The sequence below is a fragment of the Nothobranchius furzeri genome, chromosome 2, assembly GCF_043380555.1.
Source record: "Nothobranchius furzeri strain GRZ-AD chromosome 2, NfurGRZ-RIMD1, whole genome shotgun sequence".
NCBI lineage: Eukaryota > Metazoa > Chordata > Actinopteri > Cyprinodontiformes > Nothobranchiidae > Nothobranchius > Nothobranchius furzeri.
In genome coordinates, this window is record NC_091742.1 from 48,105,707 (window position 1) to 48,177,795 (window position 72,089).

The 72,089-nt window shown below is 41.1% G+C and overlaps 1 protein-coding gene and 3 long non-coding RNA genes across 5 annotated transcripts in view; 2 read left to right on the forward strand and 2 right to left on the reverse strand.

Annotated features, from left to right (window-relative positions):
- The first annotated feature begins 207 nt into the window (after nt 1–207).
- On the forward strand, nt 208–9,624 carry LOC139063676 (uncharacterized). Its single transcript, XR_011517040.1, has 2 exons — nt 208–9,126; nt 9,475–9,624. It is a non-coding gene; the product is annotated as an uncharacterized lncRNA (long non-coding RNA).
- Nucleotides 9,625–9,823: 199 nt separating this feature from the next.
- On the reverse strand, nt 9,824–11,845 carry LOC139063670 (uncharacterized). Of its 2 annotated transcripts, none has more exons than XR_011517038.1 (3): nt 10,702–11,845; nt 10,381–10,561; nt 9,824–10,175 (listed from the first exon to the last, which is right to left on the reverse strand). It is a non-coding gene; the product is annotated as an uncharacterized lncRNA (long non-coding RNA). The 2 variants fall into 2 exon arrangements; XR_011517037.1 differs by having other exon boundaries at nt 9,824–10,047; nt 10,702–11,840.
- Nucleotides 11,846–16,584: 4,739 nt separating this feature from the next.
- Nucleotides 16,585–25,462, forward strand: LOC129160072 (uncharacterized). Its single transcript, XM_070546170.1, has 5 exons — nt 16,585–16,795; nt 16,900–16,996; nt 19,369–19,939; nt 22,049–22,208; nt 25,059–25,462. The coding sequence occupies exons 1-5, from the start codon at nt 16,585–16,587 to the stop codon at nt 25,238–25,240; spliced, it is 1,221 nt and encodes a 406-aa protein (XP_070402271.1). The 3' UTR covers nt 25,241–25,462.
- A 44,409-nt stretch (nt 25,463–69,871) lies between these two features.
- The window catches only part of LOC139063680 (uncharacterized), a 2,417-nt gene continuing 199 nt past the window's right edge, over nt 69,872–72,089 (reverse strand). Inside the window, exons 1-2 of the long non-coding RNA XR_011517043.1 lie at nt 70,556–72,089; nt 69,872–70,335 (exon numbers count right to left, since the gene is read on the reverse strand). The exon at nt 70,556–72,089 is cut by the window's right edge and continues 199 nt beyond it. This is a non-coding gene — a long non-coding RNA (uncharacterized lncRNA). The remainder of the gene's footprint in view (nt 70,336–70,555) is intronic.

Genomic DNA, 72,089 nt, shown 5'->3' on the forward strand with positions numbered 1-72,089 from the left:
AAGTGTCTTAAATATGTCAATAAATGTACTATATGCCATGTCAACGTCATCTTCCCTATAGACCAGCAGTTCCCAAACTTATTTAGCCGCGCACCCCCTTCTATGTCCCGACCATGTCGACTCACCCCCCAGCCCCCACATCAGGTCATGGCTGTATATATATATATATATATATATATATATATATATATATATATATATATATATCAGACGACAAGCTAAACAGACAGGGTTAAAAAAATATGATCGACCTTTTTCCCCATCACTTTCATTTTTTAAATAGTAATTAATAAACATTCGATACCATTACAATTTCTTTTGATTTAATTTTAAATAAATATTTAGAGTGCCCAGGTAGCACATAAAAAATGCAATTTAACGGTTTTCGTAAAGTAGTAACGTTTAACCTGTGCGGCCAGAGCGCTCTCCTTCCTTCTGGGGCAGCAGTAGCTCAGCAGGTTGAGCGGGTTGTCTAGTAATTGGAAGGTTGAAGGTTCAATACTGGCTCCGGACAGAGAATTCTGCTGTTGTGTCCTTGGGCAAGACACTTAACCCACCTTGCCTGCAGGTGGTGGTCGGACGGACTGGTGGCGACTGTGCTCGGCAGCCTCGCCTCTGTCAGTGCGCCCAAGGGCAGCTGTGGCTACATCGTAGCTCATCACCATCAGTGTGTGAATGTGTGTGTGAATGGATGAATGATACACTGTAGTGTAAAGCGCTTTGGAGTCCTTACTCTGAGAGGCGCTATACAAGTGCGGGTCATTTATCATCATTCTGCTCTGTGTAAACCTGAGCTGGTCACCTACTTGTGCGTAATCAAATGTCTATAGGGGAAAAGATGGAAAAGCTATAGCCATGAGGTTCACTCTTGCCTCAGACCAACTTATTGCTGTTTTATGGTGTGGCTGAATCTGCGATCAGCTGCCACACGGCTTGGAATAACAAATGCTGCAGTAACGTGAGTTGTAGTCAGGTTCGGAGTCACTGGCTGGAGCGGACCCGACTTTAATGCGTCATCCCAAAATAGAAGCTAATATCTTAATTTGATCTGGAATGAAAAATGTTGTTATAAAACCTCTGAAAAGTTTTTTATCACGGAGGAGGCAGCGCTCATTTCTGTCTTCAGTCTGACGGCGCGCCGGAGTTTGCGCAGCGTGCGCGCTTATTGAATTTGTTTGTGTGTGTGCGGCACAGCTCCATGAGCCGCTCCAGTCACCGCGTCTCGTTATTGGCGCTATTTAAACCAATGTTGTAAAATTACCTCTGCCCAGCCCAGATGTGCTCACATGTGCACCCGTGAGCCGTGGTTCCGCTGAAACACGTCTGACCTCTGACAGACTCTGAACTTCAGATCTTCAGTGCGCTGTTAATAGCCTGACACGTTTAGAATGCTGTCCCACAGTCAGTGTTCTAATATAATAATATAATAATGCTAAAATGCTCAGATGGGAATCGTTTCTTGATTTATTTTGTTACATCCACAATGTGAGGTTTACAATGTCAGAACACCTGCATGAGACAGGGTGTTAATTACAATCTGCCAGAATGACTCACCTTCAGATTTCTCCAACATCGTTAAAAATGATCAAATACGGAACATATCAGAGACATAATAAGATACCTTTCGTCAAACATTTTGACAGGTCTATTGTTCTTTGACCTTTTTGACCTTTCAGTCCTATTGTTCATTTTGACCCTTGACCTTGCCCCCCTTTCCTATCATTAATCAAATGGACAGGTGTATTGTTCAATCCATGCCCCCCCTTCCCTATCATTAATCAAATGGACATGTGTATTGTTGATCGTCCAGATGGCTTAGACCCCCACGCCGCATCATCAATGGCGTATTGTTGAACGTCCAGATGTCCATGATCCCCCACGTCATAGGCTAATGTGTGTAATGGCGCGTGAAGTTTCTTATTGTGTTACCCCAGTGGTTCACACAGCCCCCTCCCTTCTGAGTGTATTCCTATAGTGGATAACTCTTTAAAAGCTCAGATCGTGTCCGAATGGTGAAAAGCCGAGCTCTAAGAAAAAATGATGAACCACGAGGAGCTGAATGAAGCACCAACCAGCCCTTACTGGCACACCATATCAGTCTAACCTCGTGGAATTTTTATATCAAACATGACATGGCTCACTGACAGTGGATGAGTGCGGCCTAACTGTTGTGAATGACAGCCCCACACACTGGTCAAGTACTTATGAAATGGTTGCACGTCTCCTCAAAGTTAAAGAATCTGACTGTAGAATGGGGTGGGTCTGCTTGCTTGCTCTCGAGACTCAGCCATCTGGCAGATGTTCACAAAGTGCTTTTCTCCCAAATATTAGATATTTGGATTTCGTATGTTCAGTCTTAAACTTTGTGTTTAAATGTGTAAATATTTACATGCAGCTCACCGACACTTTTAACCAGAACTAAAACTATTGTGTAAAACTTTCTGTCCAGCAGCACATCAGGGTGAATCATCAGAGGCTGTAAACACACACACAAACTCTTCAGAGTGACACATTGTCTGTGTCATTAATACTCTCTTTGATTTACTCAGCCATCTGGCAGATGTTCACGTTGGATTTCGTATGTTCAGTCTTAAACTTTGTGTTTAAATGTGTAAATATTTACATGCAGCTCACCGACACTTTTAACCAGAACTAAAACTATTGTGTAAAACTTTCTGTCCAGCAGCACATCAGGGTGAATCATCAGAGGCTGTAAACACACACACAAACTCTTCAGAGTGACACATTGTCTATGTCATTAATACTCTCTTTGATTTACTCAGCCATCTGGCAGATGTTCACGTTGGATTTCGTATGTTCAGTCTTAAACTTTGTGTTTAAATGTGTAAATATTTACATGCAGCTCACTGACACTTTTTGACCAGAACTAAAACTATTGTGTAAAACTCTCTGTCCAGCAGCACATCAAATTAATGGCTGTAAGCACACACACACACACACACACACACACATTTAAAGCACTTCCCCCTTTCAGAAAATGTCTGACTCTCTCTGGGTTACCAACTCTAAACACCCATTCAGACATTTCTCTCACTTCACAAAAGCAATGGTTTACCATCCTAAACCATTTATGGTTCTATTGTAAAGCACCCTGCATACTCAAGCCTATAAGAATAAAAGTTGATCCTTACCTCAGCGTGACGCTTTTAGTCGACAACTCACAAAGCAAATGACTTACTTATTGTTCTGCAGGTGGGTTTGTTTGAAAGAGTGCCTGGAAGTTGGTGAACAAAGATCTGTTGAGCTTTCTTAAAGCTCATTCTAAACAAGTTGGCAGGGCAACTTCTCACAAAGCAAATGACTTCCTTTTTTTGCAGGTGGCGGGAAAGTTTTAAAACAAAGAACTGGCTGAACCGGCAACACACAAAAGCAAATGACATGCTATTGTTTCAAAGAGCTATTTAGGTGAACAGCATCCTTTGGTTCGTCATCATCAGCAGTGAAAGCTTAACCCATCGCCTCCTGCCTTTAGTGTCACATTTTGTGACTTTTTGTTTTCACTGTCACACACACACACACACACACACACACACACACACACACACACACACACACACACACACACACACACAAACACACACACACACACACACACACACATTGCTTCCTGCCTTAGAGAAAGGTTTGATCCTTTTTGTAGGACCTATACAGCTTAATTAAATAAAAAGCTGTTTATGAGGTTTGTTTTTTGGGAGGGGTGGATTAGTAAAGTCTCAGCCCAGCCAGCATGCATGGGTGGGCCCCACATAGGTTTATTGTGGGTTACATGGGAAATGAGTGGGCATGAGATTTATCTGGGCTAATTGTGTAAGGCCCATATGGATAACTAAAATGGGTCCCATATTGTAAGCCCATTAGGGCTAAATATATTGGCCCTGATCAGCACTGATGTGGGCTAACTGAGTATGGGATAGAGTTAGGAAATTTTACATATCACCCATGCAGTTTTTATAGCTTGGGCCCACCATTTGAAGCCCATGTAGGTTGACTTCATTCACCCCATGTGGTATAAGCATGGGCTGCCCATATATGTGTACGACTTGGGCGTGTCTATATAGGCCCCACTCCATTTTTATGTGGGCTAACTGTGAATGGGATAAAGCTAGGATAGATGACATGTCACCTATGTGGTTTAAGTAGCTTAGGCCCCACATGGGAAGCCTATGTGGGCTGACTGCATTCATCCCATGTGGTATAAGCATGGGCTGCCCATATATGTGTACGACTTGGGCATGTCTATATAGGCCCCACTCCATTTTTATGTGGGCTAACTGTGAATGGGATAAAGCTAGGATAGATGACATGTCACCTATGTGGTTTAAGTAGCTTAGGCCCCACATGGGAAGCCTATGTGGGCTGACTGCATTCATCCCACATGGTATAAGCATGGGCTGCCCATATATGTGTACGACTTGGGCATGTCTATATAGGCCCCACTCCATTTTTATGTGGGCTAACTGTGAATGGGATAAAGCTAGGATAGATGACATGTCAGCTATGCGGTTTAAGTAGCTTAGGCCCCACATGGGAAGCCTATGTGGGCTGACTGCATTCATCCCACATGGTATAAGCATGGGCTGCCCATATATGTGTACGACTTGGGCATGTCTATATAGGCCCCACTCCATTTTTATGTGGGCTAACTGTGAATGGGATAAAGCTAGGATAGATGACATGTCACCTATGTGGTTTAAGTAGCTTAGGCCCCACATGGGAAGCCTATGTGGGCTGACTGCATTCATCCCACATGGTATAAGCATGGGCTGCCCATATATGTGTACGACTTGGGCATGTCTATATAGGCCCCACTCCATTTTTATGTGGGCTAAATGTGAATGGGATAAAGCTAGGATAGATGACATGTCAGCTATGCGGTTTAAGTAGCTTAGGCCCCACATGGGAAGCCTATGTGGGCTGACTGCATTCATCCCACATGGTATAAGCATGGGCTGCCCATATATGTGTACGATTTGGGCATGTCTATATAGGCCCCACTCCATTTTTATGTGGGCTAACTGTGAATGGGATAAAGCTAGGATAGATGACATGTCACCTATGTGGTTTAAGTAGCTTAGGCCCCACATGGGAAGCCTATGTGGGCTGACTGCATTCATCTCACATGGTATAAGCATGGGCTGCCCATATATGTGTACGACTTGGGCATGTCTATATAGGCCCCACTCCATTTTTATGTGGGCTAACTTTAAATGGGATAAAGCTAGGATAGATGACATGTCACCTATGTGGTTTAAGTAGCTTTGGCCCCACATGGGAAGCCTATATGATCTGCGGTCGAGATCGAAATGCTGCAACAAGCCGGCTTATGTATATGCATGAGATCCACAAAGCAGTTTGCATTGACTATTTATGGCAGTACGTGGAGTGTTGAGGGCGGGATTTGGCTAAAAAGCAGCTGAGAACCATTGTCGTTCAGTCTCTGATTTATGAAGTGGAGATTGCGTGCAGCTGTGCGTACTCCATGTTTGATAAATCACAAACCTGCTTGGCGTAAGTAAATTTTTTTTGCTGAGCTTAATTACAGTTTTAGTAAGAATTCTTCACAATGTTTGATAAATGAGACCCCAGCTCTTGTGCAGGGCCTTTCTAAGGACTTCAACACCTTTCATTGAATCAGTCATCTATTCACGCACACACATACTGTGCTTTATAAATAAATAAAATTAAATGAAATAAAATACTGGTGATGATGAGCTACATTGCAGCCACAGCTGCCCTGAGGCCCTCTGAAAGAGGTGATCCCTGAGACTCATCTAACACAAGTAACCAGGGAAATGTATTGGTGAAATTCTGGCAATACAATATATGTATCATGATACAGGTGAGACAATACGATATATCACGATATACAGTACTGCAATACATTCAGCCAGATGATATAAGCTAGTTTTTTTAGACTTAATTTATTGTTGGAAAAAACATTACGATATTGCCATATTTATATTTTCTTATATGCCAGAAGGCTGTGGATTGAAAGCTGCTTACATTTCAGTTCAAGTGTGTTAATAGTTTTGCTGTCTTTTTAACCAGAACCATGTCAAGATCATGTCGACTCAGCTATACATTCACATAACAACAGGCACAAGCTGTGCTTACTCACTTGGGACCTTCTTGTCCTTTTTCATTTTGATGTTATAAGACAGGAACATAACAACCAAAATATCAAATATAGCAAATTAGATAATGAATAAAACATCAAATGCCAAAACTAGTGAAGGTTCTCAGTAATTCAGGTCATGGTAATCCATAGGGGTTCAAATGAAGGCCACTGGACTTGTTTTGTTAAAGACGTTTTGCTTCTCATCAGAGCAGCGTTGTCATTTCTGACTAGAATATGGGGGAATCAAGCTTATAAACTGTAGTCAGAATTGAGAAAGCACCTTGGATGAGAAGCCTAACAACTTCAAGAAACCAAAGAGGTCCAGTTGTTTCATTGAAACCCGTTTTTGAATATCAAATGCATCTTGTGTAATAATATTACTGTAGTCTCCTAACACAAAATAATTTCTTTCTGGTAAACATAAATTATTCTTCAAACTCAACTGAAAACTAACACCATCTGAATTAGAGATTACACACGAAAAGACCATGATAGTAAATTTTGACTTTGTTTTTAGCAATAGTGCAATATGAACATATATCAATGGGCTGCTTGATTCTCTAATGTAGAAGGTACAGGGGAGGGTTTTTACAGGGGTGTTAGTGGCTCTGTTCTGTGATGTATAATCTCCGAGCAGGGGGGTGATGCTGATGGCAACCACAAAGCAGGCCATTTCAGCTGACACACATACACACACACATACGCACAGAGAGAGAGAGAGAGAGAGAGAGAGAGAGAGAGAGAGAGAGAGACCGACCAGTCTAGCTCCTCCAAGAACTCACCTAAAAGAAATGTCTCCAAGAGCTGTTTCGTTTGCAACTGACTCATCAATATAACAAAACAGTTTTTAAATAATTTTGCACTATAATACCAGGAGTCAAACAACTTCTGATTCCTGATCAGTTATACAATTATTATGGCATGAATCAATGCTTTACATTTTGGAGCATGTGCATTGAGATTGTGTCTTTTCACATTATTGGTGTTCATCTTTGCAATTTTTATGTGATAAATGTAAGCATTTCCTTGTTAATGTGTCAACAACAGATATAAAAATAAAATTGAAAAATAAATGTCAGTTCATGATGAATAATATAAATAAATTAAAATAATAAAAAGCACCTTATATTTGGCATGAATTTTGAGAAACGTGGGTAATGCTCAGACGGAAATCAGTTGCTAGTGCTAGCTACTGTTTGAGCAGTCAATGTGGTTTGAAGCTAATCTTTAAATTGTTGTGGCTCTTCACAGTGATGGTGGGCTTAATTTGGCTCTAAATCCTGTGTTGATTTGCTTCCCCTGCAAAAAGGGCAACAGTGGCTCTGGAGGTATAGTAGCCTTTCCAGTTCTCAGAGTGTTGTCAGTTCATTGCACCTTCCTGGGAATTCTGCTCTAGTGTCCTTGGGCATAACACTTTACCTGACCAACTGTGTTGGTGGTGGTCAAATGGGCTTATGGCACAAAATGACAGCCTCACTTAATCACATTATTAAAGTGGTCTTAGTAATATAGATAAAGTTGCATCTCCCAGCAGCTCCAGCTTTCACAAACACATTTAATCACACAACCATTGCAGCTCCTAAAGCAACAGTAACAGTGCATCTGCATATTAATTACCTCTTATCATCACAGTATTTTGGAATATTTATTAGGTTTTTTCATGTTCTGTAAATTTTGTGTTTTCATAAGCATTTCTAATATATGATGAACATTAATATTATCTGATAAATTATGTCAGTTTATCTGTTTCATCAGAGTGACTGTCTAAACTCCAAGGTAAAAAAAAGTGTAGCATTAAAAAAAAATCACATCAGTGTTATTTTTTATTATTATTATTCCAACAAATCATTGAAGCAATGAAAATATGTATAGGCTACTATGTAAATGTCAAATCATACGTGTATACCTACTAATCTGCACCACTTGAGAAAAATGTCCTGATTCCTGCCTGAGACATCCACTTCTGCCAGCTCTGCATGCATAGCTCTAAGGTTTTTGCTAACTCTAAATATAAATGTATTTCTTCTGAATAAAGTCTAAGAAATGCTTACTTGTAAAGTGCGTTATGTACCAAAATTATGAGTTTTAAACTGTCTCAAATATTTTTAATTAAAAATATCTTCATCCATCCTCCATACATCCAGATTTTTTAGATCTCGCGGTATTTCCAGACATCGCGAGGCGTTAGCAAATCCACCCATCCCCCACCCATGAGGATTGTACATTTCGCGCCTGTGGCGGGCTGTTGGAACATTGGAAAGCAGGAATTTTCTGGTCCAAGGTAAGAACTTTTTAACCTAAATTTAATCCGCATGTATATATTAAATATTTAAAGGTCATGTAATGCTTTAAAGTACGATGTATATCATTAGTGAAGTCCTTGTGAGTTAACCGGGCATAGAAGTAATGCTAAAATTTTTACCTGTTGGGAGTCAGCCGGTTTTCCTCATACTGCTCATACTCATACTGCTTAAACAAGACGCAAAACTATGCTTACTAGACACCATATTTTAGTGATTAGATGCGTAGTAAAATGTTACTTGGGCTGTGTGTGTCATAAGGTTAGTAGTATTGTACGGCTGTTAAAGCTCCATGTTTTACAGAGCTGTACATTTGAATTGGAACACAGGTTCGCTAGTTTTCTGATGTGAAAAGTAAGCTTTTAAAGAGCGGGTCAATTGAGCCTCGGAGTCCTTCTCCACCCACGTATCAATTTTAAAAAATGCAACATTAGTAGGCGTTGCCTGGAGGACCGAGAGGGCGGAGCCGCGGCAGTGACGAAGACGATGGCTAACTAGACGAAGCTAGCTCCCTTCATTCTGAGCAGTTGATAGAAGTGGAGGACGTTTCTCCCCCTCCTTACAGACACTCGAGAAGAAAGGGACCAAGTCTATTTGGAGGAGACAAGCGGACCTGAGTCTTATTGTTTTGAGCTTGTGAGTTGCCTGAAACTCCCAGAACCGACCCAACAGAATCACCTCTGAAAGGTAAGTAGCCGTTAGCCATAGCATTGGATTAGCTGCAGGGTTTGTCTCCACGGCCCCAAAAAGCTAGTATTCAGCATGTTTTAGAGGTTTATCTGCTTCAGCACACCTGGTTTTAATCAGCAACAAATAGCTGAGCTGCTTAACAGCTAATCTAACCTGTTAAAGCAGGAAAATCCACTGAAACATGCTGGATAGCTCTCCGGTAGCCCTGGGCTCAAGGTACAGTCTGCTGCATATAAAGTTATGAAAATACCCCATGAGAAAATTATTCTGTAATGTGTTCAGCCCACTAAAACTGCCCTGATTTCTTTATTTATTTACTAATAACAGCTGCTCTCTCGGTTCTAGGTCCTCTGGTGTCTGCAGCTGGTCTCTGGTGTCTGCAGCTGGTCTCCTCTGCTGGTGTCCTCAGGATCAGGAACTTCCAGAAGAATGTGCCTTTCAATGACTCTTTCCCCCTTATTTGTTATATTAATTAAATAAATCTCAATTTATATATTTCCTGTTTTTGTTCATGTCCATAAATACTTAAACATGCTTGAAATTAGAACGAGCTTTTAACAGTGAGGTGCTAGTTTAATTAATCACAATAGCTAGTTAAACATGCAACAAAAATGTGATATTCAATGTAATTTATAAATATCCATTAAAATATCAAAACTGGAATCTAAATGAGATATTTGGCAGCACAAAAAACTTGTCAAACACAATATTTATTATAATAATTGTAGGCAGACAGGAGACAGAGCTGATGGAGGTTCTCAGTCATCGAAGGAAGGCTGAAGGCTTTCCAGGAACAGGAGATGTGGTGTTGTCTCTTCTCTCTCTATTCTGCCAGATGAGCTGATAGGTTACAGGTGTGTGAGGACATCCTCATGCTGTCATAACCAGATGACAGGAGTTATCAGGTGATCAGCCAGGCTAATGAGATGCAGAAAGAAAACAAATTCAGGACAGTGTACAATATGTGGTGTTGCTCACCTTATGTGCTCTTATAGAATATTAATGTGTGCATGCCTCATGGTGTAGTCCATATTTTGCTGAATGTCCTGCAATAATGCAGGTTATTAGTTAATTTACTTTTGATAGCAAAAACAAAATATTTAATGTAAAAGTTATTTTCCAGGAGAATCAGCTTACACGTCACCACCAAGTGTCACGGGCAGAATCAGTAGCCTCCGTCATGATGTAATCACATACTTATTTAATTGTTAATATCTTAAAAATTCTGAAATGTTTTAATTTTTTTTTTACCTTGAACAGTTCACTGAGCTTGCACTGTCACTGAGGTGGAAGCTGGAATCAACAGCAGACACCTCACACCTTGGTCTTTTCAGGGGGTCTGGACGCTCTGGGACCTTCTGGAAGATGAATTTTCATCATGGTCCCCGTGGGTCACCAGACACACTGCGGCTGTGAACTCCATTCTGGCTGGCTATGTAAAAACAAAGAAGCAGCACATTTATAAATGTTTAAAAGAGCATAAAATCACGTGTAAAAATAATCTGTAAAACAAATTAAAACTAGAAGGTGATAATAAAATGTTTACATAGAAGATTATTAAAAATAATTCACCTTTGCTACAGGGAAGGTTTCACATTAGCCTGGACAAGTACATTCATGCAGCTAAATCAGTCTGACAGCCAGTGTCTTGGGTAGATTTAGCCTGAAAAAAAAAATAGAAGCACATTGTTGTTGGAGTTTATAGTCAGATAATATACAAAAGAATCTCCTATATAGGCGCTTTATAACATTCCTAGTGTGTGATCGTTGTTATAACGTAAAAGTCAGTCACATATGATGTGGAGAGCCTGAAATGCGACCTCCTGAACAGAATTCCTCACAGAACCGGGTCACAAGCTGGATTTCACGCTGTAATGCTGTCAACAAGTGCTGCGTCAGTTAGAGTCACTGTTGCAGAATTGCCGACTGACTAGCTAAAGGAAGTGAACCACGTCTCTCAGACTTTGCATTTAGGTAGGGAATTGTCTTTAGAAGATGTTAAAACGTTTATTTAGCTGACTCACCTCAGACTGGAGCCCGCCGTGGTGGGGGAGCAGAGTCGGTGGGCTGCATCTAAATCGCGGAAGAGCCACGGTGGGCACAGCCTCCCTCTTCAAACGGAGACGTGCAGAATCGCGGGTAAAATGCCCACAGAGTCACCGCAACCATACTACACTACACCTACTCACCAATACTAAGACGATATGGAACACTAAACCCGAACTACTTTCCCAATTACACTAACAGCCAAACACTAACTAAACTATAATATACAACAGCCAAGCTAACACTAAATAAGTATTTATAACACTAAAAGATATGCTAAAGACTAGGATATGCTAATGCTATACGCTAATGCTGAACTACCGCTGACCTCCTACACTCGCTTGCAAATCCAACTCCCACTCGCCACAGGGCGTGGCCGAGACGCTCGTTGCTTTTATAACTTTGGCACGGAGCTGCTACGTAGTACTCTACTGGTTTACGTAGTACTTTACTCTTTAGCCATTGGCTAAAATTTATTCAAAATGACTCAAATTCTATGTTTTCAGCTGAAGGTGGCGCATTACTGTGGTTTTTAGACAGAATTTTTAATTTTTAAAGAAAATGCACCAAAATGCTAAAATAAAGAATGCACACATTTAAAACACTATTAGACACTCATTTATACAGTTCATCAGCAAAAAAAAGTTAATTTAGACGTTACTTGCTCTTTAACTTTGTGACATGACGTAATTCACCGCGTTGGTAAAAGATAACCGCGCACCAGTGGGGGTGGGGGGCTGCTCACATTTTCCGACCGTTAAATTTTCTGTTCGGGGGGGTGGGGGGGCGCAATGCGTTTGTTAAGTCTGAAACTGGTCGGCTTTCGTGTTAAAGTGTCCGCGCCAGAGATTCAAACTGCTGCAGCCACTTAAGTGTCACAAAAGCAGCACGTTCAGGTCTCACAATAGCTGCGACGTTTCACAGAATCTGTAGAAGTACACAACTGAAAAAGTAAGCCAAAAAAAAACCTCAGCAGTTGTTTTCCTTGTCTGAAATATGAATCCGAGTTAGCTCAAGGGTAGGGGTGAGTAAAAATAAATTTATCCTGACCTGTTCACCTGTCTGGAGTGCACACATCACGGAGAGAAGCAGATTCTACAACACACACACACACACACACACACACACACACACACACACACACACACACACACACACACACACACACACGACGGGAATTAATTGTAAACATATTTGTAGTTTTAAAGTAAAACAGCAATTTTGATGGATGCTCTCCATTTTGAATGGTTAAGGTGGATAAATCTGAGAGTAAATTCATGATTGTTTTCCTGTGTTTATTCATCTTTTCATGGACGATGACATCTGTGACTCTGGAAAAAGTTAAAGTGGGAACATGATATTTCAGCTTACTGAAATACATAGTTAAAATATTGTATTTCTTTCTTTTTTTCATGGATAACTTTTTGTGTATAGCTGTTAAACTGACAACTTGATCAGAAATCGTGCTGACTGTTGATGCTGTAGTGCTGTGTGTGCTCCAGGCACTGACCTGAACCTTTACACTGTTAAGTTATTTTTTAGTTTCATTATGTCCTGGATTTATCAGCATTATGTTCATTCTCATTCATCAGGTTTTGCTTCCTAAATGCTTGTGCAGCTTGTGTGCTTATCGACCAGGAGGTTTTGCAATTTCCCAAAATATAAGTCATGTCAGACTTGACCTTGGGAAAGACATCACCAGCATGTTACCATCTTGCCTACTAATGGTGATCAGGGGGACCTAGAACAGAGCTGATTTAAGATCTAGGTAAACTTGTTCAATTTGGGGTTAAAAACAAACGTTTTCACATATTTTCCATGTAGTTTTTTTGCCAGTTCCTCTTCTGAAAGGTAGACAATTGTTTTTCTCTTTCCCTCAGAAAATCTTAATATTCTCCTAGTTTGGCCCAGCACAGTTCACTTCCCAGTTACAGCAACAGCCTTATATCATAACCACATAAGTGGAGAAAATATTCAGTAGCAATGAGAGAATTTGCTGTTGCATTTAAGTGATGTTAACTATTATTTAACATTTAAACTTATTTTCAGATTTTTTTTATTTATTCAGAAAACCCTGGTAAGGGATGTTTTTCTGTATTTGGAGCATCAGAAAAAGTTTTATGGTGGAGGTGATGTTTTAAAGTCACTGAGAAACTGCATGCATGCAGTTTGTTGTTTTGCTGCTAATACAGTAGCAGGTGCAGCTGCTAATACAGTAGCAGGTGCAGCTGCTAATACAGTAGCAGGTGCAGCTGCATATTTTTGCAATAAAAATGTTATGTTGTAATGGGATTCATGCATTAGTTTTTGTTTGCTTTGAACCCAGAGCAGACGTCACACGCCAGACGACATCAACACTGCATACTTTAGTATTTGTTCATTTATCGTGAGTAATATCGATATCGCAATATTAAGCACTGTTATCGAATATCGCAGGTTTTCCTAATATCGTGCATCCCTAACACGTTGTTTTACAAGTATTATTCTCATGTCATGTTGTGTTCTCACATATTTATATTTTAGAGACTTTTTGTGACAAGTTCATCAACTCTGCATCAGCCGAGGTATTCCTTAGATTTGAAGCACGTAAGCGGTAGTCTAACGCCATTGGTTAGTTCTGGTTGGTGCTCAGTTTCTATTGCACGGAGCTTTACGGGGCAGGGGGCGTGCTTAGCCAAAAAAAGGCGTATTGTTTACATTTTATCACATTACATGATAAGATAATCACATTTATGGATTTCTGAAAAATCATACATAATTTCTGAAAGGGTAAAACTCCGGAAAGCAGCTTTAAGAAGACTAGAAGTACATTTTCGCACTTTAGCAGTAATTTGTAATAGCATTGTCAGTAAATCACCAAGTATGGAGGATTGATCCAGCCCAAAATACATAAATAAATCAAAGGAATAGATATGCCAAATTATGCATGAAACTGGATTGTAGGATTCGGATGGTGAGTCAAAAAACATCCTCAGTAAAATATGCCGGGTGATAGTAAAGTCGTATCTGTGCGCTGCTCGTTAATGCTAAATCCTTTAAATGCTGTTTGTTTTTTAACATGATGAACACACAATTGTTTAATTATCTACTGGCATTATTTATGTATTAATTGCTTTATCAAATCATTTCTCTATTCTGCACCTATTTTTATTTTGGCAGGATCAGCCCTCCATAAAAAAGTTTTGTTTTGGATAACCAACAATTAATAAAAACATTAACAGTTAAGCAGATGTTAAATAGATGAAGAAATTTAAAAGCATTATTAATTTAATTTCAGTCACTAATTGAGTATTCTCTCACATTGTTAATGTACACCCAGCTAAAAGGGCCCATTGTTGTTGTTGTTTTTTTTTTTTTACAGATTCAAAGAATGGATTATTATGGTAGTTCGCGGACCAAAAGAAGACGAATTAAAGCAAATGTGGCTAAGCATTTAAAGTTCTTGGAAGACTTCAAGGCCCAAACAATCTCATTCACTCATTTGGATTGCGCTTCAGAAATGGACAACCAGATTCCTAGAGAGGATTTGAGCTGTGAGGCTATTCTGAGTGAAAATGGAAAAGAATCAGACACGGAATTGGAAGAAGATAAAGAACAATCAGTTGCTGAAACAAAATGTAATGGCACTGAGTTAGATTTGGACAGCACCTTTGAGGAAACTGATTCAAGATGTGAACTTAAAAGGAATTTGGCCAATTGGGCAGTGAATCGAAATATTTCCCACAGTGCGCTGACAGAACTACTACATATTTTAGCTCACTGTGGTCTGGATTTACCCAAGGATTCAAGAAGTCTTTTGTCAACCCCCAAAACATTTCAAGTGAAAGAAATGGGAAATGGTATTTACTATCATTTTGGAGTGGCTAATGCAATTACATCACAGCTGTTAAATGACTCCCATATTTCAGTTGATACTTTAACTCTTCGGGTGAACATTGATGGGTTACCACTCTTCAGAAGCTCTAAAATGGAATTGTGGCCTATTTTGGCCATTGTTAAAGAAATTCCAAAATGTGGTGTCATCATCATTGGGCTGTACGCAGGCTCGTCCAAGCCCGCATCTGTTCAAGAATACTTAAATGACTTTATTGAAGACTTGAAGTCAGTAACCAAAGAGGGTTTTCTTTACAAAGGAAAACACTTTAATATCGCACTTCCAGATGCCTTTGTTTGTGATGCACCTGCTCGGGCCTTTTTGAAATGTGTCAAAGGCCATTCTGGTTACAGCTCCTGTGAACGCTGTGCAGAGCATGGAATTTATTTGGATAAAAAGGTTGTGTTTCCTGATTGTAAAGCACCTCTACGAACAGATGAAGCATTTGAACATTTGACAGATGAGGACCATCATCATGGAGTTTCACCCTTGCAAGATCTTGGCATTGGGATGGTGTCAAGCTTTGTACTTGACTATATGCATTTAGTTTGTTTAGGACATGTAAAAAAAGTTATAAGTTTGTGGATCAAAGGACCTCTAAAGTGTCGTCTATCTGCAGTTACTATTTCCATCATTTCTAATCACATGAAATCAATCAGAGATCACTTTCCAAGAAACTTTTCCCGCAAACCGCGATCACTGATGGAGTACAGTCAGTGGAAGGCAACAGAATTTAGGCAGTTTCTGTTGTACACAGGCCCAGTGGTTCTTCAAGGACGACTATCCACACAAATGTACAACAATTTTTTGTTGCTCTCAGTAGCAATTAGAATCCTTCTCAGCCCAGCTTTGTGTTGTAAATACTGTGACTATGCTGACAGACTATTGAAATGTTATGTTGCCAATTTTGCTAAAGTATATGGAACAGAGCACTTAGTTTACAACACTCACTGCCTCGTGCATTTAGCTGATGATGCCAGAAAGTATGGTGCCTTGGACAACATCTCATGTTTTCCCTTCGAAAATTATCTGGGGACATTAAAGCGACTTGTACGAAGACCCCAAAATCCCCTACAACAAGTCATTCGGCGTGTAGCTGAAAAGCGCGTTCCGGGTGAAAATGAAAGGAAGAGCAAACCTCAACTACAACATACATGTGGTCCAACTCTCCCAGACTTTCCTGCTCGCATGCAATTCAGGCAGTACAAACATGAGGGAATTATCATTTCATGTTCTGTAGGGAATAACTGTTTTGATGTTGAGGGCAAAGTTGCAGTAGTAAGGAATATAGTACAGTTGTTTTCAGGAGCCATGTACACTGTGTGTCAGTTTTATGACAAACAAGACTGCTTCTGCAGATACCCTACTGATTTGTCGTGTCTTGGAATCAGAACAGTGGCACAACTATCCGATCATCTTTATGGAGTACCTGTGACTAACCTGACAAAAAAACTTGTACTCCTGCCTTTGCGGGATGGTCATGTTGTCTTTCCCCAGTTACATGATCAATGACAGGCTTCATGTGACCTTTCAGCATGCCCTTCAGCATTGTGGAATTCATTGAAGAGTCGAGGGAAGGAAAGAAGTTGGTGGACATTATTCCATCATGTTGGTTCACAGATGAAAACAAAGTCGAATGCTTCTGGCCATTGGGCCTTGGTATAAACATCACAAAGGCAATGAAACAGCAACTGCAGCCAGATGCGTCATGGAAGACATGCTGTGTGCGTGTACTTGGAAATGCAGGTGACAAACTTTCACTTATAAATGAACTAACAAACATATTTTATGTAAGATTATCAGTTGTCTCAATTCCTGTCTTTGTGTGTGTGTGTGTGTGTGTGTTTTAGAAAACTACGGTGATGCACGAAGAAAGCTTGCTAAGGCAGAAGCAGCATCTGATCTTCAAACAACTGATAATGATATCCCAGAAAAGCGACGTAAAAGGTTGGGTTTAAACATTTCTAACTTATATTCAATTTTGATAAATACATTTTAAAGGTCCCATATCATGCACAATCTTTTTGTACCCTTTGACCATGTTTTATTTTTATTTCCTCAAATACATGGCCTTTTGGCCTCACACATGTATTTTTCTGTCTCAGCTGCTGTACCCCTTCACAGGGTATCCGCAGGTCCTTAAAAAGTCTTAAATTTGCTATTCAAAATTTAAGGCCTTAAAAATCCTTAAAAATGACAACTAATCCTTAAATCCAGTTTCCAAAGGTCGTAAATTACCAAAGGCCCACTAAACAAGATTCTTTTATTTCTATAAAAATTTTGTGAATTTCTAGTTAGTGTTCAGCTTTTTTGTGTGTGATGTTGGCGTAAGCGGAACCGTACACATTCAGTTGGTTGTGAAAGGGGGCTATTTTTAGATGAGCACATTAGCTGGTTAAGCTAGTGGGAGCTTGCACCATGGGGAAGTTTAATGGTAACTGGATGGCTAATCCCACGTTCGCGATGTGGTTAGCACCGGTTCCAGGCAATAGCTGGAAATTATAGCTTAAATGTAATTTTAAAAATAGCTTAAATTTGGTCAAAGTGGCCTTAAAAAAGGCCTAAAAGTCTTAAATTTGGCTCTCTTAAACCTGCAGATACCCTGCTTCAGCTCAGAAAATTTTTAACTAAGCTATATCATGCAGAGAGATGCAATGTAATGTAAACATAAATGCCCTGTCACTCTGTAGGTAGCAGAGAGTTTAATCTCCTGAGTTGTGAGGAAGTGGTTTCTTTATGTCAGGGGTCTCCAACCTTTTTTGGCCCATGAGCTACTTTGACATGACAAAATACAGGAGAGCTACCGCCATACGATTTATTCACATAGATATTTTCCATGTGTGAAAATGCTTATGTTAAAAGTGCTATGCTTACTACTGTGCATCCGGTGTCGGAACAAGATCTGCTCAGGTGCAAAATCGGCTCGGGGTCCTTCGACTGCCGATGACGTCAAAGTACGGCAAACCCACTCGGACAAAATGCACTACACATCTATACTGTTGGAAAGAATTTAGCAGTTTCGTTATTAAAATAATGTTTATTAAGACGTAAGTTTGTGTTTATAATGGTATTTGTAAAATAAAACACTATATTGTATTCATGATGTTGAACTCCTCTTTGAGCACATCCCTTGAAGGATCATAGGTATTAGCGACACCTGTGAAATTGTATTTGCAGGAAAGAAGTGTGTCCCGTTTATTGAAGTATTTTGTGTTTAGAGTTTTTGACGTCTTGTCCATGCGTAGTTCAGTTACACTCATAGCTGCTAGCTAAAACTCTGGAGTTAAAAGTTTTCTGGCTTTACTAAAATACCTGTCTGTACTTATTTGATTGATGGTAGTTTTACTTTCTATTATACTCCAAATGTAATCATTTGGCACGTTTCTAATTCATAATTTGTAATAATGTAATCGGCGATATTAGCATTAGCATTCCTATGGGTTTTTCCATGTATATTAGCATTGCGCTAACCACTCGCTGCCAAATTGCAGCCTTTGCGATTAGAAAATCTCCTTTTGTCACATCGCAATTTAATTGCACACGCAGTTAATCATTCAGCCCTAATATACATGCAGCTTTATGCTAAAAGTGTATTTTCAAAGTGGTAATGATGGATTTCTTTGTAAAAGTTGTCCATCTTTCCAATAGAAAGATTTGCCTGGACCAACGTAACGTGATTATGTAATTCCGTAAGGTTCATGTTCAGCCAATCAACTACTTAGACGTCGACGGACCCCGAGCCGATTTTGCACCCGAGCAGATCTTATACCGACAACGGGAAGTACTCATAGCGCTTCACTTTTTCCACTTTTTTGTTTATGTTACAGCCTCATTCCAAAATGGATTAAATTCATTGTGCCCATAAAATTAAACACAAAACAGCCCATAAGATAATGTAAAAAAAAGTCTTTGAAATTGTTGCAAATTTATTAAAAATAAAAAACTTGAGAAATCACATGTACATGAGTTTTCAGACTTTGACGTGAAGCTCAGAATTGAGCTGAGGTGCTATCTATTTCCACTAATCATCCTTGAGGTGTTTCAGCAGAGTAATTGGAGTCCACCTGTGGTAAATTAAGTTGATTGGGCATGATTTGGAAAGACACACACCTTGACAGCACATGTCAAAGCAGCATGCGCACTGGAGGGAACGCATTCTTTGCGAGCACTCTGATCTCTACAGCATAGCAGAAGGATTTCCTTAATTTGGGACCCTTTGTGGCACAACAGACAAATCACACAAATCTGATTCCAGTTCATGTTTCATTTTATAACTACAAGAATCCTCCAGAATTATTTTTTTTACCTTTTCTATTTAGGTCCTCCAAAAAATGGAATGCCTTTTCATCTAGTGAAGAAGATGTGGAGTCTTCTGAGAATGAAATACCACCTTCTCCTCCACCTGAATTTATTGCAACTGGATATGCCCCAAGAGTGTTTAGCCCTTGTTCCCCCAGATATTCTCATAGTTTAACAAGCCCCAGTGCAACACCGACTCTGAGAAGCCTCATTGCAGCGCCAAATCTGAGAAGCCCCAGTGCAATGCCGACTCTGAGAAGTTCCAGTGCAACGCCGACTCTGAGAAGCCCCAGTGCAACGCCGACTCTGAGAAGCCCCAGTGCAACCCCTGTTCCAAGACCTGGGACTTCATTAAGCATGAGTAGCACCAATGGCTTGGAGGAGGTGTTGTTCACCAGACTGGTTACTCTTTTAGAGGACGTCAAAGAAACTCTAAAAATACATGGAAAGATGTTGGATACTCTACTGAAGCAAAAATCTGCTGTATCACTGGTGGAACCACCTGAGGGAGCTGTATTTCCCATGACTACAGTGGATGATGTCCTGGCAATGAACGAAAAGCTGAGTGACTCTGAATTTATGTCTGGAGTTGTAAGTTAAAGTTTTGTTTGTTAAAATGTATAAATGGTAAATGGCATGTATTTGATATAGCACCTTCCAGAGTCCTGGAACCCCCCAAGGTGCTTTACAACACAATCAGTCATTCACCCATTTACACATCCATTTACACGCTGGTGGGGATGAGCCACAATGCAGCTAGTTGCCCTAGTGTGGACGGATGGAGGCGAGGCTGCCGAGCACTGGCGCCACCTGTCCCTCCGACCACCACCAGCATGCAAGGTGGGTTAAGTATCTTGCCCAAGGACACAACAATAGCGACAGACTGAGCGGGGCTCGAGCCTGCAACCTTCCGATTACGGGGCGAGCACTTAGCTGCTGTTCCACCGTTGCCCCTATTAAACAGTATAAAACTGATATATAAGTAAAGTTTATTTATATAGCACTTATCATAAATAAAAAAATCAGAAAGTGCTTTACAAAGATCCACAAAAAAGTAATTAAATGCTCATAAAATAAATATATGTAAAATAAAAATGTAAACCAATAATAAAAAAAGGTAAAGCCAATAGAAAATTGTACAAAAGGAGAAAAAAAGACTTAAGATTTCCTCAGGGTGTCTGCAGGGTCTTAAAATTAAATAAAAGTTGATGAATAGGCCCCAGTGTGTAAAAACAGATTTCTTAGTGCCACGCATTTCAAAGCTGGAATCAAAAAGGCATTGTTTCAGTGTGCACACAGCTGCAGAGCCAAGAGAGACACTAGCACTGATGGCTACTTCAGGGATCACGCAGAAAGCACCGTGCCTGTCAAACGTCTGTATATTTTATTAATTGTTTCTGGTGCTTCATGCAGTCATTCCCTCTTTCAGGGAATAAATAGTTCTCCAACTATATGTTGAAAAAGTCTAATCAGTTTGTGCCTTCTCGCTCCAGTGCTGCCACCTTCTGCCGCTTCTACCTGCGTCTCATCTCCCTCTCCCCCCACAGCTGTTCATCTACTGCCACATTTTAAAAACCTTCCAGCTTTCAATCCAGCGATCACATGTAGTTAGAAAAGGGCAAGCAACCCAAGGGAAAGGAGAATTTCCCAAAACCTGTAATGCTACCACAGAAACAAAGGGCACCATCCCCTGCATGATTAGAGGGAAGAGAACTTCCATGTTAAAGCTCAAACACAAAGTTCTTTTTAAGGAGTGTAATGACATTTATTAGTACTTATATCAGTGCAGTGTATTTGAAAGAATTCAAATGTCAGCACTCATCTTTGACAAGAAAAAAATCTGGTGTTTTAAATCTGATAATTTTCTATTCAAAACTGGTAACTGTTCAATAAGTTATCCATTAACACATTAACTGCCAGCCGTTTCCTGATCAGAAAAGCCCCTCACTGCCAGCGTTTTTCAGCAATTTTACTGTTTTTTGAAGAGTCACAGAACGTTCTGCTCTTTGATAATGTCGATGCCAAAACTACCACAAGAGAAGACTCACTTCTTACATCAGGAAGAATCTGCGTGTTTCAAGCGTTATCCGTTCTTTCATAATCCATTGTCGAATTGTGAGCGTCCTAAGTTTTTCCCGTTCGCGCCTCGGCTTTTTCACAGCAGCTGCCCAAAACGATCTAATTCTTGGATTTTCTGCTTCCTGGTCACTTGACAAGTGACGTACATGGATGAAGATCAGGTTTACAGCTGGGATGTTTGTTTTAGCAGTGCGTGGGCTAGTTCCGATGCCCACCCAATAAAGAATGCAAATTACGAGTAAGATCCTGCTTATACATTAATACATTAAATAGGCATCTTGTCCATACTGAGATATATATAACAAACACTAATTATTTCCTCCAGCGCTTTATAAGCTTGCGGTCCGCCAGGCTTTGCTTGGCCAGGCTAAGCGTCATGACCCCCACCCTGACCCTACCGTGTCTGCTGACACGAACGGTGCAATGAAACTAGATCCCTCCATTAGCTGACACTGGTGAGAAACGGCAGCGGAACGTGTGCAACCCCCACCCCTGCTCTCAAGGAGGAGTGCTGCGAAGTGCGCGACCCCCCCCCCCCCCCATTAAAAACTTGATATATTGATTTTAAAAAGAATTCTTGTGTTGATTCCAAAATGTTGTCCTGTAATTATCCAATTCAAGATCGCCATGGTTGGAGAAATTGGAGGCACATCGTTGGATGACGCAACAAGACGAATGATGGCATTCTTGATGTCCCATGAATTGGCTCTCCAGTTCAGTGTATTTGGTCGCCATGGAAAAAACAAGTTCCGTGACCTGCGCCTCTTCGATGTTGTGTATGGTAAGTAACAATTTTGATGTTCACGATCACAACAATGTGCTCTCGCATTTGAATTCATCTGAAACACTAACAAAGTTATGCAAATTCTTCCACTTTTATGAGCAAAAAAGACTGATTACAGGCTCAGAATCAGAAGTAGGAAGCAATACCCATATTATTATGGTGCCCGTCTGGTGACAGTCACGAGATACTTAATGCGTGGGAATGAGTTGTTAGTTTGTAAGGGGTGTGTTCCAGAGATCAGCTGTCCTGAAAGGATCTCTTCTTGAAAGCCCAAGATCGTTAACTGTTAATATTAGGTTTTATCATAAGGTTACTGATATTTATCTTAAATAATACTAATTATTAAATTTTTTCAATCAAACCAACAAATAACGCAGCTGATGCATCTTTTCCTTTCAGCACCATGGACAGATGGCGATTGTAAATAAAGTGTGTGTCTCTTTTGTTGCTTGTGTAGTAACTGATTTACTTTCACATGTTTTTTGAAATACTTATTGGTGTATAAATTGTGTTATGTGCCACAACACATCTGAATCAAACTAGAACCTATAAACTGCACTGCAGCTAACTAGCAAGAAAAGCACCTGTCTGGTTTTCTAGTTTAATTGACACAGGACATGACGCATAACGCTGCTGGCCACTGTGCTGAGACCAATCGGCTTATTGACGGCATGTCACGGGTAACCATGACAACAGAGACAGAAATCCATGCACTGGGCCCTATAAGCGCAAGAAATGGTTTTATTCCCTTTGAGCAGCACCATGTAGCAATGAGATTTGGAGTAGCAGAACGATCAGAAAATATAAATTAATGAAAACATTTTAAAAGTGGCCAGATGGAGCCTAAGATGGCAATAATCACTCATTGATTGGTGTGCAGGGAAAGAGCGCTTTATTTTCTAGATCTAACAGAAACATTTCATTGAACCCAAAGGGCTTTAGACACAAAATGTTTTTTGTAAAAAAACAAATAGCCTACCTGTCGGCTAATTCCTGCTGGAACAAGCCGGAGTTCTGTCAGAACCCCTGGTTAAGGAAACCCCGACAGGCCTCTGCCCGTTAGCTGTTGTACATTTTATTGGTGCGCTGTTGCGCAAAACAAAAAACAGATCACCTGCGTTATTAATAAAACAACTGGTTAGCAATCTTTAAAGTATATGTCAGTAACCTTATGACAAAACCTAGTAGTTAAAATTTAATGATTTCAGGACTTTTAAGAGAAGATCCTTTCAGGAAGAGTTTTTTTTCCCCCCTCAATGTCATCACTGTATGGGTGAGCCTGCATCTTGTACAAAGCTTTCCAATGATCTTCCCTCTGGTCCGGGAGGCAAACTTCTAATGAGTTGCGAATCCACGCTTGAATTGTGTTGATGGGTGGGAGGTATTTCCGTAGATGCCCCGGCGAGTTGGCTGTGAGGTGTTGCAATTATGAGACTTTTCAAACCCTCATTTTAAGATTATGTGGATTTTGATTAGTAATTTTCATTATTTTAAATTGTACAGAGGAAATGTTTATTTAAACTTTGTTATTGTGTGGGGAACAAAATGCTGTAATTGTGTAATTATTGCCATTAAAATTTTCATCTCTTGCACCCCAAGGGGTTCGGGAATCCCTGCCCTATCCAACCAGCAAAACTTAAGTACAGAAGTATAATTTTATTTACAGAAATAAATGGAGCAGAGACTTCGCAGATATTCTGGTAGGGCAATCAGTACCACAGCTTGCCCTGTATGTAAAGCAATTTCATGATTTAGTGTTTTCCATATATAGGCTCAGGCGTGGCACTGCGCCATGCAGAAAATTGTAGCGCCACAGCTATGAAATCTTCTCCCCTCTGAGTGCTATTACCCCCTTTCCTGCTGTCACGGCAGCGAAACAGTCCGTGAATGTAAACACCCCCACCTCGCGCACCACAGCTGGAAACATTTCTATGGGAAACACTGTAATTAATATCCAAATGAAATACACAGAGGACACTGTTAAAATTCACTGTCAAAATGGCCAAACCATAACCTGAGGCCTTCCCTGAAGCTAGCCCTCTAAAGCGATCTCTGATGCTCATGCTACTTGTCAAAGTCTTAATTTTTCATAATTTCTAGCTTTAATTACATCTAATTGGATGTGTTACATAAAACTTCACCCCATCAGAGTTGCCATGACTGTAAACATGGGTATTCCTGCTGTAAAGTTGGCATTCTTTTAACATGAGAGGCAATGAGAATTTTCTGTTTTGGAGCCATCACCTAGTGAATGAAAGGGTTACTGCAGTTTTTGTCACTTCCATGTTGGCTTTGGGTTCTGTAAGTCAGGGTTCCCCCTTGGGTTTTATGTATTCAAATGGCATAACCGTTTTTCCAGCAGCACTACTCAGCCTAAAATGGCTCAGTACAGCCAGGGTTAACACAGCTTACCTTTTGATTGTTTGTTGTTCCCTGGCAATTTTGTGACAAAAAGGTGGGTGAGCACTAAAATGCTCGCAGAAGAAGGGGAGGGGACTCGCAACCCTAGGGGGGGGGGGGGGGGGGGGGGGGCTTTACTCAAGAAAAAGAATAGCAGGAGGTGATTAGTAAACAGTGTGCAGTGACCTATATGCTACACAAAAACACAACTCAGCACAGAATTAATGGTAATGTTGAATATTCTTCTCAGTTTTATGGCTTTATATCAGATCTGAACCAGAAAATAGCTACAAAGATTGAGCATGCTTTTTCTCTGTCAGCATTTTCACTTTCTATTATTTATTTATTTTTTTGTTAAAAATCCAACAAAAATAACTTGTAAGACGTCAGAATGAATATCTGCTTGTAAAATCACTAATACAATTTCTACTTATGCTTGATTTACAGGAGCACTTAAAAGAAATGGATGCATCCAGGGAATCACCCAGAAAGATGCGGAGAAGGCCCTCTCGAAGTGGTTCACTGGAGCTCATGACAGAGGTGGTAACAGAAAAGTTAGATCAAATAGGGAGGCTGCAAATTCAAATGCAGGTTGGCAGCTTTCTGAAGATGGACAGCATTTTTTGTAGTCAAGCCTTTTACACATGCCTAGTTCAGCAGCTTTGAATGTAAGTTTGGGAGATAAAAACCATTTTGGTTTCAGAAAATCATTTGTTAGACTTACAATGTGACCAACATGTAAGTGGAGTGTTTGTAGATGCCCAATAAAAGTTATGCTTTGGACATTTGATTTAGTTTTGTGCTTTAATGTAAATGGAAATTATATTTTCTATTCATTCCGTACTGTTGAAGATGCATTAAATTGTTCTTCTTTCAATAGACATTTTAGTCTAGTTTGTTCACTGTATAATTTTACATGTTTCCTTGAAACAATTGCTTTTTGCTCATCTGGATTCAAAAGAAATTACTGCCAATTTTTAACATTAGCCTGTAAACAGCCATAGCAGTGTCTTAAAAGCCTTAACTGAAAAGACAGGTCTCATTTAAATAAGATTTTGAAATTCTGTTTGTCAATTAAGATTGCATTTCCCTTAGTGTAATTTTCCCAAGAAGCCGAAGCAGTATCTCCTAGGAAACAGGCACAAGGGGCAGCAGAACACAAAGCACCACAGCCTTACCACTACGTCCCCTAGTGCATGTTCACCCTGGATAATGGCCATCCCAGCTAACAGGTACCCACATCAGCCCCTGGCTGCAGAGCTACCATCCACAAAGGAGGCGGGACACATGAGGGGACATGCACAATGCTATCCCAGTCAAGACAGCCTCCAGAGAGAACAATGTTAGTGCACCCACTAGGATACAGTCATTACATCCCATGCCTGGCCTGTAGGGATGCACGTTTTCCAAAATTTCTTAACCAGCTAATGATGCCCTTAACGATTAATAGCTGGTTAACCGGACCCAGCCAAATGAAACCCCATTAGGACCCAGGCGGTGGATATATGGGTCTTGTGTTAGTAAACCATCTGGGTTCCACTGAAAACTCAGTTGGGGCCCACTAGAATCTTTGTGGGCAAACCCCTGTAAGTCCACCATGGAAACCATGGACAAACCCACATGTTACCCATATTCTAGCCCACTTGAGACCTCAGTAAGGCCCAGTTAAGCATCCCTCAAAGCACTTGGATGGGGCACGCATGGGTGTCCTGTAATTCGACCATCTGGGCTCCACTGAAAACTCAGTTGGGGCCCACTATAATCTATGTGGGCAAACCCCTGTAGGTCCACCATGGAAACCATGGACAAACCCACATGTTACCCATATTCCAGCCCACTTGAGACCTCAGTAAGGCCCAGTTAAGCATCCCTCAAAGCACTTAGATGGGGCACGCATGGGTGTCCTGTAATTCGACTATCTGGACTCCACTGAAAACCCAGTTGGGGCCCACTATAATCTATGTGGGCAGACCCCTGTAGGTCCACCATGGAAACCATGGACAAACCCACATGTTACCCATATTCCAGCCCACTTGAGACCTCAGTAAGGCCCAGTTAAGCATCCCTCAAAGCACTTAGATGGGGCACGCATGGGTGTCCTGTAATTCGACCATCTGGGCTCCACTGAAAGCCCTTCCAGGGCCCGTCATAATCTATGTGGGCAAACCCTTATAGGTCCACCATAAAAACCGTGGACAAGCCCATTTGGGGCCCAAGTAATTTGCACATTTATATATCACGTGGGGCCCACCAATGTATGCTGGCTGGGAGAGCAGACGTACCTCTGGTCAAAACTTTAATGTCATACCTCTCATAATAGTTAAACTAAGGCACATGCATGTCGTAAACGGATTTATACACGAGTGAAAGAGCTGCTACATTTTATCCATTATTAAGGAAACATGAGCGAAGAAGAAGAAGAACCGATGGATACGTGTTTTGAATATAGCCTTCCTCTGCTAAAAACAACGTTCGAATTGAGACATGATGAGATTGGCTTGACAACGCAACAGATTTTTCATAAGCGATTTCAGGAAGAAATGTCCGGTACAAAACCGGTCCGGTATTAGTTTTTGGATCGTAAAGGTTTTTTTATTTATGCTCTGGGGAGTTTTGAAGAAGCAATGGATACGAGTTAAACACACACACACACACACACACACACACACACACACACACACACACACACACACACACACACACATTTAAAGCACTTCCCCCTTTCAGAAAATGTCTGACTCTCTCTAAGACAAATAAAGAATTTAGGTTACCAACTCTAAACACCCATTCAGACATTTGTCTACTTATACAACAAAGCAAATGACTGTATTGTTTATAAACATTTTTTTTCGACCAATCGCAACCGTTTTCTATTCAAGATTTTTTTAAACAGCGGTATAAAATGTAAAACGCATTTTCGGAGTCGTGATTTGAGGTGTAACAAGCTAAGATGACGGGTAAGTTTTTAACTTAAGATGCAAATCTTTTTTTTTCTTTTTCTGGTTTAACATCTTTATTTTTCAGACGCTATTGTCATATCGGACGGCGAGTGGGAAGAAATTCCTATAGAGGAATTAACTTGTAAAACACCGGTACCTTTTCCCCTGGATGATTTGTCTAAAATTAACCGTGCAGTCGACAATCTGAGTGAGTGGATTTTATAAATATATACGTAACGTTCTTTTCTTCAGCTGAGAAATATCTCATTTTACAGAAAAGGAGGGGGTTCAACCTTACCCCGGAAGTGATAACTTTTATCCAACCACGCCTCCATCCACCAGCCGAACCGTCTTACATTCGAATCAGCCCAGCCAGACCGTCAGATCACAAGCGAACGCGAAAGCTGTTCGTTACAGGACCATCACACCACAGACGATCCTCGAAGCTGGTAAGTGATTACAAAATAGTGATTAATAAGTCAAAGATGTGTCGTTCATATTTATCGTTTTTATTCTGCAGAGCAACGGCCGAGAGCCTACGCACCCCCACCACCTCCACCCCCTTCTCCTGCGCAGACGGATGGTAACGATAAAAAAAAAAAACTGATTAATAAGTCAAAGATGACTCGTTCACATTTACCGTTGTTTTTATCCTTTCAGAACAACATCCGACAGCCACTTCAATATCTCCGCCCACACCTCCTCCTCCTCCTCCTCCTCCTCCCCCTTCTCCTGCACAGGGTAAGATATATATAAAAAGGTGGTTATTTACTTCAGAGATGATTCGTTCATATTTTTCCTTGTTTTTATTCTTTCAGAACAATCGGACAGCGACTGAAACCGCTGACCGTGCTCCTGAGCAGCCAGCCGGTAAGCTGTTTCACAAAACCGCTCCGCAGCGTATATTAAATTTTGAAGTAAAAAAGATGATGTTTTTTATCCTTTCAGATGAAGAGGAAGAGAACGCCCCACCTCCTGCACCCGTACAGAGTAAGTTAAATTTATATATATATAATTTATTAAAAGCTCGTTCATTTTATTTATTTTTTCATCAGAAAAACGGTTGAAGAAGAAGAAGCGGGGCAGATTTACGCCACTTCAGAGATTAAACAGGATGAAAATGGCCTACATGCTCCTGCAAGTCAACTCCGGCCTGGTGGATGTGGTGCAGCAAGTTCTGGCTCTGTAAAAGGAGGACGACGCAGATTTTTTTTCTTCATTTTTAGTAGGTTTTTAATGTCTTTTGTATCATGAGTGAAAATTGGTTTGATGACCTTTCAGATTTGTTTGAAGTAGATGAGGAATTGAACGTAGATGATGATGAATTGTTAGATAGAATTCTAGCCAGCCAAAATCCCTCAGAGGAGGAGGAGGAGGCCGAAGAAATTCTGTTAAATGACTGGTTTGATTTAAGCGGACTGAGTGAAGTAGATGAATTAGCTTCAGATAGTGAGATTTTAGACGATATTTTGGCATCCCAAGCCGTTTCAAACGAGGTCGATCAAATTCTAGCAAATTCAGATCCGCCTTCATCAGAAGCAATAAACGAAATTTTCAGACAAATAGAACACCAGCAGCGCATAAACGAGATCGATCAAATACTAGCAAATTCAGATGAGCCATCTCCACAAGCTGTAGATGAAATGTTGAGACAAATAGAACACCGGCAGATCGGAGGGAGCGTAAACGCAGCTTTTAACCAGCGTGAAATTAGAGAGAGAGTGTCTTTTCAAGCAATCAACGACCCAGCCGAATTTTATATTAATCTGATGGAAATATTAAGCAGGTTTGCTGAAAGAGGAAGCCAGATCGCGCGTCCCAATGATAGAGTACAGTTTGAAATTAATACTTTGCACACGACGCACCACGTTAATTTTAATTATGACGGATCAAATATGTTAAATCAGCTTCAGTATTTACTGGATCTATTAGTCCAATCAAATGAAGCATTAGAGGCCGACAACGAATTTAATTTCAGACTGCAGGTGATAAATAACCCTTCTGGCGGTGGGAAACGAAAAATCGAAACCATTCTGGATCACGAATTAGTCAATAAAAAACGAAACCATCTCATCTGCCCTCCAGAGGCCACTCAGCCGTTATTTTGCACTAAGCATAGCCGGACTGTTAAATCCCTCAGCGAGAGATACAGAATTATTGAATGTGGCTAAAAATATTCATCAACAGGCAGGGCTTCAGGAGCAATCAACCGTTTCATTTAGCAACGTGATTCGATTTGAAAATATTGTTCAAAGAAAAATAATCATTTTTTACAGATCCGACAGAATCATTTCTAAATTTGAAACAGATTTTAGCGATCGGTCAAATCCGTTGTTCATTTTGCTACTGAATCAACATTATTACGGCATAAAAAATATTAAAGGTTTCTTAGGAGCCAAATATTTTTGTTCATGGTGCTTTTCCCCTTATAATAACATGAACGGACATCATTGTAAATGGTTCTGTCGCGTGTGTAATACCGATTTATGCAAACGGACAGAAACGTCTCTCATCACATGTTCTGATTGTAATCGAATATGCCAAAATGTAATATGTTTTCAAACTCACAAAACACCTGTTTTCAGGCCTCAAGCAGACAGGGCAGTTTCTCCTTGCGAAATGTTTAAAAAATGCACCATTTGTAAACAAACTTATTACATCGCCATGGGTGGAAATGGCTCACAGCACGTTTGCTCAGCGACCAAATGCATCGTTTGCAAACAGTCGGTGGTCACGGATGATCATCGCTGTTTTATTCAGCTTGAAAAAAAAGATGACGGTTTAACGGAAAAGGTTATTTATTACGACACTGAAACGTTTACGGATCAGAACGGTGTGCATACACCTTTTTTAATCTGTGCAAAATCCGATTCAGGCGACGTTTGGGAGAAATTTGGTTTAGATTGCATTAAAGATTTTATTATGCAGATGCGTCGTCCTAAATTCAGCAATTATACATTTGTTGCACACAATGCGCGCGGATTTGATGCTTATATAATTTTGAGAGCTATGTGTCAATTAAAAATTGTTCCCAAAAATATACTCATGCAAGGCTGTAAAATCCTGAGTTTTCACGATCCTGATTTTGGGCTGAGATTCATAGATTCCTTAAGCTTTCTCATGATGAAATTAGCCAACCTTCCAGCTGCTTTGGGCTTTACAGATAAAACTAAAGGTTATTTTCCTCACAGATTTTCATCGCTTGAACATCTGAATTATAAAGGACCTTATCCAGATGTCAGCCATTATGGGTTTGAACAAATGTCTCCGGAGCATAAAAAAATATTTTTAGAATGGTACACCGATGTGACTAAACAGCAGCTGTTTGATTTCAGGAAGGAGGCCGTGTTTTATTGTAGAAACGATGTGGAAATTTTGCGTAAAGCATGCGGTATTTTCAGAGAGGAGTTTTTTTAATGAAACAGGTATCGACCCGCTGAAATCTGTCACGATCGCTTCAGCTTGTATGCGCGTGTTTCGATCAAAATTCCTAAAACCAGACACATTGGCCATTCCTTGTCCGCTCGGCTATCGACCGCAACAAAAACCATTTTCAAGTTCAAGCATCGTGTGGCTGGAATGGGTTTCACGCAGTCAAAATGTAGACATTCAACATGCTTTAACGCCTTTGGGGGAGTATAAAGTGGGAGATTTTTATCTCGACGGATATGCTGTGATTTCAGGCGTTGAACAAGGGTTTGAGTTTATGGGTTGTTTTTTCCACGGCTGTCCAAAATGTTTCTTACAGTCATCCATATGTCCTCTGAGAAAAATCACTTTTGGTGAAATTTATGACAAAACCGTCGAAAAGCTTCAGTCGTTGGAAACTGTGCATCGATTAAAAATGAATGTCATTTGGGAACATGATTGGCAGGAGATGGTAAAAACTGATCCGGACGTGAAACAGTTTGTCTCAAGATTTGACCCCCCACCAGCTCCTCTTTTACCTCGTGAAGCCCTGTATGGAGGCAGAACTTGTCCGGTTCGGCTGAGGCATTCGGCTCAGAGCGGTGAAAAAATCCACTATGTGGATTTTACGAGTCTGTACCCTTATGTAAACGCCACACAGACTTATCCCATAGGCCATCCCGAAATTCATGTTAAAAATTTCAGAGATCCAAGTCACTATTTTGGCTCGATTAAAGCTGTCGTTTTGCCACCCAGAAAACTGTTTTTCCCTGTTCTGCCTTTTAAAACATCCAAAGGTAAACTTGTTTTTACACTATGTCGTACATGTGCTGAAATGAATAATCAATCTGATTCTTGTTCACACAGCGCGTCTCAACCTGCTTTGACGGGCGTTTGGGTGAGTGTAGAGTTCAATTGTGCGTTGGATTCAGGTTACCGTCTGGTGAAAATGATTGAAGTCTGGGATTTTGAGAAAAGCAGTAAAGACGTGTTTACAGGTTACATTAACACGTTTCTCAAGCAAAAACAACACGCCTCAGGTTTCCTGAAGGATTGATTGACGATGAGTCTAAAAGAAAATACATTCAGGACTACCAACTTCATCAGGGGATACAATTAGATGAGTCTAAGATTCAACACAATCCTGCTAAGCGTGCCATTTCAAAATTATGTCTCAATTCACTCTGGGGAAAGTTTGGCCAAAGAGATGATCTTGTACAAACCACATTTGTTCAAAAACCTGATGAATTTTTTGACATTCTGTTTTCAGGAAAATACAAAGTTAAATTCTTCAGCTTTGTCACTTCAGGAGCCGTTCTGGTGCAGCACAGTTTGACAGAAAAATGCCTAACGTCTCCTGGCAGAAGCAACAACATATTTATAGCCGCTTTCACCACAACTTATGCCAGATTGAAATTATTAAATGCGTTGAACAAACTGGGAAATCGCGTCATTTATTACGATACAGATTCTATAATTTATTCTGTCAAAGAGAATGAGTGTGTTTTACCAACAGGACCGCTGCTGGGGGATTTAACCGATGAACTGCACGGCGATTCCATTGTGGATTTTGTTTCAGCTGGTCCTAAAACGTATGCTTACAAAACCCGGGACCGCCAGCAGGTGGTGATAAAGGCTAAGGGTATCACACAGTCATTCATTTCATCTGATCACATCAATTTTGACAGCTTGGCGCAGCTGGTTGAGGGGTACATCACTGGAGAAAGGGGGAGATTTTTGCAAACTCGGCAGGAGATCGTCAAGAGGGATAAAAAAGGCCTCACTCTCTCGAATGTTTCATTTGTGAAAAGGTTTCGTGTGATTTTTGATAAGCGGAGGTTATTTGCTGACGGCAGTACAGAACCATTTGGGTATTAAAAATGGAAACTGATTTTGACGCTAGACTGAAATCTCCATTCAGTGTACAAATTGCTGGTCCGTCAGGCTGTGGAAAAACCTTTTTTGTAAAAAGTATTTTGGAAAATTGTATGCAATGTTTAACTGAAATGCCAAAAAACATCGTGTGGTTTTTTACATCTTATCAACCTATGTATGATGATCTTTGTAATAAAAGTATTAGATTCATTCAAGGCCTCCCGCTTTCATTCGACGATGATGATTTATTTCCATCGGGTCAAAACCACTTGGTGATCTTGGATGACATGATGTCTCAAACGTCCAGCCATCCGGGAGTGTTAAAATTATTTACGCAGCTGAGACATCACAGAAATATGAGCGTCATTTTAATCACTCAAAATGTTTTTCATCAAGGAAAACATAGTCGTTCCATCAGCTTAAACACCAATTATTTGATTTTGTTTAAAAACCCTCGAGATAAATTGCAAATCAATGTTTTAGCAAATCAAATATATCCTACCCAAAAAAGATATTTTATGGAGAGTTTCCAAGACGCTACATCGGAACCGTACGGTTATTTAATTGTGGATTTAAAAGCGGAAACGCCAGAATCTTTTCGTCTTCGTACGGGTTTACTTCCGGATCAGCTCACTGCGGTGTATTTGCCTAAAACAGAGCCATGTCAGCCCGGATAAAACGCAATGCCAAGATTCTACGTGCTTTGTCACGTATGAAGCCTTGCCAACGTCAGGAGTTTTTAAAAGGGTGCTCCGAGGACGTTCTCAAGGCTTTGTGCGAGATAGCTTTAAACGTGATCAAAGGAAATATTCGTCTGTCGCCGCATCAATTTCAAAAGTTGTCTAGAAGCAAAGCATTGCTCAGACAGTTGACTCATAACAAAACTAGCCTTTTTAAAAAAAGAAGCTTTTAGTCGGCCAGAAAGGCGGATTTCTACCCATACTACTAGCTGCCGCTGCGCCTCTGATCGGCGAACTGATAGGTGGGTTAATAAGGAAATAAACGATGGCTTCTCAAAAAATGTTTATGGTGACCCCCCAACAATTACGTCAGCTTGTTAAACCTACGATACGGGACGTGGCTGAAGAGAATCTTGACTCTGAAATGAAATTAATTATGCAGGAGACGGGATTAACGCCGTATGAGAAAATTAAAAAATACAATGCGCTGCTACAGCGTTATTTAAAGCTGTTGAGAAGTGGTTTACACGAAAGTGCACCTCCCCCTGAACCCCCCGCTGTGACGGCTGAGCCTACGTCAGCTGTAGAAACAGCAGCTGACACACTCATTAATGACACGCTACAGAATCTTCCTGTACGCGGAAGAAAAAACGCCGAGTACTTGCTGAAAATGACACGATTAAACTGGACTCTGTTGGTCTTTCTTCTGTTAGACCAAGCACGGGTACGGAGAAGATGTTAAACACCTTTTGAGTTGGCAGAATGAGGAGACAAATGATCAGAGGAGTCCAGTCACTGTTTCACCGCTCGAGAGGGGGAGAGCCTTTGCAACATACAGCAGGTCCCGCGATCTGCTCCTGTCAGTTGCTTCGGACAGACTCGCCGTTCTGCTGAAAACGGCTGATTTTTATTGAAGATTACAGGAATGTTACATACGCAGTTTGCCATGTACATACGTCAATGATCATGACAAGTGAAAATAACAGCCTTGTTAGTGGACAGTTAATTCATCACGAGAACATGCATCCTTGAGATTACTAGGAGCATCCTGATACATGAAGATACATTTCACCGGTACCGAGAGGAGCTGGAATGTGCTCACTCCCTCCAAGGTTGCAGAACAGAACATGCTGCTGTAAATCTTTGTGTAGAGGCCTTGAGTATCTGAGCAAGTGTACATATCATAGAGTAATACAAATGAGCTTAAAAGGTAAATATATAAAAGAAGCTTATAAGGTAAATATAAAAGAAGCTTATAAGGTAGATACATATATTTTCAATCCCCCTTTTGAACTCTTTTAAGAGTTCAACAAAGATGTAGGAAATCAAAACAACAACACCAAATTTCATCAAAAAGAATCTAATAAGCAAAGTTACAAAATACCAATACAAACAATCAATCAGACTACAGCTTCTCAAATTTGTAGCAGTAAACTAATACAAAAAACATGATCATATTCTTAACTGAACATGTTACAACATGAATGGATCGCATGCACACCCGTATGAGGGCGAAAAACCCTAATTATCGTACGTCAAATAGGGAAAATTCCCCCATGTCCTCCCATTTTGGGACGAACGCCTTTTGGCACAGAGTGGGCATGCCTAGGACATCAATGATCAAAAAAATAAAAACAACACAATCAAAAAACTCATAGAAATGAACAGTTGAAGGGATTGTTACATAAATCACTGAACATTCTCACACTCTAACAACATCTTCTTCATCATGAGAGTCATCACTATCATCAGAGGGTTCCCCTCCCAATTAGATGTTAGGATTGGCTAGTAACAAGGGCATCTGGATAATTGGGTCAGCAGGTGGAGGAGAGATGGCAATGGTAATCAATCTGTACATTCAGTTTTAGAAATGCAATGAGCGTAAACATATATCTAATACTAAACAGGTAAATGAGTAATAATATAAAATGAGTAGTGGGTATAAAATATAATCCTTGTAAAATAAATGAGGGTGTGAAATAGAACCCAGATAAAATAAATGGAGGGTGTTAAATATAACCCTTCTAAAATAAATGAGGGTGTTAAATAGAACCCTTGTAGAATGTTCATAGGGTGGTTACTTCTTCCCCCTGTTGAGGTCCCTTCACTGGCTCCAGGCAACTGCAGGGGGTGATGATGTCAAGATTCTCGTCCTGCAGGATGTGATGGTAGCTTGGCACGCTACCTCGTCCCGCAGAATTGGTAGCTTGGCACGCTACTGTAGTCAGCTACTTCTCTTCCTGGTTTTTGGGTCCTTTTTTTTTTCGGTCAGGCAGATGTCAGCTGCTTCTCGTCCTGGTCCTTGGGTACTTTTCTGGTCAGGCAGATGTCGGCTGCTTCTCTTCCAGGTTAGGCTCCTCCCTCTGTGACAGGTTCTCTTGGACCTCGGTCAGGGCACGGTGTGGCTCCTCCGCTGCAGCACACTGGGTCCAATGGTACCAGGAGTCTCCTTTGCCGTCCAGCCGGACAGCATGTGACGTCCTCTCTGTGATCCTGTAGGGTCCGGTCCACCTCGGTTCCGTCCACTTCCTTTTGGTGACTTTCAGCAGGACCCAGTCTGTCCCAGGTTGTGGAGATGGGGCATCTGTGGTGGTACGATCAGCCTTAACCTGTAACGAGAACTGAGAGACAAGACTATGCAACAGGTTATAATATGACCTTGAGTCCAGGGAGTCAGTCAGGTCAGCAGTCAGAGGTAGTTTTGTGGCAGGTCCTGGAAACGGCCGTCCAGTCTGTAGTTCAAAGGGAGTGAACCTTGTGGTTTTGTTAACTGAACTCCGTGTGGACATCAGAGCAAGGGGCAAAGCATCTAACCAAGTTAATTTGGTCTGTGCACAGATTTTAGCCAATTTGACCTTTAGCGTTTGATTCATCCTTTCCACCTTTCCCTGGGACTGAGGATGATACACTGAACCAAACTTGTGTTTCAGTCCCAGCATGGTTTCAACCTCTTGTAGATCTTTGTTCTTAAAATGTGTCCCATTGTCCGATCTGATTTTTTCCGGGAACCCGTGTTGGGGAATGTAATGATTGATCAGACATTTGATGACTGTTTTGCTGTCTTCTTTTTTCGCAGGCCAAGCCTCCAGCCATCCGGTGTAGGCATCTACACACACTAGGAGATACCTGTAGCCTTTTACCCTGTCAATCATATCTGTGAAATCTATGATTATCTCTTTTCCAGGGCATGTTGGTATTGGAAATTGACCTTGGATTGGTTTCAGGGTAGGTTTAATGCCAAACTGAGTACACTCTGTACAAGTTTTAACCAAATATCTGGCCATGTCTGTTAGGTATGGATGCCACCAGGGGGACAAATTTCTCACCATCTGTGCTACACCAACATGTCCAACACCATGCGCTTCTTCCATTGCTGTTTGCCTGATGCCAGGTGGTAGTATGGGTCTACCATCTGGACTTCTCCAAACATCTGTGTTAGTGGCACCTCTTGCCAACCATAAAGTTTTTTCCTGTGCTGAAGCTTGATCTTGCATGTCTTTCAGTGTTTCTTTTGTGATGGAGATTCTAGGATCAATGCTTTTTTCAACAGTTACTGTTTCAACCATTAGATTATACACAGGAAGATATTCAGCTGTTATCTTGGCATCTCTATCTGCCACCTGATTTCCCTTAGATACAAAGTCAGAGCCCTGACTATGTCCTTTGCATTTTATCACTGTCACTTCTGCTGGAAGGAATAAAGCTTCTGCTAGTTCCCTCATCTCAGACTCATGTTTTATGGGTTTCACCCCAGCAGTCACAAAGCCAGCTCTCAACCACTGTTTCAATTCAACATGCACGGCTCCTACAGCATAAGCTGAGTCACTGTAAATATTTACTTTCTTCCCTGTGCTCATTTTGAGAGCGGCAATAATAGCTAACACTTCTGCTCTCTGTGCTGACTGTTGTCCTTTCAGCTTTTCCGCTCCTGCAGTGAACCACTCGCCTGTAGGGAGTTGCTCTACTACTGCCCAGGCGGCTTTTAATCCATCATTGTCATCTCTGTAGCAACAGCCATCTGTAAACCAGTTCTTATCAGGATTTTGTAGTGGGATTGCACTTAAATCTGGTCTGACTTTTTCTTCTATTGCTGTTCTTTGTTCACACGAATGAGGTTCCCCATTACCCATGTGGTCTGCCATGTTTATCCCTTCATGTGTGTAGGTGATGTGTGGGGCCTCTAGGATTTTACTGATTTTTCTTTGTCTTAGTGGGGTCATGGTGAAAGCTTGTGATGTAATGTAAGCTACTACACTGTGTGTTGTTAGTACTTTCAGAGGATAGCCCATTACAATATGTGCTGTTTTTTGTAAAATTTTTGCAAGACCTGCTACATGTTGTGTGCAGGGTGGGTGTCTTTTTTCCATGTTATCTAGCATGACACTTATGTACATCAAGACTTGTCTCTGACCTCCCCCTTTTTTCTGGAACAGAACTCCATCTACATGAGTTTCTGATCCAGAAACATCAAGGAAAAACGTAGACTTGTAGTCTGCAGTAGCTAAATCACTAGCAGTTGAGAGTTGTTGTTTGAGTTTTATGAAAGCTTCTTCTGCTGGAATAGTCCAGTTCAGGTGAGCTGTGAGTTAACGCATCCCAAAAGGTGCTATGAGAGCACGTAGTGGGGCAGTGAGACCAACATAGTTAGGGATGAAGTGTCTACTGTAGCCTGTCAGGCCTAGGAAGGATAACATGTCTTTGACTGTTTCAGGTTTAGAGTGATGGAGAATGGAGTTTCTGTGATCTGGTGACAATGACACACCCACTTGTGAAACCATCCTGCCCAAAAATGACACTTGTTTCCTGGCTATTTGAAGTTTGGACCGGCTGACCTTAAATCCAAGCCTGGCCAAATGAGTTAGTAATGTTTGAGTAGCTTGCAGACAGGAGCCTGCAGAGGGCGCTGACAGAAGCAAATCATCAACATACTGCACTAAAACACAGTCATCAGGTAGGGGGCATGTGTCTAGGAGCTGACGCAGACATTGGTTGAACAAACCAGGTGACAGGGTGAACCCTTGTGGCAAACGCGTGTATCTGAATTGCTGTCCTCTGAATGTGAAAGAGAAAATGTCCCTCAGAGACTCATGAAGTGGAAGACAAAAGAATGCATTTGCCAAATCTATGCAGGTAAACCATGCATGTGAAGGTGGTAAGTTTGTCAAAGCCATATATGGGTTAGGGACGGGAAGTGAATCTGTGTTAAGTAGGGCGTTTATACGACGCAGGTCATGAACCATTCGATATTTACCAGTATTTTTCTTTTCTACAGGTAAAATCGGAGTGTTCCATTCTGACATGGATGGCTCCAACACCCCTGCCTGCAACAGGCCATTGATGGTGTCTGCTATCCCCTCTTCAGCATATGGTTTGTGTGGGTATTGTGGAACCCACAGGGGAGCATGATCTTTTAGGTGAAAGGTCACAGGTGGGATGGACACTAACCCAACATCAGTGGGGCCTGTTGACCACAGGGAGGTGGGAAGCGAGTCTAATATTGTTAGAGCATCAGGGTGATCGGTTCGTTCACGGCCATGAGATCTGCTAATTGTTTCCTGTTGTAAATGTGCCGAATTAGTACAAACCGCAGTGATTTTAAATGTCTGTGTTGAGTCTGAATACGACACTTGTGGAAGAGGAGTTGAACGCCAATCAGTGGTTGCTAGGGAACGTTTAACCATTCCACCTAGTTCTTTTGCCTGATGGGCTGGATGTAAAGCAAGAGAGATATGAGGTACTGCCTCATCTCCCATCATGTACCATGCCAATTGTTCCTGGGTTAGGTTGGCTGCAGCAGCCACACCCTCTGGTGCAGCATAAATATCTGTTGTTTGTACACACCATTGCTGTCCCTCTAAATGATTTTGAAAGGCTTCTTTGTACCAAACTGAATCATGTCTGTCATAGAATAATGTTAGGTGAGGAGGGTCAGGGGGAGAAACATAAGGATGGACCTGAGTCAGCCAGGGTTTCCACTGCTGGTACAGAGTCATTAAGCCAGGAGTGTCCTTGGTTTCAGTGTCCAACAGAGCCCAATAAATCTCAGCACAGTCTGATATGTCAGGCAGTTTTTGGGCCAAGTACATGCCATCACTGGCTTCTCCGGTGCAGGGCAAAATAGTCCCTTCTGGCAGAGTGACAGTAAGTCCCGTAGGTCCACACAAAATGGTGGCTCCTAATTTGATGAGGAGATCTCTTCCTAGTAAGTTGACTGGAACTGTTGGTGAACAGACGAAGCTGTGCAGTACTGTCTGGTTTCCCACCGTAGTTGGGAGTGGCAGGGAGAAAGGCAGAGTTTGTTGTTCCCCAGAGAAGCCCGTAACTGAGATAGTGCGCGTAGATGTTTTAGAGGGCGGCACAGTTTGTATGGTGGAGCAGGTGGCACCAGTGTCAACCAAAAATGGTTGATGTTGTCCATCTACAGTTATTGACAGCAGGGGGTCTGCCGTGGCTCCCTGACCGTCGGAGTTTCTCTGTGGGGCGTCCTATTGTCTTGGACCACCCTCCCACTCTTCCCAGCCCATCATTGGCATCTGGGTGTGGGGTCCGGTAGGCCCTCCTCGTCCTGAAAAGGTGCCTCTGCCTCGACCTTCCTTTTGTGGGCTGTATGGCAAAGGGCAGTTCCTGTACCAATGTCCTGGTTGACCATAGTTAAAGCAAATGCCTTGAGCACGTGGTCCCCCTCTGCCGCCTACTGGCCTCCACTGTCCCCTTCCCCTGAAACCGCCTCTGGTTCGACCAGCAAAAGGTGGTCGCTGGGCAGCATATGGGTTGGGTGTGTTTACATATGGCCCTGAATATTGTGGCTGTGGCTGCCCTGAATATGGTGGCTGCGGCTGCCAAGCTATAGGTGAAACCTGATCAGGAAGTGTCTGCTGTGGTGGGGGTGTGGCTGTGGACGCAACCATTTGTTTCTTAACCTTGTCCCCCTTTTCACCTAAAGTCTTTTTTGCAGCTTGTAATTGGACCCTGAGCAATTGTTTTTGTAAATCTTCTAAGTTATCAGAGTCTTTTTCTTCCTTTACCTGCATTTTGTTAAGGTTAAAAATAAGATGTTTTTTCCACTTGCTAAAATCACAATCCTGCAAATCAGGGTTGTCCTCCATTTTCTGAGTCACAGAGTCAGGGACTCCTTTCAGGACTGCAGTTTTAAACCACATACTGCTCGTGCCCCGTTTGGATGGGTGTTGGCCAGTTTGGGCCACCCAGGTGTCAATGGCTTGGTTCAGGTAAATTGAAGGATTTTGTTTAGCATCCCATTTAAATTTACACATTGAGCTGCTATCTTTTAGTGGAAACATCTTTCTGACAGCTGGGCCTAATTGGGCTATCACTCTACCGAGAGGTACAGAATTAGAATCACGAGTTGTGCCAGCATCCTTTTCTAAGGCCTCCGCCTGTGAGCGTGACGTGCATCTAGTGATTACTGCTCTGAAGTCTCCCAATGCAAGATCCTGTCCAGCAGTGAGGGTGTCAAAGTCTGAGAGCCAAGTGTTTCCACCCTCCTGTATGTCTGGTAATTTATCTATTAAAGCCTGAATGTCCCCAAGGGAATACGGCTGATAGACTTTCTGGGCGTTGGGGTTATTCTGCACCAGGGGTAATTGGTAAGTGGGTGGTCCCATGGACCTAGTGTGTCTTCTTTCTGGCTCTGGGGATGGAGGGTGGGAAAGCAAATCCCCTTCTCCCCCAAACTCTTCCTTAGTGGGCGGCTCTGGCCATTCCTCCTCTAGGAGAGATTTATGACTCTGACTGGCTGCTGGAGGGGGATCAGATGATTCATGCCCTACCAGAACCATCTTAACCACTACACTTTTATTAGGGTCTTCCTGCTCTTCACCTTTTAGCTGGGAGGATGCAAAAATTGGTGTTGGCTTTTGTTCAGGTGCTTTAGGCCATACTGGTGGGCAGTTTGCCCAAGGCGCTGGAGGGGGAGCATGGGAGCTCATACCCGTGCTGTAGTCAGGAGCGACCAGGCCCTGACTGAAGTAGGGAGTGGTGAACTGTTTTTGTGAGTTATCTATTTCCTGTCGTTTAGCTCTTAATTCGAACGGTGCAGCTGGGTTGTTCGCCGTCGGACTGCTGTTTAATGTTTCATTTCTTATCAGAAAAGGATTATGTGTCTCAGGGGCTGTGGGACTGACTTTAACGTCTGATCCTGAGGTCATAGTTACACTTGACCACTCACTCATATTATCAAGTGGGACTTCAGGCTGAATGTCCAATGTACCGCTTGTAACTTTAATTAATGGATACATTCCAGCTGTCGGAGCAGTAGAAGAGTAAGGAGGTGGAGATTTATGCTCCTTTTTTACTCTCTTCATATTAGGTCTGGCGGTGTTCCATAACATTATCCACTGCATGTATTTACTCACACGAGCTGCCTGCTTATCAACCTCACTTTTTACTTTCTTCCTTGTCAACATTCCAGCTTCCCTCAGAGTCTCTGCAGCTTCTTGCCTCTTATCTCTCGCTTCTGCAGCCTTTACTTCCCAAATCCTGCTCCAATTACCTCTGCTGTTAACATCTACTCCTTTTTCCTTCATCGCCTTTTCTGCTGACTTTCTCAATAAAACCTTATTTGTTGTGGCTTCAACCGGGCTGCTTGTCAAACTTATTACAGTCTCCATGCAAGCTAATTGCTCTCCCAGTGTACTCAGAATGTCATTAGGTCCCCATCCATCATCCTCCGTTCCACAATCATGTTCTTTTTCGATCATTCTGTTAGTATGTTGCTGATTTTGGTGACAATTTGGACTGACGAGGGTTTCAGCCCATAGGGGGCTCTAACTCACCAGTATTGATTAGTGAGACAGCGCCAATGACCTCTGTGGTATTTCCTTCTTCAACCTGTGTCTCAGGTGAGGAAATCTTGCCTAGAGCATCCACAAAGGCACGCTGTATTTCTCTCACTTACACATACAATTTGTTAGTACAGTTCATTCATTCATTACCCATCTTATCTGCGGTGGGTGTGATGATCACCGCTTATTCAACTAATCCCTATTAGCTGTGATATGAAAAATTTATGTGTTTTCACACTTATCCTTACTATCTGCACTGTGAGTGCAGATAATATGTTTGCTAAGCCTAAAGAGACTTATTCACTCTCATTTGGAGTTTATTCTGTCTCTTTTATTATGTAATTCAAGTTAATCAGTCAGCTCTATCTGTTTTACCGACAAAGCTGATTGAGACTTGACATTCATACAGCGTGTTCTCTAACTATAGCGTGTGTTTTGTGTAAAAAAAAAAACAACAGTTTCACAACAACATTGCTCATTTCACGCAGAAACAGCCAAAAAAATTGCTCATTTTACGCAGAAACAGCCAAAAGCACTGCTCACTTCACGCAGAAACAGCCAAAAGCACTGCTTATTTTATGCAAAAACAGTTACCTCAGAACATTTTTTTCATCTCATGCAAAGGTCCTCGACCTTTAGAATTTAGGGAGCTCTCTCTCTAGCCTCCCAGGCCCTTAACCCGAACCAGGTCCTCGACCTGTACTTTAAAATTTAGGGAGCTCTCTTTAGCCTCCCAGGGCCTTAACCTGAACCAGGTCCTCGACCTGTGGACTTTTAGGGTTCCCACACCTATGGACTCCAGCCAAGCATTATATAACCTTGTTATATATTCTATTCGCTCGTCAGCAAATAGTGTGGTCAGCCACGACCTGGAAAATGGAACTTTAGGGCTCTTCTAATAACCCTGGGCCTCCATCCCTCTTCTGTACTATTTCCTTATCTCATTTATCATTAAACCATTGTAAAAATCCTCATTTTATTTTACCATTAAACCATTACAAAAAATATCTTATTTTTCTGCACTTGTCTCCACTTTCTTCTCCAACTATTATTTTAGGACCACAGCTACTATGATTCTGGACACAAAGGCTTTGGATAAATCCAATGAGCAGATTTTAGAAAATAAGGCCTGCTTACCTTAGTTTTTCACCGCGGTGTTTTGTGCCAAGATCGTTCACTGGGTCGGTTGGTCGAATCGTCCTCCAAAAACTCCTTTTTCTTCAGAAAGAAAAAATCCTGTTCGTGACGCTAAATTTTGTTGGTCTTTCTTCTGTTAGACCAAGCACGGGTACGGAGAAGATGGAGTTAAACACCTTTTGAGTTGGCAGAATGAGGAGACAAATGATCAGAGGAGTCCAGTCACTGTTTCACCGCTCGAGAGGGGGAGAGCCTTTGCAACATACAGCAGGTCCCGCGATCTGCTCCTGTCAGTTGCTTCGGACAGACTCTCGCCGTTCTGCTGAAAACGGCTGATTTTTATTGAAGATTACAGGAATGTTACATACGCAGTTTGCCATGTACATACGTCAATGATCATGACAAGTGAAAATAACAGCCTTGTTAGTGGACAGTTAATTCATCACGAGAACATGCATCCTTGAGATTACTAGGAGCATCCTGATACATGAAGATACATTTCACCGGTACCGAGAGGAGCTGGAATGTGCTCACTCCCTCCAAGGTTGCAGAACAGAACATGCTGCTGTAAATCTTTGTGTAGAGGCCTTGAGTATCTGAGCAAGTGTACATATCATAGAGTAATACAAATGAGCTTAAAAGGTAAATATATAAAAGAAGCTTATAAGGTAAATATAAAAGAAGCTTATAAGGTAGATACATATATTTTCAACTCCAACGGGGGAATTTAAATATAAAGGCGATGTTAAGAAAGGATCACACATCCTTGACTTGATTAAAAGCATCAGCAACCCGTTAAAAAAACATCCACAATCAGAACCGACGGGTTGGACTCATTTCCTAAAAACTCTCGTAGAAAAAAATGTACCCTTATCTATCGTGTCCAATCCGCTAGCGAAACGTCAGATTACGCAACTCAGGAACGAAGGGGATGTGCTTCCGGATTCTGAAGACGGTGTTTTGAAGAAGAAGAAGAAAAAACAGAGGAGAAATATCATTTTATCACCAAGCTGGAGCGATGTCCCCACTTTGAAGAAATGGATCAGCTTTACACCTTAACTCTCTTGTTTGTTCAATAAAACTTTATTCAAAACAAATTTCACAGTCCGTGACATTCTTTAAACATTTCAAGAGTAAAATTCATCTGTGTGAAGTATACATCATGACGTTTGATACAATTTGAAAATTTTTTAACAAAATGATAAACCATAGCATCATTTTTATGTACATTTTTATGATATTTAGACAGAATTTGTTTCAGAGAAAGTCCACAAGCCTTATGACACAGGAAAAAAACACAATGCTGGCCACAACGGTCGGATGCAAAACTCTGTAGCTGATGTTCCTGATATTGTATTCGTGAACAACGATCTGTTAGAAAATTCAGGATGTTTTCAGGGTAATATTTAAATTCAGGCGATAGACCGTAAGAGTCAAAAAATGTCCCGAGGCCATTTTGTTCCACAGCTAGCGCCAACCAGTGTTCACCGGGTAAATGGGCAGGATGAGTGTTTACCACAAAGTAGGCCGGTAGTCGAATGTTTTTTGGGATGGTAGACAGCTGATCAGACGCGTACACGCCGCAAAAATAATCTCCCAGCAGGTTCGATAATATGCCGTCCAATTCGTGATTGTCCATTAATAATAATCCACCAATACCTCTCTCTTTGAGTTTATCTCCAGAATGGAGTCGTAACACGCATACACAATGAGTGTAGCCGTGGCTCTCAGAGGTTCCCCAAAGCGCATCTCCATCCTCAGGTTGCTGGTGGAAACGGTTGAAAGCGCCTCCGAGTCATCCGCTGTGTTCAGATTAAAGGCAAAGAGTGTATACCCCTGTTGATATTCCAACCTATTAATCGATAGAGGCAAATCTTTCAATTGTCTTGAAGTGGCTGTAAACAGATTATAAAATTCTCTGACCGATGTTCCCTGGTAAAAAGTAGGTTGAAAGGCTTTCGAAGGAATCTGTTTTCTGTCTCTGGACAACGCCAGATATTCCACATTCATGTGGCGAAAATTAAACAGTGAAAGGTCTCTACGTCCTGTGTAAGCCTCGTGATCCACCAATCCCAAGACGATATATTTAGGAATGGCGCCGAGAAAGAGGTTCTCCAGATTACATATCCTCGAATTTTGTGGAATGGAATAAGTTTTGACGGTCACGCGTGAGAGCGGATACATGGCGTTTGCTTTTAGTAAAGCAGACTCGTGACCCAAACGTACGGCGGGTGAAATATTAACTTTCTTCACAAAAAGCGATGCACCCAGCAGTTTCAGCTTGTAGGTGGAATCACGCGCCCCCATCAGGCAAAAAGCATCACACGCGCGTGTCAGTTTAATTCTGAGATCGACAGAATTTAAAAGAAGTCTTTCACAGAAAAATATATCAGAATGCAGGGGTCCTATCAGATCCACTTCTCTGGAGTTTTCTGTAAAAGTCGCTCGTTGATTAAGGCCTAAATTGTGTCCGTTAATTACAACGGTGGAATCGTGCGCACCTGCGGTGTCTTTGAAGAACAATCCCGCGCTGAATTGAGAATTCAAACTCGCTTCAGAAAAGTTCAGCAGGGTTTCGATGATCGCCCTGTAAGGGTGCGTGGCGCTGGACTGTGAAATCAGACGATCGCCGAGAACCACGTCACATTGTGAGAAAATCGTGTTTATCGGGTAATTAATCAGACTGGTGGCAGCACCATCATCTAGCGGGCTGCCGTCATCGTTTGTAATTTTCACCCGCAAAAATAGAAGAGTGTCGTTTAAATCCAAATATTTTTCTCCATCTCCGGGGACAAAAAATTCTACAGGCCCGCCGTCCGTCAGGGCCGCTATGGGTAAAATTTCGCTGTAGATCTTATCTTCGATAGACAACTGAGTCATGGGTACGGTGAAGAGATCCAGTTCACTCAGCGTACATTCTGACGATTTGTTGTGGAGCAGTGACATGGTTAAAAAATATCAGAGCCCGTCTGACGAGACTTCTTCATCTTTTGCTTGCGTTTTGTAACTGGAGCTTTGATGCGCCGGTCGCTTCGTGATGTAGATGTCTTTAAACGCCTGCCGGGGGGTCTTTTGCGAACACGCCTCGACAGAACCATGAGGCCTGACCCCTCTTGGGCATTAGGGTCATTGATTTTACCGACGGCTCTCGTCAACACATCTGACACGATTCCTGTAGCGGCCATTTTGAGATGCGGTTTAGCCAGAGCAAATCCTTTTTTAACAAAAGGTGATATGAATCGAAACAGTCTTGAAAGAGTTATCCACTATAGGAATACACTCAGAAGGGAGGGGGCTGTGTGAACCACTGGGGTAACACAATAAGAAACTTCACGCGCCATTACACACATTAGCCTATGACGTGGGGGATCATGGACATCTGGACGTTCAACAATACGCCATTGATGATGCGGCGTGGGGGGTCTAAGCCATCTGGACGATCAACAATACACATGTCCATTTGATTAATGATAGGGAAGGGGGGGCATGGATTGAACAATACACCTGTCCATTTGATTAATGATAGGAAAGGGGGGCAAGGTCAAGGGTCAAAATGAACAGTAGGACTGAAAGGTCAAAAAGGTCAAAGAACAATAGACCTGTCAAAATGTTTGACGAAAGGTATCTTATTATGTCTCTCTCATATCTGTGTGCGCAGGCCAGAGTGCTGAAGCTCGGCGCATTGTTATTATGAAGCTAGGGCACATGCGGAGGACACACACGCGCACAAAAATATACTTGTTTTCAATTACATTTATTGTGCCCACTTACTTTTTCTTTGGCCCACCCACAAATGAGTTTCTGGCTACGCTAATGGTGACATATGACCAGTGCTGGGAACGTTACTTTAAAAAAGTAATAAGTTATAATTACTAATTACTTTGTCAAAAAAGTAACTCAGTTACTGAGTTACAAGATTATAAAAGTAACTAATTGCCTAGAAGAATAACTACTTAGTTACTTTTTTCATTAAAGCATGCAAGAATTACTACAATAGTGAAAGATAAATGACTAATGACTGGAACATAATAAAATGTATGTCAAAATGTTTTTTTATAAACCTGAATAATTTAAATAAATAAGCACTTAACAGGAGGAACTACTAACAGGAACATTACACTAATCTAGACTATTAAAAGGTCACTGTGTGATATTTAACAAGACCCCAATCAGCTAAAATTTAAAATTGCAAATAGAAACACATGTAAAGGTTCCTGAGCCTTTAAATGGTCTCTCAGTCTAGTTAAATTACAGAAATAAATGTAATTTTGCACAGTAGTTTAATTTTTCAGCTTCACATAATTGTGTGTTATTAGCAGCATTTCTGTTGCTGCTAATCTAGTAATGGTTAAATAAATAAATAAAATCTTTTAAAATGACACTAGAAGAGGCACAAGCCTGATGGAGGACTTAAGCCTGGTTCATGCTTCTCCGTCAGCTCCGCAAGGGACAGACACGCACGGATTGACGGAAGCGTTTTGCTCTTTTACTTCTCCGTCTCCTGGGGAGTGTTGCAAAGCAATTGCCCGGCAGGACCACAGAGGGCGGAGCGCTGTTCTGTGGTATCCTGTCATGTATCGGTCCAAGATAGTGTGTTTATATTGTGTTTTTTTGTATATAAGAGACTTTTTAACACGGACATATTTTGTCTCTCATTCTCCCACCGCTTCATGCGCTCCCCACCTCTAAACCCATGTTTCCTGTCATTTCCGTCCACAAATAAAATGCTTGCTGCGCATCTTTTCACTCCTCCAGTCACGGGAGAATTAAACGTTCATATTTTTAGAGTTTTTTTGCGAGGTAGTCTTCAAGCTTCTTCGTGTCTGCCGCTAGTTATCCTCGGCTCTCTTTGCAATGGCGGCGCTGTAAACAACAGCGGCGTCCTGACCAATCACAAGCTTGCGTAATCCGTCTCGTTCGACGGATGTTTAAAAAAGTGGGCTCGACTCCGTACGTACTTGCGTGCCTGCCGGAGCCCTACGCAAGGACGGATAATGGCGTTGCGTGTCTCCGTACTGACACAGACGGAGAAGCATATATCAGGCTTTACATTTACTAACTTGGGTCAGACCCAAACACAGAAGAGCTGAAAGCTGGGTGGTAAACACACACAGGTAGTTCTAATAACACCTGAGCTCCATGACATCTGAGACTGATGCATCAGTGTTACAGAGGGACTAAAGACATGATCAGAAACAGGTTACAGCTGGATGATCTAGGAAGGTAGAAGATCAGGACGTCTGAGCAGTGAACACGTGAGTGGACCTTTGGGACGTCCCGCTGTCACGCTAGGAAGGGCATGGCTGCAGACCCGCAGATTGATGACCAGGAGACGCCTGCCAGAGGAGTGCAGGGACCGCGAGGGTTCATATGGTAAAAGCAGTTGTGAGAGATAAGAAGGCCCAAGACCATTAAGACACTTAAAAACCATTAGAAGAACCTTAAAATTGATCCTGAAACATACAGGGAGCCAATGCAATGATTCTAAAACCGGTGTGATGTGCTCCCGCCTCCTGGTCTTCATCAGGACGCATGCTGCTGAGTTTTGTAGAAGTTGTAAGCCTGAGGTGCTTTTGGGAAGACCAGAAAGCAGGGCATTATAGTAGTCTGTTCTACTGGTGATAAAAGCATGCATCAGCATCTCCGTATTGGCCCAAAAGAGAATAGGGCGGACTCTGTCAATGTTCTTTAGATGATGAAAACCTATTTTTGTGATGTTTTTAATGTGTGGTATAAAAGTCAGCTCAGAGTCAAAAGTCACACCCAGGTTCTTCACTTGTTCAGATGGATTAAAAGACAGAGATTGTAATTTCTGTAAAAGCTTCTCTCTCTGGGCCTCAGGACCGATGACCAAAACTTCAGTTTTGTCCTGGTTGAGTGGAGAAAGTTTTCTGCCATCCAGGATTTAATGTCTAAAATGCAGTTTAAAAGTACATCCACTGGCCGAGAGTCATCAGGAGACACGGAGCTGTACAACTGTGTATCATCAGCGTAACTGTGAAAGTTGACTCCATGACTCCTGATGACACTGCCAAGAGGGAGCATATAAAGATTAAAAAGCACTGGGCCTAAAATTGAACCCTGGGGCACACCACATATAATCCCATGGACCCTAGAGGAACAGGTATCCAAACTCACCATGAAAGTCCTGTCTGTGAGGTAGGATGTGAACCATTTATATACAGCACCAGAGAGGCCGATCTGTTTTAAACAAGTTAAAAGAATAGTGTGGTCTACTGTATCGAAGGCAGCACTTAGATCCAGTAGAACCAACACAGTCACCTTCCGTTTATCATAATTTACTCTAAAATCATTTAAAATCGTCAGAAGGGCCGTCTCGGTGCTGTGGTTCACCCTAAAACCAGACTGAAATTTCTCTAGGACATTATGAATGTTTATAAAATCATTTAGTTCATTTAAAACCAACTTTTCTAAAATTTTGCTAAGAAACGGCAGGTTAGATACCTGTCGATAATTGTTTAAATAATTAAAATTACTCTTCAACAGGGGCCTCACCATCGCCCCTTTAAAGGCAGCAGGAAAGACCCCCGTCTGAAGAGAGCAATTCATCAGGGTTAAAATCTCATCACTAAAAGATCCATAAAATTGTTTAAAGAACGAAGTTGGAATTGGGTCCAGAACACATGTGGTGGGTCTCACTGAGGAGAAAACTTTGTCAAGAGTCTCAGCTTCTACCAGAACAAAGCTGTCCAGTGTTTCCTCTGGTATAGACACACATTCAGCTTTATCTAAAACCTTATTGCTTAGAGAGTGTAAAATTCTGATGGTGTAAAATATTCCTTCTGATGGTGTCTACCTTCCCTCTGAAGTTGGCTGACCACGGGTCCTCGGAAGAACAAAAGAAATGAACGCAAGTCCACGAGGCTAAAAACGCTATTTTCTAATCCGCTTTGCCTTACGCCCTGGATCTCACATATGTTGTACTGCAATTTAAAGGAAAACTAATGATGGGTGTTTCGACCATGCCTGTCACGTACTTTGAGATTTATTAGCTTGTAAAAGTTAGTAATCAGCATGACTACAAACCAGAAATCATAATCTCCTCTCCCCTAGCGTAGCTGCTACTTACCATATGGCCAGATTTATGGTGGTTCTTTCCTCCTGTGGGAAGTTTGCTGAACTTACAGCCCTTTTCCCTCAGCTTTCTTCGTGTCTGGTTCGATGACGTCACTTTCGTGAAGCGCATTTGTAGTTCTGGACTTATTTTCACACAAAACCTAAAATAACGTTTCCCCCAGTTAGAAAATAAATGCGTTCTTGCTATCAAAATGTGTCTTTAAAATTCACAGATGTTAGGGATTTTATCAATCACCTAATACCTGCAGCGAAGAGAAAAAAAAGAGTGAGACAAATTACCACACAAGTTACTGTTTGCAATCAGGGCAGCCACTCAAAGATTGAGGCTTACATCTGCAAAGAGAAGATGCCCTTCAAGTTTATTTATAACATGAGATAAGAAAGGAGCAGAAGGTGTGTGTGTGTGTGTGTGTGTGTGTGTGTGTGTGTGTGTGTGTGTGTGTGTGTGTGTGTGTGTGTGTGTGTGTGTGTGTGTGTGTGTGAGAATGAGAATGCTTTCAGGCATAGAGTAATACATTATCAGTGTTGGGAGTAACGCGGTACAAAAGTAATTAACTACTGTAATGCATTGCTTTTTGCTGTAATGTGGTAATGTAAGGCATTACAGGGAAAGAAAATGGTAATATTTACTCGGTACAATTGTCAGTAACGTGGTAATTACAATGCATTTTTAAACCCAGAATCAAGATGTGGGTTTCCTAAAAATTCAAATTGCGGGAAGCCTGAAAAAAGATCCAGCATCTACATATATGACGTCATTTATGGATTCAGCTTTGCAGGCATTCTACGAGCAGAGAGGACGCAGCGGTAACGGCTCAAATACTCCAGCTGCATCCTGCACGCGGCCGCTGTTATATTCACAAAATCGCTCCACCAAAACAAAGTCATTCGTTTGCGATCATTTATATCAGCCCGTATTCTCTGGTATTTCATGTACTTTTCAGCTGAGTTCATAATCTGTGCCCCGGTGATTTCAACTCATTGCTGCTGGAGTGCAGCGCATATTAAGCTTTTTTTGCGTTCGGTAGATCCCTTTGGCTGATTGGTTAGAAAGTAGGAAATCTAGTTTACAGTTCTTCTGGAAGACGGAGAAAACATGCAGCATGTAGCTGCCAGCCGAGCAGCTGATGGCAATGACCCTTAATTGGCTCACAGAATTTATATAAGCCACACCCTTCCAGAGGAAACTGTTTGGGTTAATCTGTTTGTGGAGAAGATAACACTGTTTGAAGTATTGAAATTAGGTCTTAAGCCTAAAGTCACCACAGCTGCACATTGCCGACTGCATCCCCACGTAAGTTTTGCTGTATTGACGCTTTTGTTTGGGTTATTAGTTTGACAGTCATTGTTTGTTTTTCTTGTCCATCACCTAGTCAAATCTACAGGTAAAGCAGCTTTGAGGAATTATTGTTTTGTTTAGCACCCTTGGCCAGCAGAGCAAGGTAAATGTGAGAATATAATCTATTTCTGTTATGACATTGAAGTTGTGTCCACCTTTTATTTATGCTTTGTATATCTCCAAACAGTTTTCACGGTGCAACTCATGGAGTGAAGTCCAAGGCATTTGGACCAGAGAAACGAATAAAAGTTTATGCACCCGTCGAGGCTCTCCGTTCTTTTCTTCATGGTGCCAGGGGCAGCTACAGTGAAAACTTGTCCAGTGGAAAGCCTCTCATCGTCCAGCTTCTGGGAGGACCTGTTGACACAGCAGCTCGAGGCGGAAGCAGCTTGGTGCAGAATCACCATAATTGCCCCTCTTTTCTTCCTTCTTAAAGGCTTCACAAACTGTGAGTAAAGGAGTTTTGTCACGAACCAGGCTTGGAGTTGGAGTTAAAACCAAAGGTAAAGGTTTTCTGATTGAGGAAGATGGACAAACAACCTCTCAGAACAAGCTCAAGAGAACGCAAGCTAACTGAAAAGGGTAAAGAAATGCAAGAGCAACAAAATAAGAAATTTCATAAAGCCTTTTGTAAGGCATATGACACTTGGAGAGAGTCTGCTAGAGAAACAAGGACAAAGCTAAAAACTTTCTGTACAACTGAGGAGCTTGATGAACTGCAGAATAATATCAAAACTAAACGAACTCTAGTGCACAACACATATAAGTCTCTTTGTCAAGGTAATGCCACTAACTCCGATGTTGTCAAAAAAATGGATGCTTGTATTGCTTTGTCTGCAGAAACATGTGATTTGATAAGCAAACGTTTAGAGGAAGTGGATACAGTCTTTAACAACCACCTAGAGAAGGAACATGTGAGAATGGCATTAAGTAAAAAGGAGTATGGCTCTATTCTTGGGACAACAGAAACAGGAACTGTGGTCTCAGACTGTAAGGAAAGCAGAGCATCTTATGCAACCTCTGGCTCAAAATCATCTAACCGAACTGATGCTGAGGCCGAATTAGCTGCTAAATTAGCCCAAGCAAAGGCATTAGAGCAAATTCAAGAACAACAATTTAAGTTGTCTAAACTAAAAGCTGAATGGAAAATTATGGAGGCAGAAATGGCTGTGAAAGTTGAAGAAGAAAACGCCAAATTACAGCAAATGCAAGCAGCAAAGGAGATAGAGGTGGCAGCAGCCAGAGTTAAGGCCTACGACCACCGTGAAGGAAGCTGGGATTTGCCTTGTGAAGAGGCCAGCCTTCAAGAGTCTCATATTTCTCTCAACCCACATGCTGTGTCTTACCAACCTGTTTTGAGATATCCAATCTAGGTAATGAACTTTCCAACTTACTTGTTCTAAATCGGTTACCTGTACCAGAAACGCCAGTTTTTTCAGGAGATCCTTTAAAGTTCATTGAGTGGAAAATGTCTTTCATGGCGTTAGTAGGCTCAAGAGCTCTCCCCACGTGTGAAAAAATGTTGTTTCTAAAGAGTTATGTTGCAGGAGAAGCACGTAAGGCTGTAGAAGGGTTTTTCTAAAGAGATTCTGAAGAAGCATATAAGGGAGCCTGGAATATGTTGCAAGATAGATATGGTAGTCCATTTGTCATCCAGAGAGCTTTCAGAGAAAAACTGAGGAAATGGCCTAAGGTAGCTGCTAATGATCCCTCTTCTCTCAGAGAATTTACAGATTTTCTTAAAGGTTGCGATGCAGTGTTAATTTTGACAGGAAATTTTAATTTTATTTTAGTCTTAGTCTTTTGGCTAAAAATTAATTTTAGTCTTAGTCCAATTTTAGTCATTAGATTTATTTTAGTTTTAGTTCCATTTTAGTCGACGAAAATAACAAGTTATTTTAGTCGGTTGCGTTTCCCTCTAGTGAGGTCACCTGTGATACTGAACACTCTTTCTGCAAAAGATTGAGAAGCTGGCATTGCCAATATATCTAATGCTAATGGTTTCAGGCTGTGATAAAATGTCACATTTTCCAAGCCAAAACTCCATTCCCGTTTCACAAGTGATGGACTGTGAGAGCTCTTCCTTATACTGGCTTATCTGCTGTCTAACACTACACTTGGAAGATTTTGGTTTAGGCTTTGTTCCGAATTTGGAGAGAAGCCTAAAGACTGGTTGTCTGGAGGAGGAGGAGGAGGCAGATGATGAAGAGGAGGCGGCGGCGGGTGGTGCCGGTTCAGGTCCATTCAGTTCCTCCAGATCAGAGTGGTTCTCCTGTGTCTGAGAGCACCGAACAACATACCCTTCTGCCTGCTTGAGCAGCTCCTGAATGTTATCATCAGCCACATTAAGGAGGGTCTGACACACAGTAGGATTGAGAAAGCAGGCAGCTGCTACAAGTGGGGAAAACTTGTCATCTGAGGGATCAAGTACCCAGGCAAAACACTGGTTCACATTGCCTTCCATTTTACGTGCTAGAGCAGCAACATCTCGACTTGTGTTTTGTTCCACATCTGCCAGATGGCTGAGTAAATCAAAGAGAGCAGAGAGTATTAATGACATAGACATTGTGTCACTCTGAAGAGTTTGTGTGTGTTCAGCAAAAGGCTGCAAAAGTTCTTGCATTGACTTCAGCTTCTGCCACTCACTTGAGAGCAAGCAGTCCCATCCCATCTCGTTTGCTACTTCACAAACAGATTCTTTAACTTTGAGGAGACGTGCAACCATTTCATAAGTACTTGACCAGCGTGTGGGGCAGTCATTCACAACAGTTAGGCCGCACTCATCCAAAATCTTCTGTGTTGCGACTGATGACTTGCGAAAAAGTTTCACGATTGATCGGACTTTGTTCAAGACTCTGTTGATGCTTTCCTCCTTGTTTATCATGTGGACAACAAGCTGCAGCGTATGGACGACACATGGCATCCTGTCCATGCCCATGTCCTGACACTGCAGGTTTTCTGTCACCTTGGAATCACTTTCACTTAGGATGGATGCATCTGGATCATCGGAGCTGGAATCTTCATCTTCTGGAGCACTATGTTTGAATGCTGCCACCATATTGCTACCATTGTCTGTTATTACAGTGAGAACTTTCTCATTTAGGATCCCCCATTCTTGCATGCACTTTTCCACACATGCCTTAATGGACTGGGCAGTGTGCAGATGGTCAAGTTGTTCAAGAGCTAGCAGTAAGTGTTCTGGTTTTTGTTGTTCAACACAGAAAAAGCAGCAACTTATGCCAAGGAATGATGCTGTCAGTCCCTTTTTAGTCCACAGATCAGTCCCAATACATACATTTCCGGCACTAGACAGTCTTTTCTTAAATGCAGTTTTTTTGTTTTCATAGTGTTTTTCAATTAGATTACTTATCTTGGTTTTCTTTGGTACAGTAAACTTCTTATCCAAACTTTCCATCATCAGAATAAAATCCTCATCTTCTACTGTTGTGACCTGCAATCCTGTACATCCAATCCATGTAGCGATAGCCTCTTCTTTAATTTGTCTTTCTTTGGCATCACTCTTGTACTTTGTAGTACTTGTAAATGCGTCCTCAATGTTCTGGTTGGACATATTTGCCTTTTTGGTAGCTGGTTGGCCACCATCAGCAATGGTTTTCTGCAACTGCAAAAAAATAAAAATACACAATTAAAACATTGACTTTCTAACAATGATTTACCTGTTGCTTTTTGAGATTTCATACGTTATATATATATATATATATATATATATATATATATATATATATATATATATATATATATATATATATATATATATATATATATATATATATATATATATATATATATATATATATATACATACACACACACACACATAAACATCTGTGCGGGCTCGGGACTCGGATCATATTAGTGCAAACCAGACATTGTGAAAATTATAAACAGCCAACAGCATGCTTCACTTTACTGGTCTAGTCCTGGTTTAGAGCGCACGTACAGCGAGCGGCTGTGACCCAAAAAGTACCAGAACCACTCACGGTGCATGCGCAATCATGCATCAGCACTGCTCGCCCGCTATTTCCCTAATAACACACGTTATAGTCATGAAAATACGGTACTTCCGAATTTTTATCCCAACATGACAGTGTTGATACAGTTTTATTTGCCTGTATATTACTTTTCGGGTCGTCACGTGTACATTTAAGTGGATTTACCTTGGAGAAAATGGCGAAGTGGCCATTCTGTAGATGCCTCTTCAGATTCGTTGTGTTCTTTCCTCGGAACGACAGTCCACACTCTCGGCATGTAGTTTTGGTAGCAATGTTATCATAAGAAAAATGACTCCACACATCTTCTCTTCTTTTTCGCCCAGCAGTTAACATTTTCCTCTACTCCTTCTTCTTATGCCGTCGATATATTCAGTGAGCTATGTTTAGCACACCGCGCATACCTGCCCCTTTATGCTATTCAGGGTCTGTCTTCTCTCACGTCGTCCCGCACGTTCACGGCACGCCACACCCCTTGTCTTCTACTACGTTCGCATCTCACAACAACACAATAGTCGCACCGCACCATAGAGCGCCATGTAGAAGAGCGTCATCGTAGATTTTCGTCTAGTCTTTCATTCATTGACTAAAAGTTTCAATTTAATTATCGTCTTCATCTTTTTCCAAGCTTTTATTTTGAAATTTTGTATTTTTCGTCTGTAAATATATTTTCGTGACAAAAAAAAAAGACGAAAATATTTTGTCAACAAAATTAACACTGTTGCGATGAAGCCATTCCCCATGTCAAAGGCTTATCCATACTGAATGACTGTGAGGAGAACCATAAGCTCCTCCAGAAACTACCTGAACATATTGTACAGCGATGGAGTCGTATTGTTGTAGATGAACTGGACAAATGTCAACAGTATCCTTCATTTTCCCATTTTGTAGAGTTTCTTCAGAAAGAGGCTAGAATACCGTAAATCCTCTAATACAGGCCGGTATTCAATTAAAGGCCGGGTCTCCAATTGTGGCAGGTGTCGGAGTCGGCGGAGGTGAATAGTGGCCGGTCTCTTATTGTGGCCGGGTGGGATGTGGTAACAGGCAAGTACCACAGGAGGGCGGTAGTGCCATTCGTCTCACTTTTTATTTGCCGGTGATGGACCACGAGGGTAACTACGGTAAACATGGCTGGTGCGGAGCCGAAGAGGAGGCGAAATTTCGGTTTAAAGTTCAGAGAGAACGTGCTGATTTATGCTGCAGAACACTCTGGGGAGCAAGCTGCTAAACATTTTAACATCGACCCAAGAAGAATCAGGTACTGGAAAAAGTAGAAGATGGATCTAGCCACAGCTAGCAAGAAGCGAGCGAGGCTCTCAGGTGGAGGGAGAAAAAAGGTTAGCGAAGAATTGGACAAGGAGCTTTGTAACTGGATCCATTTAATGAGGGCAAATCATAACAGATTGTCGAGAAAAATGATCCGAAACAAGGCTTTGGAAATATATCCAACCATGAGTGATGCAGGTGCGCGATTCCTGGCAAGCAGGGGTTGGCTGGAAAAGTTTTTGAACCGAAATGGCTTCGCTTTGCGACGTCGCACCACAATGGCGCAGAAGGATCCCGATCTTCTCACACAGAAACTTGTCTCATTCGTCGACTATGTGAGCAAGACTGTCGTCTCGAAAAGAATTTCAGAGAAGGACATAATTGCCATGGATGAGACTGCTGTTTGGTTCGATATGGTGTCTCCCAGCACCACTGATGTAAGAGGGACAAAAAGTGTTGCGCTCAAAACAACCGGCCATGAGAAAAGCCATCTCACTGTTGTTCTAGCTGCTAAGGCTGATGGCTCTAAACTGAAGCCTTTTATTGTTTTTCGTGGGGCCGTCCGTGAAGTGAAGGCAATGCAGCAAGAAATCACCAGAGCAGTCATTGCTACATCTGCTAACGGCTGGATGAACGATGACTTGACCTCAGCCTGGCTCAAAACAGTGGTGGGAAAATTCAGTTTCCACCCGTGCCTGCTGGTGTGGGATGCGTACCGCTGTCACATCAGCACCTCCACCAAGCAGGAACTGAAGCCCTACAACATCACCACCGCGGTGATCCCAGGAGGCTGCACTAAGTACATACAAGCCACCGATGTTGTGTGGAACCAGCCTTTCAAAGCAAGCCTGCATGCGTCTTATGAAGAGTGGATGTCTGGCGACACAAACAAGTAATACACAAGTGGAGGGAACCTGAAAGCACCATCTCGCCGTCTGCTTGTGGACTGGGTTCTCGCTGCTTGGGACAAGCTGGACACGGAGCTGGTCATCAAGTCCTTCAAAGTGTGTGGCCAGTCTGTGAAACCCGACGGGAGTGAGGACCACCTCATACTGTGCTTCAGAGACGGACAGGTACGTTGAAATAATGTATCATCAGTCTAATTCATCTACCATTAGATGAATTTATTCGTGAGTGAACCTTTCCACTGTTACTTGCAATTGCAGCTAAACTAAAATGTAATGTATGGTAATCTTTGCAGCCCTGCGCTGCTGGACGGCAGGCCCTGACCGCTGCCCGCCTGCGCCAGGATGAGAACAGACGTGCAGCAGAGAATGAGGAGGATGAAGAGGAACTGTTCAATAATGAACTTGTTATAGAGGATGGCGCAAGTGATGAGGACACGACAAGGAGAGATGAGGAGGAGGACACTGAGGACGACGAAGATTAAGCTGAATTGGATTACCCCCCCCCCCACACACACACACACACACACATTTTTTTCCATCAAACTGGATGAGGATTAAAGTGAATTGGATTATTGTTTTTTTTTTATTTTATTTTTTTTTTACTTTAAACGAGACAAATATTGAATTGAATTTGAGGGGTTGTATTTTATTTTTTACTACAACTGAAGAGGTAAGGTGGCTGTTGCCTTTTCTAATACCGGTATTATTTAATAACATTTAATATACAGTACAGGTATGTTTGCTATTGTTTTGTTACAATACAGTATTTCCCTACTGTAATTTAGCCTTGTTAATGTTTTATATGCAAACTGTACCACGTTATGGTAACTGTACATTTTCAATAAATGAACCTAGTATTTTATAGGTTCAAATAGACACCCCATTTTTATTCATTCTACTGGTAGTTCATTTTGCTCAAATAGAAATAGAGGCCTGCCTCTAATACTGGCCCTCCCTCCAATAAAGGCCTGGGGCTTGAGTCAAATACAGGCCCGGGCTTGTATTAGAGGATTTACGGTAGCTTGTAACCCTATTGCTTCCCCCTTTCTGTTTAGCACAAAATGTCAAGAGGAGAGGCATCCTCCAAGAACCAAAGTGTTTCATACCACAACTCAGTCGAGTCCACCAGCTGCAAGGGATGCATCTCAGACATTTAAGCCAAGAAACCCTTGTCTAGTCTGCACAGATGAGTTGCATGGTGTTGCAGAGTGTCCAGCCTTTAAGGCAAAACCCATAGATGAAAGGAAAGCTATCATAAACCAGTATTTTCTTTGCTTTGGTTGTTTAAAGAAGGGACACACTGCCAAAAACTGTAGAAGGAGACTTGTATGTAGTATATGGAACAAATATCACCCAACATGTATGCACACGACGAGTAATAAGGAAGCAACACCAAGGTTGAACACAAAGGTATCTATGGAGCCAGTAAAGGAGGAGGTACATCGTGTTATGTCTCACACTCTGACACAGTGCTCCTCTGCTACCTCAAGCATTGTTCCAGTTTTTGTATCTGCAGCAACAAAACCAGAAAGGGAGATCCTCACTTATGCCTTACTTGACACTCAGAGTGATTCCAGTTTCATTTAGGGAGATTTGATATCTGAATTAAATGTTAATTCTCAACAAGTACAGCTCAAGCTTAGCACAATGACATCTATAGACACAATGGTGGTAGGTAAAACCACTGAGGGCCTACAGGTTCGTGGTTTTAATCTCTCAACACCAGTCAAACTACCAAAGGTCTACACAAGGGATTTCATTCCGGTGGATAAATCTCACATACCGAGTAAGCACACGGCTCTTAAATGGCCACATCTTGAACAGGTGGCAAACAAGTTGCAACCAGTGCAGGACTGTGAAGTTGGGCTGTTGATAGGATATGACTGTTCATCTGCTTTATTACCCTTAGAAGTAAGTGGGTCAGAAAATGAACCCTTTGCCCAAAGAACTGCACTTGGATGGAGCATAATAGGATCCACAAACCCTCTCTGACTTAGGTTCCCTATATGTGCAAGAATCACAACATTAGGAAATAGCTGCGGTACTTTAAAGCATGACACACAATTACTCGACTTGGTGAGGTTTTTGAGGTTCAGGGTCGAACACCCAGTGATCACTGGAAACCGCCTGATGACATCAACTCGTTCTGGCCAGGAACAGGCGACACAGGCGGCCGCCTGGGGCACCATCTGATGGATAGGACGCAAAATAAAAAAATAAAATAAAAATAAAAGTTTATTTAATTTATGTCTGTTATATGAATTGCACTCTCTACAAACTCAAAATTTCTCTCTGAAATGACATGAAATGAAAACATCAATATTTAAATTCTAATGATCTGGCTGGCTGCATTACGAGCTCCCACTTGGGCCACCGCTCCGATGCATTTGACCGTGAAGGGTGCCGTAGGTCATGTGCGTGGGCAGCACTGTAGAAGGACATCCTGTTGTCGTGTTTAAACTTTTGATATCTTTTACGATGAAAAGAACACCTAAGCCATCGGGATCAGCATTCCGAAAGCGAAGGAAGGAGGAAGAAAAAAAAACGGGCCCAAAGCAGAGGTATGTAGACTTTATAAATTTGGCAAAGGAACTTTTTGCGTTACCATTGTAGCTAACTGCCTCTCCTGCCATGTACGGTCCACGGACGGACCCTCGCTAGCTGTTTACACACACAATACAGTATCTCGTAACTTTAACTAATTAATTTTACTTTTGAATCGTCGTGTCCAGATGCAGTACGAGATCGATAGGTGGATTGGAGCTGTGTCTGCAGTGTTGCAGGCATTGCATCGGTCTGTAGTGATGAAGACTGACCAGTCAGTCTACGTTCCTACCCTCACCTATGGCCACGAGCTTTGAGTAGTGACCGAAAGAACGAAATCACGGATACAAGCAGCCAAAATGAGTTTTCTTGGCAGGGTGATGGGGTTCTCCCTTAGAGATAGGGTGAAAAGCAGAGGTGGAAAGAGTACTAAAATGTTGTACTTAAGTACAAGTATAATTACTTTCATGAAATTTTACTCAATTACGAGTAAAATTACCTGCCTCAAAATGTACTCAAGTAAAAGTAAAAAGTAGCTTATTTCAAATGTAGTCAGAGTAAAAGTTACTTAGTTACTTTTTTGACTGTGCAAGGCGCGGACTCTTCTGAATAGTTAAAAAACACAATGGGGTATGAATGTCAAAGTGGCCGTTTTTTTTTATTAAATGAACAACTATGCATATTGAAGTACAACGGCAGTTACACTGCAAACTAGTAACATAAATTAGGTTATAGTCACAAGCCCATGACTTTTCCCTGAATGAACCCCCCATACATGCCTTACAAATACTATAATTTGTGTCGACAGACTCGTATAATTGAACTTTAAGTATGTTGACAGGATTGAAATGAATGAAAAACAGATTAAGGTATGATATTAAATTATAAAATAATACCTGCTTCAATGATATCGTGCCTCTCATTCCGGGTGGTCTTGAACTTTGGAAGAAGGATTGCAGCAGCAGTCAGCTCAGGGTCTTCCATCATCTCACCAAAGTGCTTTTGGACACCATCCTGAATGGCTCTGAAGCGTGGCAGACACATCTTGGAAGACAGTCTCCAGTCTGCTGAGTTTTTCTTTTAGCTGGAAGATCACTTGAGGGGCGGGACTAGGAAGCTCAAAAATGACCAATCAGAAAAGAAGGAAATCCCGACTGTACCACATGACGTGGTAGATTTCTAGTTGTAGTAAAAAAAAATAGCATCTAACAATGGCGCAAACATCTTTTATTTTTTAGAAGAAATGCTTTTAGCGCTTCTACTTGTGGTTTTAAAGACATCTGTGTCATTTAGAACAGAGGAAAGAGCCGCAGCGAACTCCGCCGCTGTCTTCGTTGTTTATGAGAAATTGAGCATCGCCGTATGACGTGAATTAAACAGGAGTCTGGCAGGCCAGGCTATCTTTCTCGTACCATTAGCGCCTATTTTCTTCTCCTACCCACCATTCATTGCACTGTAAGGTCACTGAACACATGCTTCACACTAAGAAGTTCAACTCACCTGTTGACCGCTCAGACATCCCTTCATTCCTTCTCACAAGCTTTGATCTTCTTAAGTGATCCTCCAGTCATCCGAGTAGTCAGTTAGTGTTTCTTATCCTTTCCTTCGTACCCCGTAACACTCTCGTAACTTAAGCACTCAGTTCTTCTGGTGCGCGCCTTCAGCGTCGGCAGCACTTCCGTGTTTGGGTCTTACCAGTATAGACATATATATATATACATAGACACTTCATTAAGCGCTGGATCACTCTCGAGTGCGTTAAGACACTTCTACATATGTATATGTTTATACTCTCGTCTCTCTTCTCTGTGGTTGTGTCTGAATCCAGTGCGAATCGTTCCGACACAGTATTTTGCAATGTTGTTTTTTTACTCTGTAATGGATAAGATAAAAAATGTAGCGAAGTACAATACTTACAAAAAACAATACTTAAGTAAAAGTAAAATTACAGATTTTAAAAACTACTTAAAAAGTATAAATGCGCAAAAAATCTACTCAATTACAGTAACGCAAGTAAATGTAATTCGTTACTTCCCACCTCTGGTGAAAAGCTTGGTCATCTGGGAGAGGCTCGGTGTAGATCCACTGCTCCTCCACATCTAAAGGGGCCAGTTAAGGTGACTCGGGCATCTGATTAGGATGCCTCCTGGATACTTTCCTTGTGGGGTTTTCCAGGCACGTCCAACTGGGAGGAGGCATAAAAAGAGACCCAGGACATGTTGGAGGGACTATGTCTCTTACTTGGCCAGAGAATTCCCTGGGACTCCCCTGGAAGAGCTGGCCCAAGTGGCTGGGGAGAGGGAAGTCTGAGCCTTTTTACTTACACTGCTGCCCCAGCGACCCGACTCTGGATGAGCGGAAGAAAATGGATGGATGGAAATGGATAATGCAATTAAGAGAAATTGTAGAAGAAAGTAGTAGAGTGAGAAAAGTGGTTTAATGTCCTCCAGCAGCCTAAGCCTATAGCAGCACAGCAACAGCGATAACTTAGCCTTTTAAATGGAGGCATCCAATTCCTATTCTCCCATCCAACCACCTTCCTCCCATTCATGATCCGTCTTTACTCCTGTGGATTTCCAGGACGTTTGCCTCATTCAGAAACACTGAAACCAACCTCATGCCCTGTTGATTTCATGCCTACTACCTTGTTTGTCAGGACGTTTAACCAAACTGACCCATGCAATGTAGATTTTATTAATTTATCCCTACAATCTGGCTCTGTACCATCTGTTTTCAAACATGCAGTAATTGAACCTGTCCTTAAAAAAACAAGTTTGGACTCATCTCAGCCTAAAAATTACAGACCCAGTTCTAAATTACCCTTTATCTCTAAAATATTGGAAAAGGTTGTGGCAGATCAGCTGATTACTTTTCTGGAATTACACAAGTTTTGATAAATTCCAGTCTGGTTTTGGTAGAAAGCATTCAGCAGAAACAGCTTTGCTTAAAGTTTCCAGTGACATCATGATGGCTGCAGACAACGAGGAGTTCACAGTGTTAGTATTGTTAGATCTTTCTGCAGCTTTTGACACTGTTGATCACAGCACCTTCATTAACAGACTTGGTGACTCGGTGGGGATCTCTGGAACTGTTCTAGACTGGTTTAGATCGTACCTTTCTAACAAAAGTTACAGTGTCTGTAGAAACTAAATCATGTCAGATTCTACCCATCTGTTCTGTGGGGTACCCCAAGGCTCTGTTTTGGGTCCACTGTTGTTTCTGCTGTACATACACCCTCTTGGACAGATAATTGATTCTTTTCATAATGTCTCTTATCACCTATATGCAGATGATAGGTTGCAGATGAGTGGAAGAGATGCCAGGAGGAAGAGCCGGTGGACGAGGTAAAGAAATGGCCACAGAAGACCTGGAGGAGATCAAACGATCTATGAACTTTATGTCAGGTGAACTGTCAAAGGTAACATCACAGCAGGATCGGCTATTGAGACTGATGGAGGTGGTGAAGGAGCTTAAAACACTGTTAACTGAAAAAGATAGAAGATTTCAGCCTTAGAGCAAAGAGTTGATCAACTTGAACAATGTACAAGACGCAAGGATTTGGTGATAATGGGACTAGAAACCCGACACAGAAGCTACGCAAAAGCAGTAGCAAATCATGACGCAGCAGAAGAGGCTTCAGACAAAGAACTTGAGACACTAGAACAACAAGTTGTAACTTTTCTGCACAGCAAGAACATAACTATTCAAAGAGATGCTATTTCATGCACTGCCAAAAAAATTTGAGAAAGCTAAACCAACTATTATTGTAAGGTTCACCAGCAGAAAACAAAGAAACAGCGTTCTGTTACAAGCAAACAAGCTAAGAGGCACCAATGTGTATATAAATGAACATTTAACCAAAAAAAAAAATGGGACAATAGCTAGAGAGGCACGGATGCTAAAAAAGCAGAAAAAAATTGTAGCTACATGGACAAGGAACGGGAGTGTATGGATCAGAGAACAAGAAGGGTCACAGGCTAAGATAATAAAGGAGCTGGGAGAACTGGAAAAATTTAATAAACAGTAAAAGTTGGAAGAGGGATGTAGAATAAAGGAAAATCTAATATAGCATCACATGATACAAGTAAACCACAACACAAGCATATGGACATAACAACAAATACATATGAGGAACTAGAATACAAGATATATGACCCTGGAAAGGAACTAGACAATAATTTGTACATACATATGAATAATAAATGTGAATATTATAGTGAACAAGAACTACGTGATTCAGTTTTGACAGAAGGTACACTCTCGATCATTCACTTCAATAGTAGAAGTTTGTATGGCAATTACTCTAAAATATTGGATTTCTTAGCACAAAATAAAAATCCATTTCGGAGTAGAACCGCTGCTCCTCCGGATCGAAAGGAGCCAGTTGAGGTGGTTTGGGCATCTGGTCAGGATGCCTCCTGGACGCCTCCCCGGGGAGGTGTTTCGGGCATGTCCTGCCGGCAGAAGGCCCCCGGGTCGACCCAGGACACGTTGGAGAGGTTACATCTCCAATCTGGTCCGGGAACGCCTTGGGGTCCTGCCGGAGGAGCTGGTGGACAAGGCCGGGGAGAGCACGGCCTGGAGCTCCCTAGTTGGGATGCTGCCCCCGCGACCCGGACCCGGATAAGCGGAGGAAGACGAGACGAGACATTTCAAATCATTGCTATAACAGAAACATGGTTAAAAGAAGGAGATGAGGAGGAGGAGCAAATAGAGGGGTATGAAATGTACTTTATGAATCGGAATAATAAAAGAGGAGGTGGTGTTGCACTGTAGGAAAGTCACAATTTAAAAAGTAAAGTCATTCATAACATGTCAACAGCCATCCAAGATGTAATGGAAATGATCACTATTGAAATAATCTCTGAAAAGACAAAAAACATAATAATAAGTTGTATCTATAGAGCACCTGGATCTTGTGTAGAATCATGTACAAATACAATTACTGAGATGTTGAGTGGAATCTGTAACAAGGATGTATTTCTCTGTGGGGACTTTAATGTTGATCTGGAAAATGTAAACAATTCAAAGACAGCAAACAACTTCATAAATTCAATGTATCTACTGGGTCTGTTTCCACTGATAACCAAACCAACAAGAATTGACGCGCATAGCTCAACAATTATAGATAATATATTTACTAATGCTTCAGAGGGGATAGAGAGAAGTGGAATAGTGACGACTGATATCAGTGATCATCTGCCAATTTTCACCGTCTATAAAAATCATCAGATCAAAAATCAACAGAAAATGGAAAAACTTATAAGGGACAGGTCACAAAACACTATAGATGCACTAAAAAGAGATCTGGAACAACAAAACTGGGATGAAGTATAGGTTGATGATGTAAACTTGGCCTACAATTCTTTTATAGGAATTTTATGTAGTCAATATGACAAAAACTGTAAAACAAAAACTCTAACAAAAAGAGGGAGGATGAACAAACCATGGATGACAAAAGGGCTGCTGAATGCCTGTAAGAAAAAAAAATACATTATATAGATGTTTTTTAAAACTAAGAACAAGTGAAGCAGAAAGGAAATACAAAAATATAAGAATTAATTAGTTTCTATAATCACAAGACAAAAAAGGAATATTATAGCAATTTATTAGAAGAAAACAAAAATAATATTAGAGCAACTTGGGGAATAATAAATAATGTCATAAAAATAAATAAAATATCTTCAACTGTTCCGAATTATCTTGAAAACGGACAGTCTGAAATTAGTGAAACCAGTAAAATAGTAAATGAATTTAACAATTTCTTTACTAATGTGGGACCTGACCTGGCAAAAAACATTCCAAAAAGAACAAATTATAGTATAGGCGAGAATATCAAAAGCAATAAAAACAGTATATATTTAAGTCCAGTAACTAGTGATGAAATAAGAAATATTATCAATAAATGCATCAACAAAAGAAGTACTGACTGTGATGGTTTAGACATAACATTAATAAAAAAATATAATAGAAAGTATTATTCATCCACTGACGTATATATGTAATTTATCTTTTGCAACAGGGACATTTCCTAACAGGATGAAAATTGCAAAAGTCATACCACTTCATAAAAGTGGAGACAAACATATCTTTTCCAACTATAGACCAATGTCTTTATTGTCACAATTCTCAAAAATATTAGAAAAATTATATATTGCTAGGCTGGACCAATTCCTGATCAAAGAAGAGATATTAAATGACAGTCAGTATGGTTTAGAACAAATCATTCAACATCTATGGCACTAATGGAATTAACAGAAGAAATATCGGAAGCCCTTGACAAAAAAAATCATCTCATAAGTATCTTTATTGATTTAAAAAAAGCATTCGATACAGTGGATCATAAAATTCTTATTAAAAAACTTAGTAAATATGGCATCACAGGGATGGCCTTAAAATGGATAACAAGTTATCTTACCGATAGGCAGCAATATGTTCAAATAAACAACACAAAATCACATATAAATAACATTACTTGTGGTGTACCACAAGGGTCGGTACTGGGCCCTAAACTATTTATCATTTATATAAATGACATTGTTGAGGCATCCAATATATTAAAATGCACCTTATTTGCAGACAATACAACTTTTTACTATTCAGGAGATAATGTTGAGCAGATGATAGAAGTGATACAAACAGAGATGAAAAAAATTAAACTATGGTTTGATGGGAACAAACTATCATTAAACAGTGATAAATCTTGTTTTATGTTATTTAGTAATACATATTCAAATGATGAAATTTTATTAAATATAGATGAGATTAATATTAAAAGAGTTAAACAAGTCAAGTATCTGGGAGTCATCATTGATGAAAAAATGTCTTGGAAACTGCATATAAACAGTGTCAAAACTAAAATATTGAAAATATATGTAACTCTCATATAAGCTCTTTTATTATTCATTCTTACATGCTACTCTTTTCATTATGGGATCATGTTATAATATAAAGGTCTCTCTGTGTTTCTCTCCTGCACAAGCTCTTAAAACAGCTGCAGGAACTCCAAAAGGGAGTGAGACATTGCAGTCTCTTCTTGTACCAGGTTACCAAGGATGTTTCTGCTTATCTTAAGAATTACAAGTTCTTGTGACATGTTAGATCCTGCCTAACAAGGCAATATATATATATTTACCTTATAAGCTCATTTTATTATCTATGCTATGGAAACTCGCTCAGATACTCAAGGCCTTCACACAAAGATTAATAGCTGTGTATCTTCTCCTGCACAAGAGAAGGGAGTGTGCACATTCCATCTCCACTCAGTGCCTCTCAGTACCAGTGAATGTATCTTCTCCTGTCATGAATATATCAGGATGTTCCTGGTAATCTCAAGGAAACTGTCCGCTAACAAGGCTGTTATTTTCACCTGTCATGATCATTGACGTATGTACATGGCAAACTGCGTATGTAACATTCCTGTAATCTTCAATAAAAATCAGCCGTTTTCAGTAGAACGGCGAGAGTCTGTCCGAAGCATCTGGCAAGAGCAGGTCGCGGGACTTGCTGCAGAGACTCTCCCCCTCATGAGCGGCAAAACAGTGAATGGACTTCTGATCATTTGTCTCCTCGTTCTGTCAACTTAAAAGGTGTTTAACTCCATCTACTCCGTACCCGTGCTTGGTCTAACGGAAGAGAGACCAACAAATTTGGCGTCACGAACAGGATTTTTTCTTTTTGAAGAAAAAGGAGTTTTTGGAGGACAATTTGACCAACCGACCCAGCGAACGATCTTGGCACAGAACACCGCGGTGGAAAACAAGGTGAGCAGAGCCTATTATCTAAAATCTGCTCATTGGATTTATCCAAAGCATTTGTGTCCAGAATCATAGTAGCTGTGGTCCTAAAATAATAGTTGGAGAAGAAAGTGGAGACAAGTGCAGAAAGAATAAGAGATTTTTTTGTAATGGTTTAATGGTGAAATGAAATGAGGATTTTCTAATGATTTAATGAGTAAATGAGAAAAGGAAATAGTACAGAAAAAGGGGTTGGAGGCCCAGAGCATTAATAAGCTCTAAATTCCATAGGGGTTGGAGGCCCAGAGCATTAATAAGCTCTAAATTCCATAGGGGTTGGAGGCCCAGAGCATTAATAAGCTCTAAATTCCATTTAAAGAAGGGTTGGAGGCCCAGGACAAGGTCCTAAATTCCATTTTCCAGGTCGTGGCTGACCACACTATTTGCTGACGAGCGGATAGAATATATAACGAGGTTATATAATGCTTGGCTGGATCCATAGGTGTGGGAACCCTAAAAGTCCACAGGTCAAGGACCTGGTTTTGTGTTAAGGGAAGGGGAGGCTAAAGAGAGCTCCCTGGATTTTAAGGTCAAGGACCTGGTTTTGTGTTAAGGGAAGGGGAGGCTAAAGAGAGCTCCCTGGATTTTTAAGGTCAAGGACCTTTTGCATGAGATGAGAAAAATGTTCTGAGGTAACTGTTTTTGCATAAGATGATAAATGTTTTGACTGCTTCTGTGTGAAGAGAGCAGTGCTTTTGGCTATTTCTGCGTGCTTTTGGCTGTTTTTGCATAAAATGAGCAATGTTTAAATATGACAAGCAGCCCAGTTGAAGCCACGAGAAATAAGGTTTTATTGAGAAAGTCAGCGGAAGAGGCGATGAAGAAAAAAGGGGTAGATGTTAACAGTAGAGGTAACTGGAGAAAGATTTGGGAAGTGAAGGCTGCAGAATCGAGAGAAAAAAGGCACAGCTGTAGACAAGCTTCACTGTGTGTGTAAGCTGAGTTCAGCCTGTGTGTGTGAGGCGCAGCAAGAGGCTGCTTACGGCTCTGGATTGAAAGTGCAGCACTAGGAGAGTGCAGAATGCAGAGCAGAGTTTTGGGAGCTCTGTGTGTGTGTGTGTGTGTGTGTACAGCGCTGGGTGTGTGTGTGAAGGCCTGATGCGGTACCAGAAAATAAATAAATAAGATAAATAAGAGCTTTAAAAAGTTGCAACTCGTATATGTAAATTACACTGCAGTGCTAAAATTAATGTTTGGAGCTACGCAAAATTCAAATTCTGCAACCCTGTTCTGATCAGTCTTTGAACAGAACACCATAAGTTAATAAATAAAAGGTTTTTAAAGTAACATATGCATATGTATGTGTGTATGTATGTATATGTGTATACATATATATACATATGTAGTGTAGAAGCGTGATAATCATTTGTGTGAGGGGCAGCATGTGAGTGACCCCGATCTGGGGGTTAAGTGACCTGGAGATGAAAAAAGGGAAAAAACCACCAAGAAACGCAAGTAAGGATGTAAATGACAGCTTTATTTTAGAAATATAGTCATATAGCTGCTAAACAGTAAAATCAAAACAGATCTGCAGAAAATAAATATATAAACTATTCCTCAAGAGCGCTCTCAAAGAAATTGCAATTGGATTTGCGCTAATGTTACATAAGGCCTGCTTAAAAGCATAGTAAGCATTAAATTCTGAAAATAACCAGTGCAGTGTTAAAATAAATTCTGTGCTTAAAATATTATATATATATAGAGAGAGAATAAATAAGTGACGAACTGACTTACTTTAAAAAAAGACTGTGACAAACAAAGAATGTCGTCTGTGCCATGTGAATGAGTGGATGCGTGTCTTCTTGCATGAGCTGCTTTCGCTGGATCTTCTGAATGACTCAGTTTTTAATAGAGGGAGCAGCTGCTTGAGAAACAGGGTGCGGTCCATGTTTTTGCTAGACGGTTATTTAGTTCGAGAGACTGTGGAAACAATAGAAAAAGAATTTATCGTTAGTGTGAGGACAAGAAAATCCTTTAAAATACAAAAGTTGTATGGTCGTGGTTATAAAGGAAGTATTTTGTCTGATTATGGGCCGTGGAGTCAGCTGGACTCCCTCGCTCTCACAGTTTTTCTGTGTAACATGCAGTTTTAAGCAATTTGTGACTTTAGAAAGGATATTTTTTGGTGTTTTGGACGTACCTTAAGGCTTCTGGTTAGGGTATTCAGGAGATCCTTCCTCTCGGACAGATTTAGTGAGAATGACTGGAGTTTCAGCCTGAGGACCTGACTCCACCCACTTTTACACACAGGAGTTCCGCAGTCTAAAAATAGCACAGGGTGCTACGAAAAGCAGCTCTGAACCTCTCAGGATCATCTTTATGAAAACCATAAAATTAACAAATAATCAGTAAGGAAATAAAATATTTGTTAAATCTTGCTATAAAACAAAATCCAATAATTGTCTTGCCTCAACTTTAAGAACCATTAACGTTAATGGCTGGATTTTGAGATGCTGAATAATGAAAAAACAGATAAACTAAGTATTATTTCCTGTAACCTGGCTAGAAACTGTACTAGGCTGTTTTGAGTTAAAAACTGGTAGTTATTTTCCCAAAATAAAATAGATAAATAAAAAATGAAAGGAGGGATCTTGCATTTGGGATAGATTGTGCCTAAAGTTTAAAACCTGTGTAGAACCGATTTGACGAGTCAGAAAAATTGTGCATAGGAAATAGTCTAGATTTACCTTTGAGTCAATAAAGTTGACTAAATATTAGAAACCTTCGTTGATTTTGATTTGTAAAAGAGAAAGTTCTGTCCTTTCAACTCAATCAACATATTTAAGGAAAACGTTTGCTGTGCATTGTGGAGGCATGAACTTTACTGGGTGGGCCTGTCACAACCAGCTGCAAAGAATGTTTGGCTCTGACTTCTATACAAAGAGAACCTGGAAGCCCTCACCAAAAACTGTGACTCATAACATCAAGACGGGGAGCACTACAAGATGGACAAAGAGGCAGAAACTTATTTGCCCTGCTGCTGATGAAACAAAGTACAAAAGGGGGAGCATGTGTGCCAACATGTGAACTTCAATCAATGACGGTGGTCATCCTGGACTTACAAAGAGAGGCTCAAAAGAGACTGTTTCCTATGGTTACACCCAGTAAAAGAGTGCTTGCTGCAGTCAGGTAATGAACAAGGCTTTTTGGCAACAACCAGTTGAATTGATGAAATGTCAGAACTGTGGAAAATTTACTAAACTACTGTAGAACATAGTTAACTGAGAAAGTTAGCCTAAAAAAAAGATACTAATAATATCAATAAATAAATAAATAATAGGATTAGTAACCTGGATTTCAGCCCAACTCACCATTGGACGTCAATATAATCTTTATTGTCTTAGGATTCTCAGCTGCAGCGGACATGCAGTAAAGCCTTATTTTCTTTTCAAAAAGTCATTCATCGGCGTCATCACTTATCTTCATTAGTTAAGGAAACGGTGTCTATTTATAAGTCTAGGAGAACGCTTTAGGCTTCAACAGTTTTCTCCTTCGAGCAAACATGCGCAAATTTCCGGACAGTTTATAGTAACGTTCCATCCCATTCCATTCATTGCAAAAAAATAAACATTAAATGAATAATTTGGCATTCAGCTGACTAAATGATTCATGGAACATCTCATCCGAGACAATAGTGAGGTAGAAAATAATGTTACAAGATATTGAATAAATGG

Excerpts from the sequence above, each read along its gene's own strand:
- LOC129160072 (XM_070546170.1), top strand. The coding sequence starts at position 16,585 with ATGCCCTTCAGCATTGTGGAATTCATTGAAGAGTCGAGGGAAGGAAAG. Across the intron at positions 16,796-16,899 it reads GCGTGTACTTGGAAATGCAG|AAAACTACGGTGATGCACGA; the intron begins GTGACAAACTTT and ends TGTGTGTTTTAG. Across the intron at positions 16,997-19,368 it reads CCAGAAAAGCGACGTAAAAG|GTCCTCCAAAAAATGGAATG; the intron begins GTTGGGTTTAAA and ends TTTTCTATTTAG.